This window comes from Lontra canadensis, unplaced genomic scaffold (assembly GCF_010015895.1).
Source record: "Lontra canadensis isolate GAN:19392208 unplaced genomic scaffold, GSC_riverotter_1.0 scaffold1, whole genome shotgun sequence".
In the NCBI taxonomy this organism is placed as follows: domain Eukaryota; kingdom Metazoa; phylum Chordata; class Mammalia; order Carnivora; family Mustelidae; genus Lontra; species Lontra canadensis.
In genome coordinates, this window is record NW_022630995.1 from 54,399,657 (window position 1) to 54,471,745 (window position 72,089).

Consider the following 72,089-nt stretch of genomic DNA (forward strand, 5'->3'; position numbering starts at 1 on the left):
GCAGGGAAGTAAAACAGACTCAAGAGATGTTGTTAAGATAGGGGCAGTAGTTTATGGGAGGCTTTTTTTCTAAACACAGTGATGGCTGCATAGTAGACTTCCACAGAAAACTGTGGAATAAATAAGTAAATAAATGCATCATAATAATAGCCAACAGGTGTTGTACACATATTATGGACCCATCCCTCTGCTAAGTGGTTTTACATGCATGCTTTCACTATTCCACAGAACCACCTAGGAGTTATGTACATTGATCACATTTTACCAATGAGAAGACTAAGGCTTAAGTCCCTTGCCCACAGTCGCCCTAGCTAGTAAGTGCTGGAGTAGCATTTGCATCTAGGACTATCTCACTCCAAAGCCTGGTCTGTTTATCACCATGCCAGATGCTTGCCCATTATGAGTGCAGTAGGGTTTTGTGGAATGAATAGGAGTTTCTCATGGAACCCAAGGATGGCAGACTTCCATGGTGATGGGAAAAACAAAGGTATTTTAAAGGGGATTCTCAGAGAGGATAATTAATTTTCCCACGGTCACATAGTGGGGATTGGGAGTTTAAGAATGTTTCAGAGCAGTCATTAAATGCCAAGTCTGGAAATGATGAAATGAAAAATAGAAGTTCTTTTTAAAAACCCCCTTCGCTCTCCCAGTTACTATGTAAAAATGAAAAGGCTATTGATTGGGAGGGCAAAATGTGCAGCTAGTAATGAGATTCCCTCTGAAAAATCCTTTAAAGTCTCCATAATTAATTTATTTGGGAGATGGAACAAGCTGCACGTGCAATGCGTTGAAATTATGAACAGCCTTGCTTGGGTCAGTGCCTGAGGCTGTACAGTCTGATGCCAGGCGCCGGGCCGGTCCGCACGCCGCTGTTCCCCCGCCCTTGGAGTCATATTCCCTGCATCAATTATTGATCATGCCTGGTTCGAGCAGTCATCTCTTTCTTCACCACAGCAGCTCGGCTCTGCTGCGGCTTCTGCCCCTGCCCATGTCATGCTGGGCTGAGCCAGGAGCTGGAGGTCTGGGGAGGCGGCCGCGCAGACAACCCCCTGCCTTGCTCTCCCACATGGCTGCCCTGGGCATATCCTGTGGGGATCACATGGGATCACAGGAACTCTAGACTCAGAGAAGCTCCTTACAGCTCGGCAGGATTACCTGGTTTAGAAATGACTCATTGAATTCAAGAACCGGCAAAACTAATCTATGTGGATGAAGTCAGAATAGTGTTGTCTGGGCAGGGGAGAATTGGCTGGAAAAAGGACACGAGGGAACTTTCTGGGGAGATGGACATGTCTGCCTTGGGTTTGATGGTGTCCTAGTGCAGTTCAGGTTTGTGCATTTTATTGTATGTAAATTATGCCTTAAAAAAAGAAAAAAAACTGAATTGTGTTTTATAGCCTATCTTTTCTTTCAGTATAGAAAGGTTAATAATAATAATAATAATAATAATAATAATAAAATGGTAAGCTCTGAATGCATTCTTTATGCTAGCCATTGTTTCAGGCTTTTTTTAATTAAATTTTTTTTTTTACTAAGACTATTTTTTAAGGGGAGTTCTAGGTTTACAGCAGAGTTGAGGTGAAGGACTGAGAGTTCCCATATACACCCTGCCTCCCCTCCCCCCCGCTTCCTCCCCCATTATCAACAGTGCCCACTAGAATGGGACTTCTGTTAAAACTGATGAGTTTGCATGGACACATCATAATCACCCCAAATGATTTGCAGCAGGGTTCACTCTTACTGTTGTACTCTCTGTAGGTGGGTTTAGGCAAATGTGTAATGATTTGTATCCATCATTATGGTATCAGTTTTTTTTTCTGACCTAAAAGTCTTCCGTTTTTTGCCTTTTCATCCTCCCTCTCCCAATTCCAGGCATTTTTAAATCTGTCCAGTTCCAACAGTCCTGTAAGAAGCGTTCTATTACACCCTTTTTATTGATATTGAGGCACAGAGAGCTTGCCTAAGGCCATAGAGTGGCAGAGGCAGGACAGGAACCCTCCCTCTGCTGTTGGCCATCATGCTGCCCAGCAACTTTCCTCATTCTCAGTTTTCCCGCTGTCCCAGAGGAGAGTTAGTGCACATTAACTTCCAACACCAGACAGCAGAGCTGGGGCTGTTGAAGGGGGAGGGTGGTACTCAAGGTGTCGAAAGGGAAATGAGTATCTCACTCTCTCCAGTGAGAGTTAGATCTGGGGGATGGAGGTAGGTTTTTATGTCCCATCCCCCAAACAGCACACAAGTGTCAGGACCTCTAACAGAGGGACTGCATGAAGACCTGGGTACTGGACACCCAAAACATAGCCTTGACGGAGGCTTGGCAAGGGTCCAAGAGTTTGGTCTTTGTTTGGTATCAAGGGAGTGAATGCCGTAAGCAGTAGAGGGATCTACCTCCTATCACACTTGTTGGCTTGAAGAGTGAGCATTTCAGGGGCTCTACCAGGGATGGAGAACCTGGAGCACTTGCCCAACTTTTCTCTTAAAGCCCTGGGATTCTCATATGTCCGAGTAAAGGGTAAGCTTGCCACCTGGAGGCTGGGATTAGGATTCCCATCAATGCTGATATAAAATAAGAAGCATATTTTATCTGAATGTCACAGAAAAAGTCATACAGGTTACAGGATTTTGCAAAATATTTTTACAAATGCCATTACTTAATCTTAACGCTTGTATGAGAAGGATTGTCATTCTTATTTGACAGATCTGAAGAGAATGAAAGTTAAAGCAGTGGCTAGTGGCTGAGGCAATGCTGAAATCCAGGGGCCTCACTCCAAATCCATTGTTTGCTTTCTTATACCATGGTGTTAAGGGCATGCCTTGTGGAGAAAAGAATTGCCCAAAGGTGTCCCATGGGAAATTGTCTTGATACAGTGCTAACTCTAAGGGAGGCTATCACAAAGTTCTTGCAACAGAAGGGCTCAATGACTAGGTTAAGATACTTGAATCGCATGGTTTAGTGTAGAAGTTTAAAGCATATAGTGCTAAGCAAGAGGAACAGGGTGGGTAGGTGATGCACTTAGGAAAGGTATGTACAGGGGAAATGGGCTATACTGCCTGGATCCTGGCTTATGCAGAGCTCCTCTGTCCTGCCTCTCTGCTACCTCAGATTTCCCTGCTGATTGGAGAGGTTATGAAGAACAGAGTTGAGGTTGAAGAAGGAGCTTGACAAATGAAATGTGCCTGGAGCCAACACTGTACTTGTTCTATTGGAGGTGCCACGGCAATTACGCCTGGCCCATAATTGTAATCACAAATTACCCTGATGAACAGCTACAGATTTCATTTTGCAAAAGACTTGCAGGGGCCAGAATAGAAGTCACCAATGGGTGGCTGATTTAAGACCTCATAAATGTTGAGTGCCTCATGTATAAAGGATACATTGTGACTATTTGGAACTAAAGGCATTTCATGTATATTCAGAGAGTCAAGAATATTTGATGTCTGTTGGTCTTTCATCTCTTTCTATGTTCAGCACACACATGCTCTACTTCATCTGTGCTAACATGTTTGAACATGTAACCAACTTATTTATATACACTTAATACATCTAATGAATTCTGCCTGTGTCTCACAAGCTATTTGCTTCTATGCTTAGTTTCATTTATTCTTCTTGTTTGTATTTCTGATTTTCTCTAGCAGAACTGAATATCTTAAATAATATAACAAACACATTTTTAAAAAAGATTTCAATTATTTATTTGAGAGAGAGACAGTGAAAGAGAGCATGAGAAGGGAGAAGGTCCGAGGGAGAAGCAGACTTTCGGTGGAGCTGGGAGCCCAATGTGGCACTTGATCCCGGGACTCCAGGATCATGACCTGAGTCGAAGGCAGTTGCTTAACCAACTAAACCACCCAGGAGCCTTAACAAACACATTCTGAAGGTGTAGGGGAGTCTGTGCAAATGTCTTTGTGGTGAATGCTAAGTAGGAACTTTTTGGACTAATGGAAATGTAGAGGAAGTCAAAGGCAAGGACTGTGTGAGTGCTTTGGAGTTAGACCTGGGCTTGAAACCGCTTCTGCCATTGACAGGCTGGGGGGGCAGGTTCCTAAACTTAGGAACCCTTAGTTCCCCATGTTTAGAGGCCGTAATGACACCTACCTCTTAGTGTTGTTTGAAGATTTAATTTAATTATATTAAGCATTAATGCAAGTGCTGGTGTGCAGCAAATCCTCTATAAATGTAGTTTTAGACCCTCATGAAGGATTTACCTCCTTCCATGACTTGTTAACTCCACTTATGACTCTCTTGAAAAGTCAGTCACCCAAGGCCACTTTTACAACAAGAGACTATGATAGAAAGAAATTTATATTTGTGGAACCATTCTAGACACTGTGCACCTACTATGTCCTCATGGTGCCACCAGAGAGGGAAGCCTATGTGCAGATGGGACACACTTTAGCCAGTTGGGAGTAGGAAGAAGGCATTGGAAAGGCGCCTTAGAGTTGAAATTTATAGGGTGAGCAGGAGTTAGTGAATTAAAATTGGGAGGGCTGGAAAGTCTTACTTTAGGCAGGAAGAACAGTGGCAGGGATTAAAAACAAGAGGGAGCCAGGTACATGTTGAGATCCTGTGGGTGATTCCTCTTGGCTCCAATGAGCAGGACCATTGATGGGTGACTTTGGGCCACACATGGACCAGTTCTGACCTTATTAAGAGGCCAAAGGTGGAAGTAGGGCTGGAAAAATAGTGTTTGGAGAACTGCAGTGAAGTTAGGAATTTGAGTGAGAAGAAGGAAGAGTGAGAAATACCTGTGATAATGGAGGTTTTTTTTTTTAAATTTTTAATGTATGAGATGGTTTTAGCTTCCAAATAATAATACTCAATGTAAAAGGGTTTAGGTTTATGCCAGGAAGGTGGTGGGAACCAAGATCTGAGATGTCTCTTCCTGGATTCGTAGTTAATATGCATGAGGCTAAGATGACAGTGCACATATTCAACTTGGCAATAGCGGAATTGAAAAAGCAGCTTTGTGTTTTTTTTTTCTCCCCCTCAGGGAAAGTGTAGAGGTGGAAGATTTAGCATCAGCCAAATTCATTCTGATTTCTTCCTGTTGGAATATAGCTCTTGCTCCCTGGTCAGCTGCAATAGGAAGTGGCCTTGAGAGATAGGGTGGACGTTGTTTTAATGCAAGTGGAACTTAAAAAACTCCTTCCAGGAAGTAGCTCTCAGACAAACTCACTGACAATTCTGAGATTTTATTGTATTAAGTCATCCTTCCTGGGAAAAATGCAAGTGAGTCTGGCCATCCCTTACCCTGACACAAGCTTTCTTCAGGAAGGGACACATGAACTTCATTAGGGAAAGCAGAAGGTCCATTATGAACCACTTTAATGTAGCTTTTATTCAGTTGGCCATTTACTAATTTAATAATGATTGCATACCCCTGGTGGTTGATACTCAGAAATTTGAGAAGACAATTATTGAAGGGTTCAGCAGGTCAGTTTGAAAGAAAGCTAGAGATGCACTTCCCAGTTTCTAGGAAGGGAGCTGTGCCTGGCTCATGGTCCTAAAGAGAAGACCATGTGGGCCAAGAGAACAGTGAACTCAAAGTCACTGGTCAGACTTACTTGACTTTGACACTCTTAGGCTATGTGACTTTGAGTGACTTTATCTCTCTGAGTCTTAGTTTCCTATCTTTAAAACGGGTATAACAAAATCTACCTCCTAGAACTGTGAACATCGTATGAGGCGAAGTATATAAATTATTAAGCCTGCAACACTAAGTCTGACTTCAAGTGAAAAGGAGGGTGGCCTGGGGCCACAGGATGGAGAACTTTGCTCAGATAGTGACTGTGGCCAGATAATGACAGCCATGAGATTCATGCCTGAGGCAGGAGTGGGTGGAGGGGCTTGCTGCAGAGGCTTGGGCAAAGTGGGAGGGGGCCACACCTAGCTCTAGCTCTTCTGCCACACAAAGCACATTTTTAGGCAGTATAGGGCCTTCAACCAGGCACCCTAGAGTTAGGGAGAAGGTAAAAGTGCTCCTTTGTGGCAGGGAGGGGGATGGGTTATGCCACTGATGGTGAGATTGTGTTCTTCTGCAGCATCCGGAGAGGGCCAGCTGCGGGCTTCAGATATGTTGGTTGCAGGTCATGGTAACCCTACATGTGACCTATGCAGTGTTCAATGTTGCGACCATGACAGAGGGTCCCTCTAGGAGTGTAGAGCAGGGATTGAGACAGTGGGTAATCCTTAAGGCCAAGTATGTATGGGGAGAAGCTCCTGTTTGGGGAAAGAGCCTGAGCCTGGGAAGGACAGGACTCTCTGATGAAAGCCACTTCCTACTGCAAATGGCTTCACACTCAAAAATTACAAGTGAACTGAGGCATCAGAGTCAGAGGATGCAAGAAATGGTAAAATTTATATCCTAGTAACATTGATAATAAAAAAAAATCTAAGAAAAGCTTCCAAATTAGTAACTTTATAATGTTCAAAGAGATAAGGAAGGTAAGAATGGGATCATGGCAAAAGATCAGGTGGTTTTGAGGAAGAACCAAAAAGGAATTGCAGGAACAAAAAATGGAGTCATTGAAATGAAAAAAGAAAATCATTAAATGGTAGACTAGAAATAGTTAAAGAAAGAACGGATGAAGTAGACGACAGAGCTAAGGAAATGAGCCAAAGTGGAGCACAAAAGTGAGAGAGATTATAACAAAAGGAAGACAGATTAAAGGATTAAAAATGTTTCTGATGAAAGTGTCAGAAAGAGAGACAGGATATAATGGAGAAAAGGAATGACTGTGAGATGACATGATGGGAGAATTTTTCTGTTTTGAAGAAAGCTCTAAGTTGTCATTAATGAAATCCACAATGTTTTTAAATGTGTAAATAAAAACAAATGAATTCAGGGGCATCTGGGTGGCTTAGTTGGTTAAGTGTCCCACTCTTGATTTTGGCTCAGGTTATGATCTCACAGTGTGGGTTTGAGCCCCAGGTCGGCTCCACATTCAGCATGGAGTCTGTTTGTCCCTCTCCCCCTATTCCTCCCTCTCTCTCTCTCTTTCTCTCTCATAAATAAATAAATAAGTAAATAAAATCTTAAAACTAAACAGTTTGATTCATAGCCTTACCATAGGAAAACCAGAACATCAAAGAGAAAGAAAAATATTAAATTCTATAAAAGAAAAACATTGGTTATAAGAAATGCATGATTCTAATAGAAAATTTGAAAAAAAAAAAAAGGAAAACCATTATCTAATTAAATTATAGTCAACTACTATCACTTGGGTGTGTTTCAAGACTTTATTTTTTTCTGTGCATGTACATTTTTAAAAAAGATTTTATTTATTTATTGGATAGAGAGAGAGAGAGATCACAAGTAGGCAGAGAAGCAGGTGGAGAAGGGGAAGCAGGCTCCCTGCTGAGCAGAGAGTCCGATGTGGGGTTCCATACCAGGATCCTGAGATCATGACTTTAGCTGAAGGCAGAGGCTTAACCCACTGAGCCACCCAGGTACCCTGCATATATATTTTTGAAGAAAGCTGAACTCTTCAAGTATGCATAGTTTTAAGTCCTCCTTTTTTACTTTGAATGTATCATGAATTAGCCAATATTATTTTTGGAAACAATATTAATATTGAAAAGTCTCAAACTTACAGAAATGTTGTGAGAACAGGAAAATAAAACTTCTCTCCCAAACCACTGAGAGAAAGTTGCCTCTGCGGCTCTATCACCTCCAAATACTTTACTGTTTATTTCCTACAAATAAGGACATTTTCTCACAGTGCCACAGTACAATAGCTAGAGGCAAGATATTGATATTAATGTATATTAATCCTCAGATCCCACTCAAGTTTTGCCAATAGATCTAGCTAGTTCAGAATCATGCCTTGACATTAAGTTGTCAGTCTGGCCTGGCTCTTCAGTCTTTTCTTGACTTTCATGGCCTTTATACTTTTGAAGACTGAAGGCTACTTGTTTCATATGATGTCCCTCAGTTTGGGATTTGCTGATATTTCTTGGTGGTTAGATTCAAGTTTTAGTTTTTTGGTAGAAATATCACAGAAATGATGTTATGTTGCATTCAAGTGGTATACAATTTCAGTTTGTCCCATAGCTGGTGATGCTCACTTTGACCCCTAGATCAATGCATCATCTGCCAACCTTCTGCACAATAACATCACTCCTTTTCCTTTTATAATTAACAAGCATTTGATGGAGAGGTATTTTGAACTATATAAATATTTCATTCCTCACCAAACAACTCTCTATCGAGTTCTCTTTATTTATATCATATGGACTCATGGTTCCCTATTTTATTTAATGAGTGTAAATCTATTACTATCATTTTTTCTTTGGATGCTCACATTTTCCCAGATTTGGCCAATGGCATCCCTTCAAGCTGGCTCCTTTGTCCTTTGACATGCTCCCATCATTACTGGATCATTTCCTTACTTTTTGGAATGAATTGTTCCAGATACATCTTATACTTTTCTTTCTCCAGTCCTAGAACCAGCCACTTCTTCAAGGAACCCTGATTCCTTTTACTGGAAAGTGATATTTAGAAACCTATATCTAGACACTAGGTGTTTTCACTGATATTGGGATATTGTTGTTTCCATAGACTCTCAGGGGATGCAGCAAGATGATAAACACACACACACACACACACACACACACACACACACACAGTGTCTCTCATATACTCATATTTACATCTATCTATTATATATCTCACACTTTTTTATCCATTCATCTATGAATAAATGTTCAGATTGCTTCACTTTTTGGTTATTGTGAATAATGCTTGTGTCTCACTTTTGCTTTTATTTGCATTTCCCTAGTGATTGGTGGTGTTGAACATCTTTTCATGTGTCTGTTGGGCATTTGTATATTGTCTTTGGAGAAATGTTAAGTTCTTTGCCCATTAAAACTTTTTTTAAAAAATTTATTTATTTATTTTGACACAGAGAGATCACAAGTAGGCAAAGAGGCAGGCAGAGAGAGAAGGGGAAGCAGGCTCCCCGCTAAGCAGAGAGCCCGATGTGGGGCTCGATCCTAGGACCTTGAGACCATGACCTGAGCTGAAGGCAGAGGCTTTAACCCACTGAGCCACCCAGGTGCCCCCCCACCTTAAAACTTTTTGTTACTCTTGTTGAGTTGTAAGAGCTCTCTATATAATCTGGATATTAATCTCTTATTAGATTTACGATTTATAAATATTTATTTATACTCCCTTTCCATGAATTGCCTATTCATCCTGTTGATAGTGTCCTTTGATGCAAAAAAGTTTTTAATTTTCTTAAAGTCTTATTTATGTATTTTTACTTTTGGTAAAGTAAAAATAAAGTATCTGTGCTTTTGGTGTCTTATCCAATAACTCATTGCCAAATCCAATGCCATGAAACTTTTGCCTTGTTTTCTTCTAAGAGTTTTAGTTTTAGCTCTTTCATTTAGCTTTTTGATCCATTTTTTTGAGTCAGCTTGTATATAGTGTAAAGTATCCCATATTACTTCAAACTCTTTATAAGCATAGTTTAAAAGATGAGCAAAATTATCTTAAAATTGCTTTATTTTTGGACCTTTTCTATTTTTGCTTTTTTAATTTAATTACAAGAGAAACTCAAATATTTTCTGAATTTTCATTGTTTCCTAATGTCTGAGCTGGTGGTGGGAGACAATGTGGCTCAGCTGAAGAAAGCAGAAGGAGCAGAGGATGGGTGTGTCAGTGATGGGTGGAGAGATGGAGGAAGGTGGTATCTAAATCTCCTTTAGTATGAGTTGATAATAACCATGTCTTCTTCCATCCTTCAGCTTCCTCCTTTAGTCACTGCCTGTTCCTGATTCACAGGCAGCCTACAGAATTTTACTCTCTGATGAGAATGACTTTATTTTCCCATTACTATTTTGTGGCCATATTGCAAGCCATTTGTCCTCTGGGTGGTGCCAGTGGTTTTGTCGGAACCCAGAGAATCAAGGCCACTCAATAATAGCCACCCTTCGAGCTGTTGAGCTGGGAGATGAGCACTGCTGGAGAGGAAATGGCATCCATTATTTAACCCATGATCTAGGGTAATGATTTTTCCCTAAGACATCACCCAATTAGAGTGCTTAAGGATGTTCAATTGTAACTGCTTGCCATTCTTTGATTGATTTGAGGAATAAAAAAAATTGCTCATTGCAGACTTCCTCTATACAGGGAGGTCAGAGAAGAAAATCATAGACTATTGGACTATTAGAGCTGGAAGGACCTTGGAGATATTATCTAGGTCAGTGTTTTTCAAACTTTTTTAGAACTAGATATTTTATACAAGTGCAATCAATCATATGATCAATCCCAGTAAATAAAAATGAAAAAACAAGCTTATGCTTAAATTTCTCTCCTCCTTCTGCTGAAAAACCCTCTATCTAGTTTAACACCCTCCAACTGAGGACCTGAAAAAAGAACTAATGGGTTCAGAATCACCCAGCTTGTGATTGGTGAGTATGGGGCCAGAAATCACGTTTCCAATTCTTAGATCAGGGGTCCTTAAACCAGGCAAGACATGGCATACTGTTCTGAGCTATTTTGTTCTTCCAGGTCTCAGATGAGAACGAAAAAGAAGCAAATTAATTTGGTACCTTAAAGATATCGTCCCAACTCAGCAGGGAGTATGACTTAGCCAAAGGCCACATGGCTATTCCTTGTCAGCGTTGTGAGGAGAAAGCCTCCTGGTAGGGGCTGTCTAAGGGTGCCTCAGAGATCAAAAGCAAGTCTTCTCCAAGGACTGGGGATGAGAAACACTAGGAAAACAATGCAAACTGGCCTGAACTGGAGACTTGTACAAGCAAATAGAACATTCCTTTCATCAGAATCTCCACTAGAATTTCTATTATAAAAGGCAGGGGCTTCATGAGCTCCCTTCTGTGAGCTGTGAGTGAGTTAGGTGGTAGGAAACCCCTGGTTCTCCTGGTGGGAAGAAGCAGCCCTCCCTCCATGACTGCCACTTCCTTGAAGTTTGATGGTCTGGTGCTGTGGAATAGAATAGCAGTGTGAAGTGAGTGGGGATAGAGAGGGGAAGGTTTCTGAACCTCTGTGATGCTTGACAAACTCTTGGTAAAGAAAAAACTAGGTCCTTGGGCTAAATCTTAGTGGGGAGAGTTGGGGGATGTTTAGGGCTGGAGAAGAGAGTTTTTAGGAGTCAATGTCAGAGGGAGAATTTTTCTGGAGTCTGCTGCAGAGTGAGGGAGAGAGATAGTTTGAGGAGAGAAATTGACTGAGAAAACTACTTAAAGGACGGCTAAAATATTTTCTGTGCACTGTTCTTCTTTGTCATTTCCACAAGAGTCTGAGTAAAGGTTTACATTGGTTTAGAGCAGTCTTTTGGATTGTTGGACTCTGATTCTTTGAAACACAGAAATTACAACATGCGTGGTCTTTAATTGAGTTTGGAATACTTGTGGATGGTGACCTGAAACAGACAGGCAGGCGCTTAAGGCAGTGGGCCTTGGCTATACACCAATGGAAGGAACAATCCCATCTACTGAAGTAGTGGGTTAACTTGAGGTGTAGGATCAGAAACCTTTGAAAATAGGGTATTGGGGGAACTTGTGATCATCTGTCCCCGCTTACAATTGACAGGACATGAGTGATGGACATGTTGAGACACAGCTAGTAGTCTCTTTGCTGGGCTATCAGTGCCAACCTATTGGGGTTCTCTCAATTCCCAATCTTGAGTTTCCTCTGGAATCCAGAATCCTAGTTTTTTGTGTTTTTTTTTTTTTTTTTTTTTTTTTTACTCGGTCTGTCCTGAGGCTTATGTTATAATGTGGAGCGATTGATAGCCTTTGTTCTGATTGCTCCATGCCCATGTAGGTCTAGTTGTTAAATATTTAGAATATCACCCCTGGTTTATCCTACATTCCCAAGTGTGCTGGGTGAAAAATCTATCCTCACGGTGAACATATGAGATGAACATTCTGTTGCAAAAGATGTTTAAGTCTGTGTATGTGGGGTGTGATTGGGAGGTGGGGGTTACTTAAACTGGCAGACTAGATTTGTGGAAAGACTGTAGGCCACATGTCTATGTTTAGGCTTTGCATTCTTGCTTAGCAGGTTTTGGTTTCAAGATCTAGTTTCCAAAGGAAAATATGAGTGTCTCAGTAGCCCCTTTAAGTGATAAATATTATGAGCAAGTTTTGCATCCATTACATTTTTATTCATCTAGTCTATATTGGAAATTATACTAGAGATAATGGAAAATAGAACTGCACATAGTGGGTGCTCAGACAAGTTTGCCAAATTCATGAATTGAGTTTTCCTCAAGGGGTTTGTCTTTTGGATTAGATAGGTTTCTTGATTACAAGTGACAGAAATTCTCCTGAGACTAGTTTAGGTAAAAAGGAAATTTTATTTTCTTGGGTAGATGAAAAGGAAGAGGTAAGACTTGGGACAGCTGAAGCCAGTGACCTTTCTTTGGCTTGACTTCTTTCCGGATGTCAGCTTCATTGTCCCCATACTTTACATAAGAGATGAGGTATTGCTAATTAGTAGTTGAGAAAAACCATTCACACAATGTTCAGCAAGTATTTATTGAGCCCCAATTAGGTGGGAGCCATTGTGCAAATTTGCTTTCTAAAAATTTAAAAATTCTCTTGTAGTTTGGCTCAGGCAAGTTTTGCCTTTAATTTCCTATTAGTCATGTTAAGATAAGTGATACTGCATTAATAAAACACTCCTATTTCTCAGTGGTTCAAGAAACGAGATTTGTTTCTTGCTTGCTTAAGCCCATTGAGCTTCTGGGTGATTCTCTAGGACAAAGCATCAGTATTGTGGCCCCTGCATCTTATCACAAGGCCTCTGATTCTCTATGATCACCTCAGCAGGGGAAGGAAACACAGAGAGGGCTCACCAGCAAATAAACACTTCAATGCAGACTTGTTATATGACACCACCTAACCTACAAAGGTAAGGAAGTATAATTCTTCTATGTCTAGAAGAAGAAATCTAGATATGAGGCACACCAGAACTCCACCTTATTTCTGGAGTAGGATACTTGCTTCTGTCCTTCCTTCCTTCCCCCTCTCTCCCTGTTTCCTTCCCTCCCACTTGTCTTCAGGACTGGCTCTACAGTAAGGCTCTAGTCCTTGGACATAACTCCCAGAGACACTGAGTAAACTGATCATTATTTTAGTCTCACAGCTCTGATTTCAGAAAGTGTAACATCTGGACCAAGCTGCATTAGCTTGGGGAGACAGAGGGTGATTAATGACTGTGTTTGTGTTGGACACACAGTACTGTACCACATTTTCAGTCATATTGTGTATTGCATAACTCTAGGATTGATTGCACCTGCTCCAGGTGCAATGGTCTCTAGGAGACAACCAAAACCACTGCAGGCTGGTGTGGGGGTAGCTGGGCTGCCAGAAAGTCAGACTTCTTTAGCAGTTGTTCAAGTCTGAAATCCAAAGTGTTTGGAAGGTCTTTCAGGAAATATAATTCATTTTTAAGCCTTTTTTGGGTTGTTAGAGTCTTCTATGTATGATGTCCAATTAATTATGCATTTTTTGTTGCTTTGAAGTGATAATTTCTCAGATTACCTTGGCAACTTCTTCATCTGATGGGAGGGGGTCTGTGTGTCACCCCTCTATTGTCTGAATTATTTCAAACATACTCCTGCATGGTCCTCTGGGGTTGCCAAGGAAGCAAAAGAGGCACAAAACCATATTATTCTTAACACATCAAGCAAACTCTCCTCCATGGTTGCCCATCAGCAGGTGGCACAGACACATGGAACCATAACATTCATATTCTTTTGTTAGGAATATATTGGCAGAATAATATAATGGTTAAAAATATGGCTCCTACAGTCAGACCTTGGTTTTGATCATGGTTTTACCACTCACTGTGTGAGTTTGGGGACACAGCAACTTGTGCTTTGACTTTCTCATTGACAAAATTGGAACAATGAAAGTCCTGATCTCAAAGAATCATGAGTCAATGCAGAGAAAGCACTTAGTATAGCGCATGGTGGTTAATAAGTCTTCAATTCACACTGACTCTTATTACTAATACTTTTGTGCTGTTCATATGGAGGACAGATGTTAATCCTTTTTTTTTTTGTTTGTTTAATAAAACTTTGGAAAATGGAACTTTACTTAATAAACAGCATTTATTTATTAGTTTGAATCTGTCAAATCCTGAGGTCTAAATAGAAGATATCAAAAGAGGGCTTTTATCAAAAACCCCCAAATCCTGCCATTTGCAATGACATGGATGGAACTAGAGGATATTATACTAAGCAAAATATGTCAATCTGAGAAAGACAATTATCATATGATCTCACTGATATGAGGAATTTGTGGGGTAGGGTAGGGGGTTGTGGGGGGTAGGGAGGGAAAAAATGAAACAAGATGGGACTGGGGAGGGAGCAAACCATAAGAGACTCTTAATTTCAGAAACAACTGAGGGTTGCGGAAGAGGGGGGTGGGAGGGATGGGTGGCTGGGTGATGGACATTGGCGAGTGCTGTAAAATGTGTTAAGACTGATGATTCACAGACCTATACCCCTGAAGCAAATAATACATTATTGTAAATAATAATTAAAAAAAGAGAGCTTTTGGTGGTGAAAAAAAGATTAAGAATCAGTTTCCCAGAATAGAGCAGAGGTTGCAAACTAAAGCCAGCAGCTGAATGGGGCCTGCAAAGGAGCGTGATGTGAATAACATTTAGTTTGGGTTAAATGTGGTTTAGCTGCTAATGTTTAAGAAACACAAGATTCCACATAAAAATGAACATCTTCAAGGGGCCTGGGTGGCTCAGTTGATTAAGCATCTGCCTTCAACCCAGGTCATGATCTCAGGGTGGTGGGGTAGAGTCCCGAGTGGGGGGGAGATCCCTGCTCAGCATGGGGTCTGCTTCTCCCTCCCTTGACTTGTGCTCTCTCCCTCTCTCTCTCTCTCTCAAATAAATAAGTAAATTATTTTTAAAAAATAGCTCTACTCTCTGGTTTGTATCTGGACTACTTTACTGTTTTATGCAAAGTGCCTGAGGAAGGCAGAATAAAGGTCCCCCAAAGATGGTCCTGATTCTAGGAACCTATGAATATGTGAGGTTACGTGTCAAAGGGAAATGAAGGTTTTAGATGGAATTAAGGTTATTATTCACCTGACCTTGAAAGAGGGAAATTTTCCCGAATTGTCTGGGTGGGCCCAATGTCATCACAAGAGTCCTAACATGGGAGAGGAAATGTGGTTGTGGAAGAATGGTTTTGAGAATCGCAGTGTTGCTGCCTTTGGAGGTGGAGAAAGTTGCCCTCAACCAAGACATCTAGAAGCTTCTAGGTAGGAGCTGGAAAGGTAAGAACACAGACTCTTCCCTGGAACCTCCAGAGAGAAACAGCCCTGTCCACACATCGATTTTAGCCGGTGAGGCCCATGTTGGACTTCTGTCCTCTAGAGCTGCAAGACAACAAATTCATATTGTTTAAGTGATTAAGTTTATGAGAATTTGTTATAGCAATAATAAAAAATGAATACACTGCAGGTATCCTTATAAGAAAAAACTATTTTTGCCTATTCTTAATCTTCATGTTTTGTATGTAATTCTTTTGAAGTCCTTCGTAATACTGGCAAAGTCACTAAGTTGAACAGAGCTATGGAAGAAGCTCCTGGCTTCCCTACTGGAAGATGTGGGTCAATAAGAATTCTTGCTTCTCTTAATGTCAGTCATATGTATTGGCATCTACAAAGGAGTTTCAGCTGTACAAGAGAATGGTACTTTCAATATTTAAAAGAGTATTAAGTGATAATAATTACTGTGGAATATTGTATTCCTTATTGTTGAGATTTTAGCCCTGGATTTTCATGTGGTTTGCAAGAGTTCAGCATTTTTCTCAAAGACAGATTGGCTGGCTTGTTGGGTAATGTCGGTTGGAGGGGAAGATCTTCTCTGAGAAGGTGTGTTTCATTTATCTGTGCATAAATGACCACAGAGACCCTTGGAAGGTACGAGGGCTGAGAAAGTCAGGAAGAAACAGAATTATTCTAAAGAGACCCTGGAGCAAGAGCCAGGGGTCATTGGGAGCAGACATGATGGGGACCCAGACATGTATTAGAAACATGGATGGAGATGAGTCCTATGGGAAAAGCTGCAACCAGGGGACTTTTGGGAGTGAGATTCTGATACTAATTCCAATTGGTGTTTTTTTTTTTTTTCTTCACACTATCAAGCAATTCTCTGACACCCGCTGAGTGTCCTACAATTAAACTCAATTCTGATGTTATCTACTTGGAGATAGTGTTAGACCCCACAGTTAAAGGCTCAATCCTACAAACTGCACCACCCTCTGGTCCCCTTCAGATGTCAATTGCAAGTCCAGGTGGTCACCTGTGCTTCTGACAGACCAACTATAGATGGGAGGTTCCCCATCCTTGGGTTCAATTATTTTGCTACAGTTGCTCACATGACTCAGAGAAATATTTTACTTTCTAGGTTACCAATTTATTTTAAAAGATATAACTCAGAAAATAGCCAGGTAAAAGAGATGGGTAGGGTAAGTTATGGGGGAAGGGCAGGAAACTTTCAAAACTTCTCCAGGTGTGCCATTCTCTCTGAATCTCCACCTGTTCAAGCAACCCAGAAGCTTTCTGAACCTCATCCTTTTGGGTTTTTATGGAACCATCATTAAATGGGCATGATTTATTAAATCATTGGCCATTGACAATGAATTCAACCTCCAGCTCCCTCTCGTCCCTGGAGATTGGTGGGGGTACTGAAAGTTCTAACCCTTTAATCACATGGTTGACTCCCCTGGCAATCAGCCTTCATCATTAGCTGGGGTCCAAATGTCACCTCACTGACATAACAACAGACATCTTTATGGCTTTCATCACTTAGAAAATTCCCAGGGTTCCGGAAGCTCTGTTTCAGTAATAGGATGAAGACCAAATGTATATTTCTTATTATAGATCATAGTATCACAAGACAATTTAAGAAAAGTTTCTTCCTCCAGGTGGATGCATGCCCACCTGGCACATATCTTGGGGGAAAGAACATGGTTGGGGGTTCAGCACCCCCTCACCCCAGAAATTTTGAGGATAGGGCCTAGGTTCCAGAAATGGACAGGTAAGCCCTGACTGTTGGAATTTTGCAGAGTCATAAATAATACTTTTCTCCAGGTCTGAGATCTAGACCATGTGAGAGATTGATGCAGGCATCAGAAAAGTGGGAATTACAATTCCACTTCTGGATATATACCCCAAAGAATTAAAAGTACGTAAACTCATAGAGCCAGAAAGTAGAATAGTGGCTTCCAGGAGCTGGGGGATGGGCAATGAGGAGTTAGTGTTTAATAGGTACAGAGTTTCAGTTTGGGAAGGTAAAAAAATTTCGGGGATGGATGCTGGTGATGTTTGTCCAACCGCATGAAGGTACTGAGATGTATGCTTAAAAAGTGGTTAAATTATAAATGTTATGTTATGTATATTTTACTTCAATGAAAAAAAAGGTGAGAAAAAAAAGAAAGTCGGTAAACATTCCTGCTTTATTTCTGGTAAAGTTGGATTTGATTGATGAGAGCACAGATTGGATGTGTGGTTCTGAGGACATGCAAGCACTCCTTGAACTGAGTGACCCTCTTGTAGCTACCTCAACAGCTGGCCTCTGGCTTGCGGGGGAAGAGCAGCCCAGAAACCCATCAGTGTGGGTGAGCAGAGAATGGGAGTCTCAAGGTTAGCTCTCACAAGCAGCCTCCTTACAGGCCTGAGCAGATGTGCTCAGGGCTTCCCCCACTCCCCAAATTCTCCACTCAGATGAGTCATCCTCCTCATCCCTGGGGCCTGACAGTGAGGGAGGAGAAGGATGCTAGAAGTGCTCTTCTTCCCATTTGCACTTTGGGCATGAGAGATGGTTACTTTTATGTGTCAACATTACCGGACCACTTGACTGGTCACATTATTTCTGGGTGTCTCTGCGAGGGTGTTTTCAGAGGAGATGAACGTTTGAATCAGTGAACTGAGTGAGGTAGATGGTCCTCCCCTTGTAAGTGGGACTCATTCAATCTGCTGAGGGCCTCAATTGAACCAGAAAGTGGAGGAGGCTTGAATTTACTCTCTGCCTGAGGTTGGGGTGGGGCATTAATCTTCTCCTATGTTTGGCACTCCTGGTTCTCAGGTCTTCAGATCCAGGCTAGAATCTATACCATTGACCCTTTAGGTTTTAAGCCCTCAAACTATACTATTGGCTTTCTGGATCTCTGGCTTGTAGGAGGAAGAGTGTGGAACTTACCAACCTCTGCAATCATGTGAGCCAATTCCTTCAATCTTTATATATATATACATATATATATGTATATATATATGTGTATATATATATGTATATATATATGTGTATATATATATGTGTGTGTATATATATGTATATATATATATACACACACACACATACATACATATATGCACATATATTTGTGTATATATATGTATATTCTAGATGGATGCATATACTTCCATGTGTTTATGTATATATACCTATGAATATATTTAAATATATAATAATAGTTAATATAGTTAAAAATATAAATATATTTAGTTAAAGAATAAATATATGTATCCTATTGGTTCTGTTTCTTGGGAGAACAGAACCTGCACCCTGACTAGTATAGCTGGGAACTGTGGACATTCTCTTCCCTCTGCAGAGACTTAAGCTGTGGAGAATAAATGAGTCTACTTCCCATGTTTCTTTCTTTCTTTTTTTAGAAAGATTTATTAATTTATTATTATATATATCATATATAATATATGATATATATAATTTATATTATATATGCTAAATATACACATATATATAATATATAAATATAATATATAAATATAATATATAAATATAATATAATATATACATATATATGCATATACACACATATACATATATACGCTAAAATAATATATATAATATATAATATATAATAATATATAATATCATTAATTTATTATTTTATTTATTATTTATAATATATAATTTATTATTAATTTATTATTTATTTATTTGGCAGAGAGAGAGACAGCAAGAGAGGGAACACAAGCTGGGGGAGTGGGAGAGGGAGAAGCAGGGTTCCTGCTGAACAGGGAGCCCAGGGTGGGGCTGGATCCCAGGACCCTGGGATCATGACCTGAGCTGAAGGCCGACACTTACTGACTTAGCAACCCAAGTGCCCCACCTCCCATGTTTCTTAAGCTGTGGGTTGTTGGCGAAGGTATAGTTTTGAGAAATGTCTTGGGACAGTTGGGGTAAGAGCCATTCTCCTGGAGATAGATCTCTCTGTGACATGGTGCTCTTGGTTTATGTTTAATTTTGGTCTTTATCTTGAAGAAATTATGATATGGACACCATCTCAGAATAAATGCAGTTGTGACGTATTACATGATTTATCCTTCTGGGTTCACTTATTCTATTTCATGTCCTCTCAAGTTTCTGAGGGTTATCATTCCCTTGTGGGATGTTGGTGAGTTGCACTGGGACTTTGAGAGGGGCAAATGGTGAGGTGGGGAACAAAGGACCTGCTCCCATGCTTCTTCTCTATTTGACACCTGCCCCACACCTTCCCTACCAATAGCCTCTGCTTGGACCTGGGTCTTAACACAGAATTTCAGAAGATGGTAATGTTCAGAGGGTTCCTCTCAGTGGAGAAGTCTCCCTGAATATATATAAAATATATATATATATGTGTTATTTATATGTAATTGATAATTAAATATACACTATTATATATATTTATTTTAATTGCTAAGACTTAAACTTGGGAACACTGAGACCATTTAAATACAGAATTTTATATGCTAAGGCTTTGATTGCTACCAGATTCAGAAGTTTCAAATTCACTCCAAGGTGTGAAATTTGCCACTGAAGAGAATGTTGACAAGTTGTCTTTGTATTTCAAAAGCATATGACTTTAAAATTCCTTCCTATCTCTCCAGCATTTGCACCATGAAACTGAGCTTTTTCTGGACACAGCCCAATCTCTTCCTGCAGTGTGACTAATTTTGAATGCTTTTTTTCTAGACACACATCTACACCAGTATGATCTCCCAATGAAGTCTTAAAGCCAGCTCAACTGAAGAAGCCAGCTTAGTAACTTGGAAGTTCCTTGAGCAGTGAGATTTATTACATAAGCCTAGGTTCAAGTGTGACTTGTCTGGGAAGAAACAGGAAGGAATCACACACGACAACTACTTGAAGCAGAAACACCCTGACCCAAATACCACTGGCCCTTTTCCTTCCTGTGGCTTTTAATTCAGCAGGGAGAAATGAAAAAACTGTGGCACTTGGTACTGCCCAAACAAGAAACAAGCAAAGCAAGTGAAAGTCTGATAATAATTGCCTTTTGCAGAGGCAGAAATTACCTGAAGTCTCTAGGCAGAAAGAAGGGATTCTAGCTCCAGAAAGGATGCTGCTAAAATGAGATTGGAAAGTGAATCCACAGGCAGGGCTTAATGCACCAGATTTTTGTATGATGTCAGTTTCTGAGCAATATAGTTATTGTCATTTTTCTGCCTTAAGCTGCTGCCTCCCTGTTGCTGGGAAAAGGGCTAGGGCATTCCCACTTGGGGATATATATATATTATACCACATCTTCTTTATCCATTCATCTGTCAATGGATATCTGGGCTCTTTCCATAGTTTTGCTATTGTGGACATTGCTACTATAAATATTGGGGTGCAGGTGTCCCTTCGGATCACTACATTCCTATCTTTGGGGTAAATACTTGGTAGTGCAATTGCTGGGTAGTAAGGTAGCACTATTTTCAACTTTCTGAGGAACCTCCGTACTGTTTTCCAGAGTAGCTGCACCAGCTTGCATCCCCACCAATAGTGCAAGAGGGCTCCCCTTTCTCCACATCCTCGCCAACATTTGTTGTTTCCTGACTCAATAATTTTAGCCATTCTGACTGGTGTGAGGTGGTATCTCATTGAGATTTTCGTTCATATTTTCCTGATGTCGAGTGACGTTAGAGTAATTTTTCATGTGTCTCTTGGCCATTTGGATGTCTTCTTTGGAGAAATGTCTGTTCATGTCTTCTGCCCATTTCTTGATTGGATTATTTGTTCTTTGGGTGTCTTTATAGTTCATATAAAGTTTAAACTATAAACTATATAGTTTATAGTTCTTTATAGATTTTGGATACTAGCCCTTTATCTGATATGTCATTTGCAAATATCTTCTCCTATTCTGTCAGAATTTCTTTTGGCTTTGTTGACTGTTTCCTTCGCTGTGGAAAAGCTTTTTATCTTGATGAAGTCTCAAGTTAGTTTTTGCCTTTGTTTCCCTGGGTCTTGGTCCTCTTCTATTAGCATCCTTATCCTCATTTTCATCACAGTCATCACCACCATCATCAAAGTGGTCCTTACTGTCATTATTATGACCATCTTCCCTAACATTTATTTAAGTCTTCTCTGTCTAGTGCTATGTTAGGCACGTTAGAAGTTTAATCTTATTGAATTCCATAACAATGCTGCAAATTAGATATTCTCACTTGGCAGTGAGACACTTGGGTCTGAGTGGTTAAGCATCTTATACTAGGTCATGAAGTGAGTAAGTGACCAGCCAGGAGACTTGAACATGGATCTGTTTGACTTTGAAGCCTATACCCTCAATATCATACCATGATGCCTCTCTTGAAGACATAGCTAACCATTTTTCTAAAAGGAGTTTTTCGTGCCCTGAATCTATGGGATTGGTAAGGCTGGATTAAACAAAAACTTTCTTATAGCTGAATGTTAAGATGGAATGCTAAGATGGCTTCTTTCCATAAACTCTTTACAAGTATTAAGTGTTTGGTAATTTAATTAGCATGCATTCAGCTTTCACTGAAGTCAGTGAAATACAGCTGTTTTAGAACTTGACCTTACTGTAGTTTTGTGGTGATTTGACCCTTTGTAGTTCCATCTGCAAGCCCCTTCAAATGATATGTTTGCATTGATTATTCCTTTTTTGTAATCGAGTATTCCCACACATGACTTTTTTTTTTTTTAAGTTTTCATGGCTTCAAGGAAGGGAGAAATAGGCAAGATTTTTAGCTCATAAGAATTCATAAGACTCAATGATCAGGAATGTAAAAAAAAAAAAGTCTGAAAAGTTCAACTCTTCTGCTGGACTAATGAGCACCAGAGTGTCTGTGGGAAAGGGAGGTGTCTTGGGATGGCTGGAAGCACGGGAGGTTATGAAGGGAGGCTGACTACATTGTAGGATAAAATATCACATTTGTGGCTTATAAAATTTTTCTACGAGCTATTTCCTGCTGAACTCTATCATTGTTTCTTGACATGTTCAGGAGGCTGGCCTGTGCCCATTCATTCACTTTATAACAGCAACATTGGATTAAGGTATAAGGAAAAAGTCATTCTGGTGATAGGTTGAAAAGAGAAAGTGAGATCTGATCAGAAAAATGTTTGAGGGAAACATATAAACTGTCATTTGCTGTGGTTTTCTCTGGCTTTATTTTTTATTTAAAAAGATTGCAGGGGAATACTATGCTCTCAAAGCGTTGAATCCTAAATACAAGCATCATTTTATCAAAGAAAAGAGAATTATTTAGGAATGGAACTGAGACAGGAGCTAGTGAGAGTCTTTTGGGTCTAGTGAAATCTGGGAAATGTGTTTTCTAAGCTAGGAAAAGTTTTTTATATAAGGGCTTTTTTCTTACTTATACCCTAATTCCTTTTGGTGGGTTCAGCTCTTCTGGGGTGGGAGCTTAATCAGTTTAATCAAGATAGTAATTCAAGCCAACTTTTAAACACCCAGGGAGGGCTGAAGTTCTTCTGTCTCTGGTTCCACAGTTTTCTTTCTTGTGGTGGTGGCACTGGAGTAATGCAGATGAACGGCGCTGGGATCACAAGCATTTCAATTATTTACACTCACTGCAACCTTATCAATGGAAGAAGCATTGCAGAACATAAGAATTTCTCAAACTCATGGGATTAGACATAATTTATGTTATTTATAATCAAGTTTATCTCTTCACAGTCCCTCTTTACTCCTGCACACCCTTTCCCTAAGGTGGAGCTAATTAAGCCAAACGTTACCTTTACATTCAGTTTCCTTGATTTGCCTGTGTTTTTTTTTTTTTTTTTTTAAATAATAGCATCATAGACTGGTGAAGGGGCCTTGTTACCAAGGCAACTGGATTTGTTGCTTGTGTTTCTTCAGCATCAAATGGATGCTCGGCTCAATTTGCTCAATCATTTGTAGTGTTGTTTCTATGAGGTATGGCCTTTTTCTTTTCTGTTTTAATTGAATTATCATTAACATACAGTGTTATACAAGTCTCAGGTGTACAATATAGTGATTCATCAATTCTGGACATCATTCAATGCTTTTAATCCCCTTTGCATATTTCACTCATCCCCCTACCCACCCCTCCTCTGCTAACCGTCATTGGTCTTCTGTATTTAAGAGTCTATTTTTGTCTCTTTTTACTTTGTTCATTTGTTTTGTTTCTTGAATTCCACACATGAGTGAAATCATATGGTATTTGTCTTTCTCTGTGTGACTTATTTCACTTAGTGTAATACCTTTTATGTCCATCCATGATGTTGCAAATGACAAGATCTCATTCCTTTTTATGGCTGAATAATATTCCTGTATGTGTGTGTGTGTATTACATCTTCTTTATCCATCTATTTATGGATGGACACTTGGGTTGCTTTCATATCTTGATTCTTGTAAATAATGCTACAATAAACATAGGGCTATATATATCATTTCAAGTTAATGTTTTCATTTTCTTTGGATAAATACTCTAGACTAGAACTACTGGACCAGCAATTCTATTTTTGATTTTTTGAGGAACCTCCATACCGTTTTCCACAGTGGCTGCACGAGTTTGCATTCTCACCAAAAGTTATGATGTGTGAACTGTTTTTGGTCTAATCGTCTCATCATCCCCAGGGTGATCGATCATTGGGACCTCAACGACAGAGGGGTCCAAATAGACAGATTTGAACCAGACCACGTTCTATTTGTTCCTAGTGGTCTCCGATCCACATCCATGGCCATAGGGATGATGTGTTGTCTGTGTCATTATGCCCCTTCCAGCACTATGCAGCCCAGGCTCCTGGGATTCTTGACATGACCGAGCGTTCCTCTTGGATGGCATCTCCCTCTTCCTCCAGGTTACAGCAATTTCCCGTTTCCCATTTACTCCTTTTGGGCAATTGCTGTCAATTCACCGAGGTCATAAGGCCACATTTTATTCTGTTTTGTTACCTAGCACCTAGCTCAGGGCCTGGCATATGGCAGCACTTGGTAAATATTTATGGAATTATATGTGAAATAATCAATTTCTCCCTTTATCTTTTCTAAGTAACCAATATATCAATCCACAAATATTTGTTAAGCACTGTATTAGTTTGCTCAGGCTGTCATAATAAAGCACCACAGACTGGGTGACTTAAACAACAGAAATCTGTTGTCCTATAGCTCTGGAGGCTGGAAATTCCAGATCAAGGTGTCATCAGGTTTGCTTTCTTCTTCCTTGCTTGCGGAAGATCATTCCTGGTATCTCTTACTGTGTCTGAATTTCTTCTTGTAAGGATCAGCCAGATTGGATAGACCCCATATTAATAGCCTCATTTTAACTTAATCATCTTTTAAATGACCCTATCTCCAAATGCAGTCACATTCTCAGGTACTGGGGGTTAGGATTTCAACATATGAATCTCGGGGGATACAATTCAGCCTGTAACAAGCAACTACTACTTCTCAGGAACTGTCCTAAGCCCCAAATATGAGAGAAATGTGATTTTCAAAATTCTTGACAAAATTACTATGGTACCTATAGGAGTATTTAGAACTGGCCTGGCAGACTGGAAAGGATGCCTGCATAATTAATTGCTACACACATATTCATGTACACTGGCTTAGTCTTGACCTCACACACAGCATCACATGGCCCCAGACCTCACATGACATGTAGTCTCCTGGGAGACCCAACAGTGAACAAGTAAATCTGTGAGTGACCGAGTCCGTTGCTGTGGCATATAATGGGGGACTTACCTCCTGAGTGTTGGTGAGGGCAGGATGGGGAATCATTCCCTGAGAAAATGCTTTCAGTCTTGGCCAAAATTGCCCTCTCCAAGGTCTCTTGCACCAATGTAGGCATTGTCCCCTTTCCTCCCTTGAAGGATGAGTTTGTACATCTGATTTCTTCCTGCCCAAAGAAATCTTAGGTCTCTTATCTCTTCTTTTAGTTGAGGAGTGACAGATACTACCTGAGAAGATAAAATTCAGGGGTTCCCTTATGTTTTGTGGAATTATGTGAGATATTAATAACTAAATAAAAAAGTGGTGGGGGAGCAAGGTAGAATGAGATGGAAGAATAGGAACAATAGGACCTAGGATGCTGTGATAGTTTGTTACACCCAGTTTACAAGGCTTTCAGAGACTGAGTAACTTGCTCTACATCACAGTGCTGCAACATTGTGGAATTGGAGCCTGAACTCATTTCTTCCTGATACTCTTTAAAAAGTACATGCTCTTAAAGATTACCCTACCTTATCTTTTTTTTTTTTTTACCCTACCTTATCTTGAAGGCAGGAGGAAGTTGGACCTCAAGGAATGAGAAAGGCTTGAGCAAGAGTGAATTTTGAGGATGACTTCCCTAGCTCCCAAGAGTTAACCTGGATGTGCTCATTGCCTGGTAGGAATCGAGTCATTTACGATTGATCCTAAAAAAGTCACTGTTCTTTTTTCCTAAAGTGTCTCTGTAAATGCAACATATTGATTTCAGAAGGACAATCTAATCCAATTAAAAAAAAAACTATGAAAATATGGATTTTGCTAAAAACGAATCCATAAAGCCATTTTGATTTTTCCCATTATTGTGCTCTAACTGCTGACTCTCATCAGAGAAGACCAAATGCTAACAAAGTACAGGAAGGATTGATATTATTCAAATACTTTGTATCCATGAGGCTGAATTCTTTTACTAAGCCCTGAGGGCTTCTTAAATTCGCTTGTGTGTGTGTGTGTGTGTGTGTGTGTGTGTGCATGCATATGTGTGGGTATGTGTGTATGTGCGTGTATGTGTGTGTATTTAATAGCCAAAAACATATTTTTTCTGTACATTATCTCACTTGAGAGTCACATAAAATCTGGTAGGCAGGTTTTGGCAACCCTGCTTTGCAGATGAGGACACTGGGACTCAGAGCTATTCAAGTGCCCTAGCTCACACAGGTAAGGAGAAAAGATTTGGTATGTGAAACCTAGTGCATCCGTCTTCCACCTCCTAACTGCTAGAGCTTCTGCTCCAGAAAGACATCTTCCTCTAGAACTTGTTAGCACTCAGAACTGAGATAATGATGGAATTTCTGTTCATTCACCTATACATAAACCATTCTTGAATCTTTCTTTGCTTCTCCCTCTCTCTAAAACTCTTGTACTGAAATATCCACAGACCTCACTCTTCCTATGTCCTATCATCATCATCATCTGTCACATAGACTAAAATTAATTCAGTACATAGTCCCCTAACTGGTTAACTCATCTCTTTACTTTCTATTTTCCTGATTGTAAAGTAAAGCATATTCAATATATTTATTGGCATTTATTTCTTATATGAATTACCTGTCTGTAGATAGTGCTTTTTTTTCCCTATTGGTATATTTATCATTTAAAATTTTGTTTACTAATTAATTACTTAAAATAATTGCTTAATTATTGTTTCCTTGTCATATATTGCAAACAATTTCTTTCTTTTTTAAAGATCTTATTAATTTATTTATTTGACAGGCAGAGATCTTAAGTAGGCAGAGAGGCAGGCAGAGAGAGAGAGAGGGGGAAGGAGGCTCCCTGATGAGCAGAGAGTCCGATGTGGGGCTTGATCCCAGGACCCTGAGATCATGACTTGAGGTGAAGGCAGAGGCTTAACCCACTGAGTCACCAAGGTGTCCCTCTTTCTGTTTTTAATTTGTCACTGAACTTCCCTATAGTGCTGTGCTTGTACAGATGATCAATTTTATGTTATAAAATGTGTCACATTTGGATTTATGCTTGCTATCACATTCTGTTTTCTAAGTTTCTTTTTTCTTCCTTCCCGTTGTTGAATTTATAATGCTTTTTGTTACATTTTTCTCTCTAATTGTTTGGAATACATGCATACTATTTGTATTTTTCTAGTAGTTTCTTTTAATTATCAATGTATATTTAAACATATTTAAAAATCAACATCTAGAGTTATTCTCAATGTGCTTAGTCTAGTTACCTTGTTCAATTATTTAAACTTCTTACCACAGGGCTGTGGTTCCCAGTCTCTTGTAGTTTATGAAGCAGGAATATTTCTGAAAAATATGTTGTGGACCTATATAAGGTTGTCAAAATTTATTTTGTTACAGAAAGACGTAAAAAACAAACAACCGTACCTGACGCCTGTCATCTCCCATTGCCACCACTTCATAACAGGATATTTTAATGCCAAGAAATTAAGGAGGATGTGGTCTTATAAAAAGGACAATTTGAAAAAAATCAAATTAATACTTTATATATTTTGCTTTATAGAAAACATCCATGTTTTTCTCATTTCCCTGCGAATCTATGAAAACTCCACATTGCCTGATATTGAAATGAATAGTCTGACAATTAATTTTTTTCAGTGTTCCTTTCCCCTCCCCCACTTCCCAGTGTTTCTTGAGTATTTCAAGCTGTCTTCCTTCCTTTCTGCTTTCCCTCCCTTCTTTTGATTCTCTCTTGCCTTTATGTATTTGAAAATAATTTTTATCTCTTTCTGAAATGTCTTCCCCTGCTCTCATCCACAGAGGTGACAGTTTATATGAAGGATAGATTTTTGAAGAATTTACATAATTCAAAATTAACATAATTAAAGATTCATTTTCTCACAGATCTGATAGAAGCATTTCTGATGGTGGGTATTTCTGTTTACCAGCTCAAGTGGTAATAGTGTAAACACTGTCTACAATTCAGTTGGCATAACAGCACTGAAAACAAACAATTCCTGATGAATTAAACAGTGGTTTGGAAATTGCCTAATTTTGATTTTGTGCATAAATTGGGACTTTATTAATACTTTTCTATCACATACTTTCAAATTAATTCAATGTTGCATAATATGCAATTGCCCTTCATTATACTCCTTTCTCTGATTTCTCATTAGTGCTTGATTATATTTGTGATGTAATTGCAGTAGATGCTGCAGGAACCTTCATGCATTCTCCCCGACAGAGAAACTGCTCTCTGATTGGGTAGAGCCTGAGCCTTGATTGGACAAAATGACTGTTTAACTAGTAAGAACGCAGTGCCTTACCGGGAGGGTGACCTACGTCCAATTTTCCCAGGACAGCCCCGGTAAATCACATTAGCCACCATGCGGTCACCTCCAGTCCAGACTTATTAGCCCACTCATTGTGGGCACGCTCACTTCCCGCATCCTGTTTCCAGGTGACAAGCTTATGCACACAAGTCCCTGCCTCCTCTTTTGGTTATGCATTGTTCTTTGCACCTGAGACGATAAATTAGGGATGCTCTGCCCTACAGATGCTGCTATCCTAAATTCAGGGCAAGGCATCAGCCGCTCTTTTGCACCTTGAGCCTTTCCATATATTCCAATCTGGAGTCTACCTGAACACTAGATATTAGGCGTGGTTGCTTTCTCTTCTATTAATAATGCTGTGCTTCGTTTCCTTCTGGTGGCTTGTGTGAACAGCTCACTCTGTAGCGGGGTGGGGGGTGTCAATGTAGAATCAACAGTCCTCTTAACAAACTTATCCCAGTGTTTGGTGGTTGGGTGTGAGGCAGTGTCGTCCTTTCCCCACTCTCCTGGGTGGAGCTCCTGGAGTTCAAGGTTCATGTCTTGCTTATGCTTTAGGCTCAGTCCGTGCACTTCCTGATACTCAACATCTCTGTCTGATTAAATTAAACCTCTTCCCTATTAAACTATTACCTCTGACTAGACAAGTCTTCCTTCCGGCTAAATGAAATATCTTCCTTACTGTATATTAACTGCAATTTTCTCCTCCATGTGCATGGGGACCATCTGGCAAATGCTACGTATTGTGCCTCTTCTGGTACCCAAAGGCAGATATTGTTACCCTCAAATTCTATTTCTCTGGATTAAGAAGCCACAATACATTCAGTATTTCCCCATTGTGATTTTGTGATCCAACAACTGAATAATTTTGTTCTTCCTTGGACTTTCTCCAATTCTTTCTCATTCCTCCTTAGATGAGGAGGCCAAAAATACAAGCCAAGTCTAGAGGAAGGATTGCTCCCTGGCACTTTTCTATCCTTATCTCTCAGCTCAGCCCCTATAATCTTCATTCTAGACACGCTTCCGACTCATTCCATTTGTTGTCAATTGTGGTCTCTGAGGGCTTTTATTCTCTTTGTATTTTTTCACAGGTCATCGACCCTCTTGTATCTGCGGGTTTTCTTTGTTTTGGTTACAGTTTAATATCTTATACTTAAAGCCTATTAAATTGCATTCTTTGATTTTGTGGTTTGTTAAATCCAAAGTCTACTTGACAAATTATATTATGAGATTTTAGCAAGTCTGCCCAAATCTTCATAAACTATGTTGATTGCCACTAGTTGCTGATTGCTCTATATTTGAGTTTTTATTCTAGAACTGCACTATCTGATACAGTAGCCACCAGCCACATGTGACTATTTAAAATTAAGTTATTAAGATTGAAATGAAAAATTCAGTTTCTTGTGATGCGTTGAGCACTGGGTGTTATACACAACTGATGAATTATTGGACACTACATCTGAAACTAGTGATGTACTACATGTTGGCTAATTGAATTTAAATGAAAAAAAATCAGTTTCTCAGTCACACTGGCCACATTTTGTGCTCAGTAGTCTCATGTGGTTGGGGCTACCATTTTGAACAGCATAGATATTGAAGATTTCCATTACTGGAAAGTTCTATTAGATGGCCTGCTCTAGAAGGTTCTCCAACTTGAAGAATAGTCTTGGTGAAGGAGAGTTACCAAGCTGGTGACCTTGATTCATGGAGTCAGAGATACTCTAGTCTAATAATTCTCAACATTTTACTTCTGAGAATTTTTTCTTTCTTTTTTTTTTTTTTTTTTAAGACTTTACTTATTTATTTGATAGAGAGAAGCACAGTGAGAAAGGGAACACAAGCAGGGGGAGTGGGAGAGGAAGAAGCAGGCTTCCTACTGAGCAGGGAGTCTGATGTGGGGCTCAATCCCAGGACCCTGGGATCATGACCTGAGCCAAAGGCAGACGCTTAAAAACTGAGCCACCCAGGCACCACTGAAAACTTTTCTATATATTTATATGGTAAAGAAAGTTCTGCCTTGTGGGGCTTTTATTAGATAAAAGATAACATCTTCCTCCACTTGTTAATTCAAGGCAAAACCAATGTAATTCCATCTGTTAGCAAGCAGATCAGACTACACTGAGCTGATATAATTCTAGCCAAAATTAAAAAAAAAATGATTATGGTTTTTTCAGTTGTGGTCATCCTTATCACAGGTAAGGGTATATTTTACATTTTAAGTCTTGAATTTAAGGCTTTCAGATCCCTATTGTTTTTCCTTTTTTTCAAACTCTTCAAAACTGCCTGAAAAATCCATGCACTCAACTCCCAAAATATGAGATTCTCACTGCTGTCTACAGCCATATCTTTGGCTGATTCTTGTCTTGCTTGTCTTTCAAGTTTCTCTGTTCTCATTTGGTCTCTCAGTGGTCTCCAAAGTGGAGTGCTTTCACTCTAAGAGGTATGTAGTATGAGAAGCATTATATTTATTTTTTTTCTCATTGGTTTACATTTTTTTGTTCTTTCTGAACATTTTGTAATGTATATAACTTACTAGGATAGTTCTACATGTACATAAATTGCATATAGGGCAGGTATAAACTGTGTGTCCAATTTCTTAAATGACTGGTGCACAATCCAGAACATCAGGGGTCCGGTCCCGCTCCCCTATCCCCCCCTTGTTCTGTCTTGGCTCTGCAACCCTGAACTTCTCTTCTGCCTCTGTTCTTCTGGTCTGAGCATTTGTATTTTTGCCTTTCCCTCATCAGTGCTAACCCCTTGCCCTGCCATTCCTGTGACTTCAACACCAGGCAATGGCTTCTTAACCAGCACCCATGGAAAGCAGCCGTAACAGTCTTTCTTTTAACAGAGGGGTGACTGGAGCCCCTTTCCTGACCTTGGCAAGCCTTATCGGTATAAGGCTTCTAGGCTTGCAAACTTTGGTCTTATTCAACCATATTTTTTTTTGTTTGTTTGTTTACTGAGTTGTAAGACAAAGTTAATTCAACATTAATTAAAAACCTCAAAGAACCAACTGCATATTGCCAAAAGGTGACCTATAATTTTAATTTTTGTCCAGTCTATCATAGTTTCTTTTGTCCAGGCTCTTCCTGCTCCTAGAACACTGCACGCCATATAGAAAGGGTAGTATTTTGCCATACCTCTGTTCTCAGTCTCACTCTCGAGCTCCTCATCTTGAACAATTTTGTGGACCTAATTTTATCCCATGTATGACTGACTCTCCATGTGCCCTCTATGGTCAGTTTTAGTTTTTGTCTTTTGCTTGTCTGTTTTATATTTTAAAGTTTTTATTTAAATTTCAATTAGTTTCAGCTGTACAATATAGTGATTCAGCACTTCCATACATCACCCAGTGCTCATGATGACAACTGCATTCCTCAATCCCCTTTGCATTTTTCACCTATCTCCCCATACACCTCCCCTTTGGTAACCATCAGTTTGTTTTCATAGTTAAGAGTTTGTTTCTTGGTTTGCCTCTCTCTCTTTTTCCCTTTTGCTCCTTTGTTTTGTTTCTTAAATTCCACATATCAATGAAATCATATGGTATTTGTCTTTTTCTGACTGACTTCTTTGGCTTAGCATGATACCCTCTACCTCCATCATGTTATCACAAATGGTAAGATTTCATCCTTTTGTTTAAATGGCTGGGTAATATTCCATTTATTTATTTATTTTTTAGATTTTATTTATTTATTTGTCAGAGAGAGAGAGCACAAGCAGGGGAAGCGGTAGGCTAAGGGAAAAACAGGCTTCCCACTGAGCAAGCAGCCTGACATGGGATTCCATCCTAGGACCCTGGGATCATGACCTGAGCCGAAGGCAGATACTTAACCCACTGAGCCACCCAGGTGTCCCTGATATTCCATTTTACACACACACACACACACACACACACACACACCCCACATCTTCTGTATGAATTCATCAGTCTATTTGTTTTTGCAAGGTGTTGTCTTCCTGGGTCTGACTGACCTGGACTTCCGTTGACAAGGATCTGGATCTCCTCCCTGGTTGCTTGGTAAAGTCTTTCTTGGGGATGAATTGCCCGTCTTCATGCCCTTTTGCATACTTGGTCATTATTATCACCTTGTTTATCCCAGTTCTTTAGGTGATGTCCAGTATTTTCCTTAGCCTCTCACCTTCGTTTTCATTAGATTTTCTCAGGATGATATAACTTGTGATCTGGAAAAGACCTCAGGGCTCATCTAGCCCAACATTTTCATTTTCTAAAGACATGAACAAGACAGAAATGACTCACTCCAACTTGTGTATGGTTACCTAAAACAGAGCTAACCTTGGGCTTTATGTCTCCCGATCCTTCTTCTGGTTGTTTTTTCATTTAACCAACATTCCCAAAATACTGTTGCTCAAAAAAAAAAGTTCTGTGATCAAATAAATTCAGGCAACAAAGGGTTACCAACATTTAAAAAAGTTTCTTTGCTGTAAGGGTTTTCTGAGGCTTTAACATGGAGATCTGTAATGTGAAACCCAGGTGGGTAGGAGTATACTATATTCAATGATTCCCAATTTATTTTAAAATAGAATTCCATGTTCTCCCAGAATTATGCTAAATAGTGTTCCTCAGAACACTTGGTAAATGTGACACTAGTGAATATTTTCACAGGTAATTAAGTACTTCTCAAATACATATTTTTATTTTGCCTACCAAAAGTTCTTTTTAATAATAGATTACTTGATTCTTGAATCATTTCTACTTGATGAGATCAAAGTATGAGGCGGTGAAGGAAGAGGTTCTCATTCAGATTCTCATTTCCTTTCAGGGGAATATGTGCAGGATTTTTGGCCATTCTGCTTTGTGTTTAAGTTAGGTCCCTATTTGTCAAAACCTTAGATCTGGCTTATAAATATGAAGGTGAAATGAAGGTGAAACCAAACCCTTCTAGGGAAGCCAAGAGGCAAATGCTCATAGTTAATCCAAGACTGTTCTCGGGGCATTTAGCCTTTCCCAACTATTAGCACTCAGACACTGTTATTAGCGCATAGACACCTAATCACCCCATGTGCATTAGCCAAATTAGATGTGTTGATTAAAGATACAAATTATGTGATACATTTATATATCAAAATAAGATAGTTTTATTTTGACAGGAAAGCTTTGCTCTGTGTGTATGTATGTGCGTGTGTGTGTTAGAGAGACAAAGAAAGAGGAAAAGGAAAAGCGATGTGGTAAGTTACCAGAAAAAAAATCTTATTTTGTAATTAAAAAAAAGCAATCTCTGGCAAAAATCTGTTTTCCCCTCTCTTACATGGTATTACAGCGAGGTTATTTAAAAAGTTAGTGTGAATATAATATAATGTGAAATTCCTGGTAAGTGTGAAATCAGTTAAGAAATCAACTAAACTAAAATTATAATAGCCACGTAGGACATCATAACATACTGATGAATTTTATAAATCTTCAACTTCTGTGTCACTCATGCTGGAACCATGTCACTTTAAGGAACGCTCTCATTTCATAAGGAGGCGTCTTTAATGGAACTAATAAATTGTTTATCACCTTTCAAAATATGTCCACACACTATGGAATGATCACTGGGCAGAGGAAGGAGTTAGTTATAAAGGGCTTTGTAAGACAGCTGAATTATGTTTTATCTTTCATAAAATTCATAAAACAGGGTGGAAGTGGTACAAGATTATCTGCATTTAGAAGAACATAAAAATGATAGTGAGGAATTACACCGAATGTTTAGCTGAAGCTATTGCAGACTGCACCCCTAAATCTTGTGGGTTACAACCTTATAGGCTGCCAAGATAAGGCTCCCTGCACTCATACTTCCTCAGGCACTCCTGGGCATTGAGAGATAGGGGTTGCCTTTTAGGACCTCTACAACTTTTTTATTTTTTAAAAGATTTTATTTATTTATTTGGCAGACAGAGATGACAAGTAGGCAGAGAGGCAGGCAGAGAGAGAGGGGGAAGCAGGCTCTCCACTGAGCAGAGAGCCCGATGCGGGGTTCGATCCCAGGACACTGGGATCATGACATGAGTGAAGGCAGAGGCTTTAGCCCACTGAGCCACCCAAGCCTGTTTTTAAATATTTGCCTCAGAAATTATTAGCAAAGTCCTGAAACATCTAGCCCTAAATTTTCTGATATTTCCTCTAAGGAAGAAATGTATCTACAATAATGAGTTTTTCTTGATTCTTTTATCTCATTTCACCAATTCCAGAACACTAGGGTTGTAAGATGTGCCATTGTTTTAGGTACTGCTAAGAAAGAAAGATGCTTTTGCTTAACCTATGACATACATGCCATAACTTTTAAGATGGGTCTTAAATTTGAAATGTTGAAATTTGAGGAAATGTGAATTTTTTTTTTAAGATTTTATTTATTTGACAGAGATCACAAGCAGACAGAGAGGCAGGCAGAGAGAGGAGGAAGCAGGCTCCCCGCTGAGCAGAGAGCCCGACGCGGGCCCGATCCCAGGCACCCCAGGAAATGTGTATCTTAACATCAATGAAATATGATAATTTCTGGACATCTATAGAAGGTTTTGTTCTCTGTAATATTTCTAGTACTATTTGAAAGTTAGCTTGCCACCCTCACATCAATGTGCAAGAAGGTTTTAATTGTTTTGTAATTATATACCTATGTATTTGAATTTTTCCATAATTCTATAATAGAAAGTTATTCCATAACTTTTGAACTACCTAGGATTTATCTTCCTAATTGGATTGTACATTTTTTTAAAATCAGGTTTTACAGTTTAGCCCATAGTAGTGACCCTTATAAGTAGCAAGTATCAGTAAGCCCTTTGTTTGTTCATATATTCATTCATTCAACAAAGGCATGTGCATATCGAACACCTACCATATGCCAATTCTTTTGCCAAGTAGAGGGAAGCCATTGAACATGGCACAGCTTCTCTTTTCAAGAATCTTTCTTGATAGTGGGAGAAGCAAACAAATACATCACTCAATACAGAATGGAAAGTGATTTGATGCAATGGCCACAGGTGCTTGGGAGCATAGAGAAGCCCACCGCGTTGAGACTTCGGTCAGGAAAGGCTTCCTGGAGGTGGTGACTAGGCCATATTGATAGTATGGGTGTCAGTGTTCCAAGCAGAGATAGAATGGGTGCAAAGGTCAAAGGTCAGGAGGACATGAGATTTTTTTAACACTGAAAGAGATACAGCAAGGGTGGAGCAGAGACTCAAGAAGGGGGTGAGATGAGAAATAGTTTGGACATGTAAGTAGGGATCACATCATGAAGATCTTAGTTCTTTTTTTTTTTTTTTAGTTTTTTTTCTTTTTTTTTTAAAGATTTTATTTTTTTTTAAGTAATCTCTACACCCAACATCAGGCTTGAACTCATAGCCCCTAGATCAAGAGTTGCATGCCCTATCAACTGAGCCAGTCAGACGTCGCAAATATCTTAGTTCTTTAACTTAATAATTTACTGCCACCTATATTGGCAGGTGGTCAATCAACAAGCATGTAGCCTCTTTTGTGTGGTAGAAAAAGAAAGAATCATGATAAGTGATTGTGCTTAGCACAAACATTGTGCCAAGTCCTTCAGATAAATCACGCCATCCAGTGTTCCCAACAACCCATAAAGCGAGTATTACTGTCATCCCATCCTTTAGATAGGAAAACTGAGGAATAGAGTGGTTGAATAAGTGTCCTGAAATCTTAAGAGCAACCAAGTGGGATTCAAAACCAGGCAGTTTGCCCCCAAAATCAGCTCAGTTAGCTTCACTCTGTAACTCCTTCTTATGACCAGTGGCAGCTCCTGCACCCATCACAGCTGTGACCCTCGGTAGCTTGGTGTGAGGATGAGGACCAGAACTCTCCCTTCTTACTACGGCGATGATGCTAAGAGGAGATGAAGGCACACTGAAGCCTCACTTGCTGGAAGCTGTAAAGAAAGCAGCTTGTTTTCCAATAACGACAGCAGAGATACACACATGGGACGGAATCACCAACCTAGGAGCTACTCCCAAAACTGGCTTTTGTAGCTAAAGAATCTTTAAGGTTTATATTGTATCTATCTTAGAGCCATTTGCTTCTTGATTTTGACTTCATTAGAATGAACTTCTAGCCACAACAGCAAGTTTCAGTAGTTTGGAAGAGGGAATGAACTTGAAAATTAAGGATCTTGGATTTAATTTAGAAAGCAAAGGCACATGGTTCTCCTTGGTGATATTTTTCGCCAGAGTGTGTTATTTGATCTTTTCTTTTTCTTTCTTTTTTTTCCTTTTCTTTTATCTCTTTTATTCTCTCTCCTTTTCTCCCTTCCTCCCTCCCTCCCTTCCCTCTCTCCTCCTCTCTCCCTCCTTCCCTCCCTGCCTTTCTCCTTTCTCCCTTCCTCCCTCCCTCCCTCCCTCCCTTCCTCTCTCCTTCCTTCCCTCCCTCCCTCCCTCCCTCCCTTTCTTTCTTTCTTCTAAAGGAAGGGGCCTTCAGTGCCCCTCTTGCCTATCTGTTTTTCAGATGTTCTATCAGGAAGCATATATTTGGAAGAATGTCCATCTTTAAAGTTAGCTGAGATATTCATGACTTTAAAACACCCTGCAGTCATTATTAAGTTGGGAACAAATATGGAAAATAACAACATAGGTGGCTTCCTAGTTTTACCGGTGTGATTAATAGATTTCCTTTTTCTACCAATGACTATTATGAGGACAACAATGAGAGGCACCTAAATCTTGTCCAATGAAGAATCCTAGGAGATGATCTTGGGCAGGTTTGGAAGATGGAAACTGTTATATAAGGTTTAAGGTACAAAATGAGTGTTGAGTGTAAATAAACAAAAAAAAAATTCTAAACTGACCTCACTAATTTGTTTTCATTTTCCCTTGCTAATTTTATTTTGTAGATGTCTTCACCTGCATTGCAGGAAGCTTGTCTTTCTTTGAGGTTGAGCCAGCAGTTATCACTGTTTTCCAGTTGAGTTCTAAGATTCTCTGATCCAATCTGAAGCTCACAGTTAAGAGACATGATTTTTAACAAGTCAGGGTGCAGAGTTTCCCTTTAAAGAATTGGCTAAACATGCAGTCTTTTTAAAAGTGATAATCTTCTTCTTTGGGGATAAAATATGACATATTTTTCAAAGTATTTTCATAAACCAGATTGTTGATTGGACTTCAGAACAGGCTCCTGAAATTCTGATTGTTGACATTGAACTCAGGGGATAATGAAAAGAAACAAAGAAGCCACATAATCTAGCCAATTTCTTGCTGAGACTTGAGAGCCCTTTCTTAATGTTTGAGCTGTTTCTTAATGTTTGGGTGTCTTGGCTGCCGCCAGCGAGAGGAGATTGGCTGCCTCCATCCTGTTCCACTGAATGCCTATTAGCGCCTTAGCATGAGGACTGAATGAAGCCTGGAAACTGCATTCAGAAATCTGTAGCTGGAGGTTGCAGTTCAGTCGGTTGCTGAATGGATGACCTTGGGTAGGTCATACAACCTTGTGAAACTTTCAGTTTTCTCAGTAACATGGGTCAAGTGTCATGGCAGACACACCTAAGGTGACTCTCAATGAGTCACAACCTTGTATAATCCCACAATTTAAATGTGAGAGGACCCTGTGAATTGCTTCGTGCCAGTTGAATATGGCAAAGGGGGTGATATGTCACCCCCTTGATTAGGTTACATTATATAATAAGACTCTGTCTTAGGAGGCTGAGAGGAGAGACTACCCTTACCAGCTTTGAAGAGATACACTGCTTTGTGATAAGAGATCCTATGGAAAGGGTTCTATAGACTGAATGTGTGTGTTCCTGCTACATTCATAGGGTGAAATCTAATCCCCGGTGTGATGGTATTTGGAGGTGGGGCTCTTGGGAGGCAACAGGGTCATGAGGGTGGAGCACAAATGGGATTAAAGTCATTCCAGTAGACACCCTAAAGACCTCCCTCACCCCTTCTAGCTGTGAGGACATAACGAGAGAATAGGAGAAGTTGGTCATCTATGACCAGGAAGTGGGTTCTCACCAGACACCTTATCTGCTGGTGCCTTGATCTCAGACTTCCTAGCCAGCAGAACTTGAGAAATAAGTGTTTATTGGTTAAGTCCCCCAGACTATGGTAGTTTGTTCTAGCAGCCAGAATAGACAGACGGAGGGCCCTGTGGCAAGGAACTTCAAGCAGACTCTAGGAACTGAGAGCAGCCTTAGCTGACAGATTGCAAGGAAACAGTGCCCTCGGTCATGAAGCCACAAGGAAATGAATGCTGCCAACAACTTGAATAAACCTGGAAGGGACTTCTTCCATAGCCAAGCCTCCAGATGAAAACTCAGTTGTGATACCTCGAGTGTCACCTTGTGAGACCCTGAGCAGAAGACCGCTGAGCTGTGTCTGGACTCCAGACCCATGGAAATGGAGAGATAATAAATGTGGTGTTTTGGGGTTACTAAAGTAATTAGTTAAAAAATGTTTAACTTATGGTAAAATACACATAATATAAAACTTACCATCTTGATCGTTTTTAAGTTCAGTAGTGTTAAGTATACTCACATTGTTGGACAACCCATCTCCAGAACGATTTTATTTTGTGAAACAAAACTACTCATTAAACAGCACCTTTCCATCTTCTCCCCTGACCCCCATCCCCCAGCTCTGGCAATCACTATTCTACTTTCGGATCCCGTGAATTCGACTCATCTAGATACTTCATACAAATAGAATCATATGCAATTTGTTATTTTGTGACTGACTTACTTCTGTTCACTCTCATTGTAGCGGGTGACAGAATTTTCTTTCTTTTTAAGGCTGAATAATATTCGTGTGTGTGTGTGTATGTGTGTGTATCTCTATATATCACATTTTGTTTATTCATTCATCTCTTAATGGACTCTTGGGTGCTTCCACCTCTTGGATCTTGTGGATATGTGTGTTTTTATGCCGCTAAATCCATGGTAATTTGTTAGTCAGCAAAAGAAAACTAACCTCAAAAAAATACTACACAAGACATGGTAAAGATTAAGAAATAAATTCTACAAACTACAAAGTGTATAATTTTACTATGAGGTCACATTATCTGCACATTTAAGTTAATAGAATTTAACACTATGGGCACAAAAAAAAAAAAAGAAAAAGAAAAAGAAAAAAGACCAAAATACATTTTTTAGGAGTGTGAGCAATTCTGCCAGTACTGCAGGTGGCGAGTGAGGCGTGAGCTGGAGAAGTCAGGTGTGACTCTGGTGTGTCCTCACATGCCTGAACACCGTTACCCGAATGAGGTTCTAGTGTTTCAGAACATGTATTTTCTGTGCTGCTAATAAATCACCATGAACTTAGCCGTTTAAAACAACATGATTCTTACAGCAGTGTCTCCGGATGGGGAGCCCAAGCATGGCTTCAGTGCCTTCTCTCTTTTAGGGTCTCCAGAAGCTAGAGTGGAGGTATCAGCTGGGCTGCATCTCGTCTGGATGCTTAGGTAGAGAAGAATTTGCCTCCAGATTTGCTCCTACCATTGACAGAATTCATTTCTTTGTGGCTGCTGGACTGAGAACGTCAGCTTTTTTGGGGGGGCGGGTGTTGGTGGGAGACCGTTTTTGGCTCCAAAATGTCTGCCGTGGTTCTTTCTCACGTGGCCCCCCTGTGGACAGCTCCCATGTGGCAGCTTGCTTCCTTAGGAGCAGCAGGAGGTGGAGAGGCTCTAGAGCAAGTCTACAAGCAGGATGGAGCCTTACAGAACGTAGCACAACATTGGGAGTGACATCCCATCACTTCCCCCATATCCTACTGATGAGGAGCAAGTCACAGGTCCTGCTGTCCTCCATAGGAGGAGATGATACACGGGCATGGACACTGGGGGATAAGGGGCTTTGGGTGTCACCTTTTATCTGCCACACAAGATTAAGCTGCAAATATGAGTATGTAGCCCAGGATGGGCCTTAAAGACTAAAGAGCCCAGTGCTTCCCCAGCATTAGCTAAACATGCAGAGGTATGGCATTGGAAAACAAACAATAACAACAAAAAAGGAAGGCCGCTCTTGCTCTCTCCAAATCCTTGGCATCATGGTCTCTGGGACATAGAGCCCAGGCAACCATAGTTAAAAAAAGAAAATCCATAGTGATTCAAATGTGTAGCCACAACAGGAAAGTACTGATGTAGTCTAAATCCTGCCTTATAGACCTGAGACACTTGGGCTCAGAGTGGCACAGTGACAAACGCCAAATCACACAGGACATCAGAACAGAGCCAAGCCTAGACCTCAGGGATCCTAAGTTTGTTATGCCTTGCTGTCTTCTCATTTTGGATTTTGTGGACTCAGTTTTACTTCTTCACAAGCTGTAACGAGAAAATCTTCACTAGGAAACTGCTTCTTTTCGGCGAATGTTGGAGGCGGCTCACAGTGGCTTGTGGCACTTCTTCCCAGCTCCTGGTTTTGGTGATTTCATAGTGGTAGCTCGAAACTGGCTGTGCTGGAAATAGTTACACCAGGGCACCCGGCAAATGGAAATCATGCATCCCACCCCCACTCCTCCTTGGATAGCAGATACACACTTCACAAGCCCTCCATTGTCCATCTAAATTTGAAAAATGCTGAATGCATTTTTACAATTGATGTTGTGTAATTATGCCTACTCTTGGCCAAAATGCAAGCAAAGTTAAAAAAATTAAAGGTATGAACAGTAATGCAGCACGTGTCTTCCTACTTAGCCTGGCACAATATTAATGAATGCTTGGTGGGGGTACTGAATGAACCACTTGGGAGTGTTTCTGCCCGCTTTTCTTGTCTCCAAAGTTAGTGTGGACTGCAGTGCTCACTACATAGATTGTTCATTTATCTTCAGAGCAGAATTCACGTTCCATTTTCCTCCCATTTTCAGTCAGAATTTCTTGCCCCACACTCTGTCCTACGGACACTGTAAGATATGACATTGACTGAATTCTAGGTGAGTCGCTGCATTCCAGATTCCTGACAGAGAAGCTTGTGGGACCCTTTCCCTGTTTCTCTGGGCACAGCTTTTCTATGACAGGGAGAATAAACCCAGGACGCTGTTTATGGAAAATAAAATCTTCTGTTGGGTTGACTGAGCGAAGTTTTCACCTACTTCTGCCCTGAGGGGGCCTTGAGGAAGGGATTCTGTCAGTTCTGTTTCAGAGCTCTGAAGTGTTGCTTTAAGCTTTGATTTCATGGGATCTCGAGGCCTGAAGCCCCTGAATTGGGCAGAACGCAGGACGGGCTCTGAAAACAGTTCTGAAGAATCTTCCCTTGATGTGAGAGGCTAGCTCATTCCATGGCTTGCCACTGCTTTTGACTCCAAATTGTGAACCACGAACTTCATAGAGATCTTTCTCCTTCCCCCTCCTACTTATTGATCTTCCACTGCTGTGCTCTTCTCTCTTTGTCTTTGAGGGGAGTCAGTATGGAGAAAGAGTCAGCATGGTTTAACTGAAAAAGCACAGGTTTGATGTTCGACAGACCTGCATGGCTCCACCACTTACCAGGTGCGTGACCCCAGGGCCAGTTGCTCTCTGAGGCCCAGTCTTGGAAAATGGAGCCAATAATATCTATTCTTCAAGGTTGTTTCTGTTGGCAGGATAAATGAAAATTACATGGAAAAAGATGAGCCCTGTGCCTGGCACACAGCAAGAGCAAGGCATGGTAGTTCCCTCTAGTGGGTATTCCCTGTAATAGCAACAGCAAATCTTCAGAGACCATTTGCAGTATTTATGAATATTCACTACTCATCAATTTACATGCATTTATTTCATTTTATCTTCACAACAATTTTCTGTAATTTAGGAGATTAAATTTAATTTCCTCAATAAAGCTTTTATTGATAATTTAATCTAAGATTATCCCACCTACCCATCACGATATCCCAATGCCCTAGAATATATATTTTTTTGCAGGACTTACCATTATCCAGAATTATATCCTTTATCTGTTGCATACTTATTGTCAGTCTCCATCTGTTAAAATATAGGCCCCAGTCAGAGAAGCAGCTTTGGTTTGATTTCAATTGTACCTCCAGTGCCTGGCATAAGACAGAAAATACATTTTTTTTTTTTTTTGAATGAATGAGAGAAGCACTATTACTATCTTCCTTTAGCCCCAGGATGAAACACAAACTTAGATATGTTAAATGAATGGTCCTAAGTTAAAGAGCTAGCAAGAAGTGGAAAAAACCTGAATTGGAATTTGGATTGTTGGACTCTGGAATTGGTGCTTTTAATCATCATCCTATCCAGGCTTTGTTCCATGGGTGAAATTTTTATAGAGTCCGTGTGTTTCTTGAAGTCTTGCTAAGCTACATTATAAGCCAAGCATTGTCTTAGGGGATATGCGAGTTAAAGCTTTTTTTTTTTTTTTTTTTTTTTTTTTTTGAGACAGAGAAAGTGTGTGTCTGAGTGGGGAGTGGGGACTGGCAGAGGGAGGAGAGAGAGAATCTCAAGTGGGCTCCATGTTGGGCGTGGAGCCCCACATGAGGCTTGATCTCATGACCCTGAGATTATGACCTGAGCTGAAATCAAGAGTCAGATGCTTAACTGACTGAGCCACCCAGGTGCCCCTTCAAGATCTTTGTTTTGAAAGACGTTATATTCTAACTAGGAAAATAAGGTGTACATCATAAAATGAAGGATAACACGAGAATACACTTGATTAAGTGTTCGAGATTCGAAGAGGAGAGTATGTGGCTGTACTCCATCAGAGATGGGACAATAGACACAAAAGCCAAAGTCGTTTTTGTTTCTAAGTCCTCTTTAATTCATTTGTTCATCTATCCAGCAAACACGAAATGCCTACTGATTACCATGTATTACACCTGTTACGCACTTGAAATATACAGCAGAATAAGTGATGATCCTCTACTCTCGAGGAGCTTATGATTCATGGGAAACACGGACATATGCAGTATAATTCTGCTGCTATATATTATGTATAATTATGAAGATTTTCATAAGCCTCAAGTACACCACAGGCAGGGAGAAGAGTGGCTAGTAGCCAGGAACACACAGATGAAGTGCCATTTTTTTGCATTAGGGACTTTTGGCGTTGTTATTAGGTTACTGCTTCTTAGGTGGAGGTGATTTTGTACCCTTCTAGGAGATGATTTCTGGAGATCTGACAAATTTGGCAATGTCTGGACACAATTTTGATTCTTTTAACTCAGGGAGTGCTAATGGCATCTGGTAGCACAGGGATGTAGCTGAACATCCTACAGTGTGAGGACAGCTGGCCACAGCGAAGAATTCTCTGACTCCAAATATCAATAGTCCTGGGGTTGAGAAATCCTGCTTTTAGAAAGGCAGGTAGGTTATTGCAAGGCCTTAAGTGAGGGAATGGCACATTCTGTGTTAGACAAGTTCTGTGGAGGGTAGATTTGAAGATGCTAAGGCTTGAAGCAAGAGGTTAGATTCTTGCAGTAGCACAGAGAGAACTGGAGAATGACTGGACTAGAGCCTTTGCAGTGGGGAGAGAAGAGACGAATTTGAGGATTTAGTGAACGGTTGTGAGTGGGAAGGAGAGGTATTGGTCCAGTTTCTGCCTTGTCTGGTGTAGCCATTACCTGAGGTCAACCCAATAGTAAAAGATATTGGCCAAAAGCAATGACGTCTATTTAAACAAGCGGGTTTGAGCTACCCAGGGGTCATCCAGATCATCCATGACCAGACCAGGTCATCCAGGTCATCCAGAGGCACTGGGTATGCAGATCTGAATCTTAGGAAACATGATTTTGGAGTCACCAGCTTAGAAGAGTGGAAAAAACCCAGAAGAGCATATTAGCTCATCCAGGGAGAGTGTGTAGAAATAAAAACTATGTCTAATATTTTAGACCGGCCACTGATTTCTAGAATATCAGAAATACAAACAATAAAGGGACAGATAGAAGGAGAAGAACCCTTGAAAGGGACCGGGGGTAATATTCTGAGGGGTAGGAGAATTAGGGGAAGAGATGTCATGGTTCAGCAGAAACTGACAGTGGTGACTAGTATCACTGACAAACTTTTCCAATTAGTGGAATCATCAGGATCCTCTTAATGTGCTTTTCTCTTTTCTACTCTTGCTAGAAAATAATCTTATTTTTTCATTTTTAGTTCAGTTATACATTCTGAAAAATCATAACCAGAGTTGATATAATATATGGAGTCAACTTATCCCAGTTTGCCTGAATCTGTCCCCGATTTAGCATCAAAATTCCCACATCTTGGGAACCTCCCCAGTTCCAGGCTCGTAGGACAGTTGGCCACTGTTTCTATATTTGTATGAACAGAATTCTCTGCCCCTTTTCTGTCCTACGTTCCATATTTTTAAACTAATTAGTGAGCTCTTGTTAGTTCCCGTCTCCTGAACCAGGGCAGTTTAACAGTGTTGAGCCCAGGGGAAGAAGGGGTGGGAAGGGGGAGAGTTACCATCTGAGGACATTCTGGCAACTAGATAGCCACGATTCTGTCCTGTGGTTTGCTGCTGGGTGCAAGTATCTGTTGAGCTTATGAAAACATCACAAAGTCTAGCAGGATGGGGCCACCGATTGGTTTCATTAGTTTGCTGAATTCCTCAAACTTAGGTCTAAGTTAAAGGACATGGATTAGAAATTCTGCCAATATGTAATGTAGGTAGAGAGATCTGTGAACAGATATGTACTGGGTGAATAGAAGTAATTTGCATGATAGAGTTTTATTTTTCCTTGGCCTGTATCGTCTATTGTCCCCAAGGGTTTCAAGAGCAGAATGGTAATTTCTAATGTGCATTGAGCTTAGCTACTTGGAAAATGGTTGATGACCAGACTTCTGAGCAGCCAAAAAAGAACACCAATGAAATATAGTAAATTCAGTAATTTAAGTGATTGAAGAACAATTTAGGCCATCACTCTTTGTCTATAAATTGGTGTTTTACACAATTCCAAGACCTATGTTGTCTCTTTAAGTTCTCAGCAATTTGGAAGTGGGCAGTGTAAATGCTACTGGAAGGCGGTCAGTGGAAGGGCGAGGTGCCCCCACACCCTAAGAACACGAAAGAGACAGAGAAATTGTTATGCACGGTCCCAGAACACACAGTGGTTTGGAGGCACATAGTACTATACCCCTTGCTAAAACCTGAGAGTGTCATGGTGGCAATAATAATGACGATATTGATCATGCAGGAATGGAGCACTAACGAGGAGCTTCGCACTGAGAAGCTGAAGGCCAGACCCCGACATGCTCACACTGTGAGGTCTCTTGGAGCCAGCTAACTGATCTTCTCCCGATGGCAGCTCTGCCTTTGTGGCTTTTTTTCAAACTTCAGCAGCACATCCAAATGAACTGACAGGAGCATCGGAGCAGGTAGGAGTGGAGCACTCAAGAATAGGAGGTGAAACAATCTTTCAAGTAACTCAGTCACAGACTGGGATCTGTAGGAACTAAACCACAGAGAAGGACACCAACGGCAGTGCAATATTAATGCTTTCCAATTTGGAAAGTAATAATTTGTGGATTTTATGGCATTTGGAAGCAGAGATGTTGCTGTATCACCAAACTTATTTAAGCAGGAGCATGTGTGACATGATTTGGCCAAGAGCCCTAGGCAAACTACAATAACAGTTTAGAGATATGGATTAAGCGGCAGATCTTATTATGTGCAATAATTTCCCCAAAGCTTGATGTCGGATCTGATGGCACTCAATTGGGGCTTCAGAAATCCATGGGGTTATAGAATGGTGGGCAGAACTCCAAGCTTTTGAGATTTTCTCATAATTTCCCAACCACTGAACCCTTTCATATCTCCATGATTTTTCCTCATATGATCCCTCCTCTGTGATATCCTTCCTCCACTTCCCATCTGGAAAACTCTTACTCAACATTAGGACCCAGCTTCCATGTCTTTTCTGAGCTTTTTCCCAGTGGGTTTGTAATCTGTCTGTTTAAATAGCCACCCCTTTCATTAGATCAAGGTACAGCACATTTTTTTTTTTCTGAAAAGGGACAGATAGTAAATATTTTATAGCCTTTTGTTTTCTCTGATCTACTCAACTGTGCCATGGTAATATGTACGCCCTAGAGAATACATAAATGAATGGGTGTGGATGTTTTCCAATAAAACTTTATTTATGGACAATGACATTTGAATTTCATATAATGTTCATACGTCACAAAATAGCCTTTTTTCGATTTTTTAAAAACCACTTAAAAATGTAAAAATCATTCTCTGCTTGTAGGGCATACAAAACAGACAGCAGAACAGATTTGGCCTACAGGTTCTAGTTGGCTGTGCTCATTTTCTCGTGCTGTGTCACAAATCACTACAAACTTAGCAGCTGAAAACAATGCACATTTCTTATTTCAGTGTCTGTGGCTCCGGAGGTCAGGTACAACTTAGCAGGGTCCTATGCTCAAAGTCTTAAAAGGCCATAATCAATATGCTGGCCAGGCTGTGATTTTCATATGGGGGCTTGCTCACTTCTGAGGTCATTAGGTTGTTGGCAGATGTCATTTCCTGTGACTGTTTGACTGGGGTCCCCCGCTTTTTGCTGATCATCAATTATAGGTCCTTGCTATGTGGACTTCCTGAACATGCCTCTGTATTTCAGTAAATTGGCAAGAAGGAGACTTTTTTTTTTTTAAGATTTTATTTATTTGACAGAGATCGCAAGCAGGCAGAGAGAGAGAGAGGGAAGCAGGGTTCCCGCTGAGCAGAGAGCCCAATGTGGGGCTTGGTCCAAGGATCCTGAGACCATGACCTGAGCCAAAGGCAGAGGCTTAACTTACTGAGCCACTCAGGCGCCCAAGAAGGAGTCTTATACAATGTAACCTAATCATAGGCAGTGACACCCTATCACCTTTGCCTATTGTATTGATTAGAAGCCCGTGACAGGTTTTGCCGGCACTCGGGCAGGAGATTATACAAGGTCACGAATATCAGAAAGTGGGAATCATGGGCAACATCACCTTAGGTCTAGCTACGAGACCAGCCCTTGTACTAGTTGATGAGTTCTGAAGACAGGAACTATGATAGTGACAGTGAATCATTTTGATATCCTCAGCATTAGCCTAAGGTCCAGCTCATAATGGATGCCAGTAAATGCTTATTGAAAGAAAGCGTGGATGCTTGTTTAGACACAACTGATACAGTATAGAATTCTTGTTGTTCTCCAGTAAAATGGTTCTAATATTGCAAGCCTTCCTGATTCAGGGTTGCTGATAACACTAAGATATGTTTGTGGGTGTCCCATAAGGTTTTAAGCAGAAAGCTAAATTTGGTTGACATTCTTGGATTTGGATTTATGGCTAGATCAATTTCATCAGGTATCAAAAGAACTCTCCATGTGGTAAGTAATCAGTTATTCAAACCACACTCCAGTCAATCAGCATAAAAACAAGATTGAAATAGGGCAATCCATTTTAAAGCTCTAAGCAGGGTGCTGGTACACTGAAAATTTTCCAGAAGCAGATTTCCAAGATATAGCAAGGTTAGCTTCTCTGGTGTTTATTTCTGTGAATAAATGTAGCTAAAAATTAGATGAATTTTTATTTCAATAAAGGCTACAAACTTTAAGCAATAATAGAGAGTAAGTAAGATGGAGCTAGAATGTAAAGTCAAAAGGAAAAAAATTATACTGAAGTAGGCTTCTGTGGAGTGAACTTGACTGTGGGCAAAAGCTTCTAAACTGCAAAACTTTCCCTAAAGCCTCAGTTACCGAGGATTTTTTAATTGAAACACATGGAATCACAATCTTACCACCTGTTTCATCTGCCAACTTTATCAAACACCTATGTCTATTGCAGTTTCTGTTGCGTTATCTATCTAATTACCTATCTATCTCTTCAAATTCTGCTTTATGGTTCACCTGATTATTTCTTTTCTCATTTGGAGAAGAATTTGGGGTGAGAGTTCCTTTTTATGTGGTTTATTCTGAGTCCCGAATGGAACAGATGGTTTCTCTAAATGCACATCTGGTCATGGACGATAAAAGAGCTCAAACTGGGCTCTGCCAATGGGAAGCAAGACTTGGCTTCCCTTTTCTTTCTGGGAAATACCCTCTTCTATAAAGATTAAGAAAAATCTTCTTTTAATAACCAAATCATAAAGGTCAGGGCCTCACTTTTTCTTTTTTTAAAGATTTTATTTATTTATTTGAGAGAGAACTATTATAAAAGTCAGAGCCTCATTTCTATTTTTTATTTTTATTTTTAAAATATTTTATTTATTTATTTGAAAGAGAGAGCACGAGTGGGGTGAGGGACATAAGGAAAGGGAGAGGGATAAACAGAGTCTTCACTGAGGAGGGAGCTGACGTGGGGCTTGATCCCAGGACCCCGAGATCATGACCTGAGCTGAAGTCAGACACTTAACTGACCATCCCAACTCATGGTAGGAGAATGGACGGTGCCCAGGAGGGAGGGTCAGAAGTTTGGGTTGGAGCTTAGGTTCTGAGCTTTAACACTCCCTTCCTCTAGGTTTGTTCCCACATTTGTCTTTTAAGATGACTGAACTAGGTCATCTTTAAATCTTCTTCCAACTCAAGCTCTGGAATTCAAGGGTTGTTATCAGAATTTCTACAAATATCTGCTGAATGTGGATAATGTTTAGATTTTTGTTCATTTTGAAAAATTGATTATTTTTGCCTTAACAAAATGCATATACAACTAAAATTATGATTTTATTAAGGAAGTTCATATAGGAAAAATACATTTTTTTCTATATATCTCTAATTCTCCATCTCCTAACCGAATACACTAAAACAGAAGTGTTTTAATGAGATTTTTGATAAAATAATGTTGCTTGGGGATGTTCTTATTAAATAATAGTAGACCAAACTGTCCCATCCTAGACATTAGGTATTCAAAGGTGAATAAAACACTCCCTATTTGAAATCCATCCTCCACACTGTTACTGATGTAGACAAAATATGTAAGATGTTTCATGTCATTTTATTACTCTTCAGTGTTGTCCTTGGTTTTATCTATTTACTCAACAGATATTTATTGTACGTTCACATATGCCAGAGACTGGGCTTGACACTACACTAGAGTGAACAAGATGGACATAAGTGTTTATTTTTCTAGTGGGAGAATTCAAGTAATAAGTAGACAAACAGCAAATACGCTAGAGTTTTTTCAGATTGCTGTAAGTGCTCCAGAGAAATAGAGCAGTATGTGAGATAGTTAATATCAGTCCAGTTTTACCAATGTGACCATGACATCCTTTCTGGGAAGGTGTCAATTAAACCAACCACTGAATGATGATGAGGAGGAGACAGAGGATGTCATTGGACATTTCGACATAAAAAGCCTGAGGTGGAAAATACCTAGATATGTTCAAAGGAAAAAAAAAAAAAAGAAATCAACTGAAACCAGTTTCTGAAGTGTGGTAACCAAGGAGGAGAGTAATGTGAGAAAAGTCAGACGGGTAGATAGAGGCCAGATCATGTAAGGATTTACAGACTAAGATACTTTTTTCCTAAATGCAACGGGAAACCATTGGAAGGTTTAAATGGCTGAATGGCATAACCTACACTGTGTTCTGAAAGGATTATTCTGGCAGCTCTGAGGGTAAGAGTTGCATGTATATATTGGCTGGAGTAGGGGCAAGGGAGAGGCCAGGAAGCATGGCAGCAGGGAGAGATGACCTAGGTAGAACAGTAAGAGATTTATTTTCGAGGGTGGTGGAGGTGGAGAGGCATGGGTAGATTTGATATATCTTTTGTAAATGGAGTTGACAGGACTTGTTGATGTAAGGGATGAAGGAAATGAAGGAAAAGAAAAACAAGGATAATTCCAAGCCTGTGGCTTGAGGAATGGTAGATACTGGTGTCATTTGTAGAGAGGGAGAAGACTAAGGAGTAAAAAGGTTTAAGAGACAAGGAGGAATCGACAAATTCTGGTGGACATGATGTGTTTGAGGTGTTTTCAACAAATTCAAATGAAGATGTGAAGTAAGTGGTTGGATATATGAGAGAAGAAGGCAAATCTGGGGCGTGGGAGAACAGAAATAGTATTTTTATCTGGTGATTAGGTGATGATCATTTAAGGAGAAAGAGACGATAAATAAGAGAAGAAGGGCTATGAACAAAGACTTGGGACACACCTAAATTTTTGGTCCCAAGCAGCAGAAACCAAGGCAAAACAGCTTGAACAAACAGGAAAAAAGGGAATTTTTCAGAAGGATTCTGGAGTATTTTAAGAATTGAAAAGGAACTTCCTTGGACTCCAGACATCTCTTTTTTCCCCAGCTGATTCTTTGTGGGCCCATTTGCATTCTTCTTTTCATCCTGAGAGCAACTCTTTATGCTTCTGTCCATGCAGGGTCCACCACATAGCTTTTACGTTCACATCTTTATTCAAGAGAACAGTACAGACTTACTGGTGGATTCTTACACCAATTCCAGATTTACCAGGAGGATCTAATTGGCCCAGCTTTGGTCACATGGGCACCATAATCCAATCAACTATGCTCAAGAGGGTCATGTGATAGAAACATGGCTGTGGGAGCCTAATATTGTGGGTAAAGGCCACTTCTCACAGAAAGGGGGTTCCTGTCAGTTCGGCATTTACTTCATCACCACCTGGGCCATAACTTCTTGCTTATTTCAATTTTGCACATATGTCACTTGCAGTTCTAATACCTTCCCTCATACTCTGTGTTGATGCATGCCTCCCTGCCTTTCTTAAAGCTGGTGCCTCTGACAAATGACAAGGTGTATCCTTTGTCTGTCTCTCTTAGTCTGCTCAGGATGCTATAACAAAAATGCCATAGACTGAGCAGCTTAAACTATAGAACTTTATCTCTCACAGTTCTAGAGTCTGGAAAGCCCATGATTGGTGTGCTGGAATAGTTGGTTTCTGGTAAAGATTCTTCTCTGGTTTTCAGACAGTCTCTTTCTCATGGAATCCTCATATGGTGGGGAGAGGGAACAAGCAAGCTCTCTGGTGTCTCTTCCTATAAGGGCACTAATCCCACTGTAAGGGCCTCACCCTCATGAGCTCATGTAATACTAATGATCCCAAATCTCCATCCCTAAATATTGTCATTTTGCAGGGTTAGGGCTTCAAAATTTGAATTTGGCTGGGAGGGGGGGACACACTTCAGTCCACAGCTCTAACTCTTTCCCATTCAGATTCCCTGATACTTCCCTTAGGAAGTCTTTCTAGATTCGCCATGAGGCCAAGGACTCAGATTGAAAACACCTGGGACACATATGGATCTGTACATTTACCATATTATGTTCAAACCCCTTATTCATATCCTGCTTCCCCTCCAGGCAGGGGCTGTGTTGGATTCATTACTGTATTTTCAGCTCCTGGCACACAGTAGGCTTTTATAGTGCTGTTAGAGCTCAATTAAAAAAACTAGTTAAGGGGACAATATCAATGGATAAATCATAACAAAGTCTAATCAGTGCAATGACAGGTTCAAGGTACACAGAAGAAAGATTATTAATTCTGGCACCTGGGGAGGGGAAAGATAATTTCACAGGGGCTGTGACTTCAGAGCTGGAATTTGGAGGGTGTTTAGGAACTGGTCCATAAGACATTGGTGTGTGTGTGGTGGGTGAGGGGAGGAAGTGGTGAGGATGGGACAGCCATTTTAATACTTTGCATGGTATTGGAACATAAAGGGGGATATGTCAAAATCCCTGCCATTGGGAGGTGCATTTTAATTAGGTAGGTGGGCATGAACTGAATAAAAATGCAGGGCTGCTGGAGCTAAGTGTGGAATTATTTGCTATCTGATGATGAAAGAGCCAGCCAGTAATGCCACAGTGATTTGCAACAGAGAAACAAATGTATCTGCAAAATGTTTAGTAAGAGGACTCACTCAGCCTCTTCCCCTTGCCTGCATGAGAAGACCTAGGAAGATCTGGCCAGAGAAAGGGAGGACCAGCCAGAGAAAAGATGAGTGAAAAGAGTAGAAAATGGACAGAAAATGCCTATTCTTATATTTTTTGACCATTATGTGTCTTTCAGTAGTAGTACATTATTCAAAAAATACTGGTGGTCCTAACATCTAGCCAGTCATTGTAATTCTATTCCCCACTATTGCTGGATAGTTTCTGCTTATCCTTCAGGTCTCTGCTCATGTGTGATTCCTCAGAGAGGCCTATTGTCACCATTTAGTCTCAAGTCATCTCGCTCCAGACTCTCTTGGAGCACCCTCCTCTTGCGTTTTGTATTAGTTCCCCATTGCTGTGTAACAAATATCGACAAACTGGCTTAGAGCAACACACATTTATTATTTCTTGATTTTTGTAGATCAGAACCAGCTGCCCAATAGAGCCCTAGTATTTAGTAGGTGCTCAGTAAACATGTGCTGAATGAATGAATGTCTTGTTCAGGATCACACTATTCATCATTAGGTAGGTCTGTCAGCATGGTGTCCTGTCTTTTCACACAGCCATTCCTGCCCATGAGCATAAAAAGAAAAAGATGAAATATTGTATAGGAAGGAACCATTGTGCTGCTTGATGAAAGTCATTGGAGACTCTGTTCTTACCAAGATTGTTTAAGTTAAAATGTGAACTACTTGGCAGAGCTTTGTTGCCTGGAGCATGGGATATTGACTTTGATCTCCACTAACTGATACAATGAATTTTCTTCAGCTTTATTTTCTATTTGTCACCACCCTAATTGAAAGAGCTCAAACATTCCCATCTAGGATTTGAAAAAAAATTGAGGGGAAATGCTATTGTTTTCATCCTCACATAAACTTTTGGCTTTGAAAGATATGAAAGTGAGTTAGGATTTAATAAAGAAATTCCTATCATGGTATAGTGGAAAATGTCAGATTGAGTAGACTTGAACTCCGGTTCCAACTGGAGCTCTGCGAAATTAGGGAAAGTTCTTAACCTCCCTGGACCCTAATGTTCTCATTTAAAATTCTTCCCACAAGGAAATAATGTGGTGAGTTTTAAGAGGGGTTATGTGGGCGAAGTTGCTGATGTTTTCTGGGCTCTAAAAAAATTGGTTTCTTTCCTTTCTCATCGTAGACTATGGAGGAGTAAAATAACTTTAAGCTAACGAGACAGTGAAATGTGGAGAGAAGACAGGAACTGTAACTGCCACTTCCCAGTCATTAGAAATGAGGAAGAAAGGATGACGTGAGCAATAACCTACCCTCCAAACACTTGGGAGTGGGTTACCACTGAGACTAGAGCAGCCCTCAGCTTAGCTGAATTCTCATTCTGCTAGTCTCTGAGGCATTCTGGAAGTAGGAAGAGTGCTCTTTAGCAGAAACCATTAGACCACAGTAGGTTGGAAGACGATGCCCCAATTTTACTATTTCTTCTCTCTGGAACAGCTTGGAGCAGAGCACCTACATGGCAGGATACAGTTTGAGACATGGGCTTATGTTTTATTCTCCTTGTTTTTTCTGTTTCAAGAAGGTAATTGAGACTTCGATTTCTCTTTTTCCAGGGAAATGTGCTTTGACACTGATTGAAGAAAGCATGTTATTTGGGGTTGGGTTTCCCTTGATCTCACCAGGAGTTAGAGAGAGAAGTGAGTGCCTTTGGGAGCAGGGAGGCCAAATGTCTAACAGGAAAGAAGTAGACCCAGGACTAGAAAGGGGCAGGATTGGTTGTTTTGTACACAGTAAGGACCCATAACTTCACAGTCCTTAGAGGAGAAAGGACCCCAGAGGAAGGAGACCATGAGAGGCAACAAAGTTTAGGCTTTAGGTTCCAGAGATTCCAAGTCCAGCCAAAGGTTTCACATCCAAACCTGGCATGTGAAGCAGATGCTCTTTGTGCTCTGCTCACAACTCTAGACCCTGTCCCTTCAGTGTGTTCCTGTGGACCTCCAACTCCTGTATGTATATCTCTTTGCCATAGGTGTTCCTCTATAAAGTCTTGGAAATCTGCTCTGTTCCCCATCAGAGGAGACCAAAAGTGCCAGGGAATTAACACCTCCATGAGAAACCCTCTTCCAATGAGTCCAGTGAGCTGAAGTATAAATGCCTCGGCTCCCTCATCAGCTAGGATAACTTTGAAGAGTGTATTTTGTTGTGTTTTCCTTAATCTCCCCACAGGATTAATCTGCAGTTGTCCAATCATTTAATTTTTGTCTTTCCTTCCCTGACTCAATTCCTCCCTCCTGTACCAGTGGTACCTGCACCTCCTAAATAAACTACCTGCCCTGAAGTCCTTACCTCAGAGCCTTCTTCTGGAGAACCAAGATGAAGCATCAGGAAAGCAAGGAGGGCCCCCTCCCTTCATAGAACCATGACAGGGACATTGAACACCGTGTGTGACTGGGTGTGGACTAAAGACTGGAGGAGTTTCCTGAATCTTCTGTTATGAGACAGATCTTGGCACCTTCACATATCTCAGGGGTGAGTAGAATGTAGCTGACAGGGTAAGGGTCCCACCTAAGTGACTGCTGGGAAAAGCTGTGAAAGACCAAAACAGGCAAAGGTGACTGAGTGTTCTGTCTAAACACATCCTTCCTGCTTATCTCCATCTTCCATTGTCTCTGACCTATTTTACAACTTTGTAAGTTGCAGGAAACTGATGCTAGGGAAAGGATTATTGTCTACAGAAATGCAAATTAGTCATGTTGGGTGGGATGCAATTGCTTATTCCTATATAGACAGATCCATTTTGTGTGCATTTGCAAATTCACTTTGGCTTTCCTTACCTGCCTACACAGGTATGTTTCCTTGAACAACTCTAACACCTTCCTGGTTCTCTCATTATTTAATGACTCATATAAAATTTTCAATACACGTTCATTTTATATTTGTATGAAAGTCGTGACTGTACCTTTTAAAAAATTTATCCTTTAACAGGACTAAGATTAAAATTCTCTCCAGCCTGGTGTGATGGAGGTAGTGTCAGATTTAAGGAGGCCTCTGGCAGGGTGCCCAGGAGCTCAGTAACACTGGTTGTTGCCTTCAGGGAGGGAAACTGTAATTCAGGACTGAGTTGGAAGGGGACATTTTTGTTCCTTTTGAATTTTGAATTATTATCCATTCAATTGAATGGATACTGGATTTAATTCAAATGAATTTAAATGAATTAAAATTGTGAAGAAAAAGCTAAACAAATTTTTATTTTAATAAAATTTATAAATAAAATTGTAATTAAAATTTAAAAGTTAAATTAATTTAAAAAAACACACGAAAACCTAAAAAAATTTTAATGTCTCCAGCCCCATCTGGGTTATGAGTTTGGAGTGGAGGAGTGGGAGAGAGAGTAGACAAGTCTTTATTTATTTTGGCTATTAGGGTTTCTTGTGGAAACTTTTTTCTTAGATTTTTTTTTTTTTATTTGAGAGAGAGTGAAGGGTGAGGAGAAGGGGCAGAGGTAGAGGGAGAGAGAGAATCTTCAAGCAGACTTCCTTCAGAGTGCAGAGCCCATCTCGAGCTCATCCCAGGACTGAGAGCATGACCTGAGAGGAAATTAAGAGCCAGCTGCTCAACAGACTGAACCACCCAGGCACCCCTCCCTGTGGAAACTTTTTGGAAGTATTACAAGTGTTGAAAGATAGAGAGAGAGAAAGAGAAAGAGATTAATACACATATTTGGACAAAGATAATCTTTGTAACTGTGTACATGTGTAGCAAATAGGAATTCTGCACAAATTCAGAGATGCCCCAAACAGTTACTTTGGTTTTTCTAAATCATTTTGCTGTGTTCATTTTTCTAAGAAGTAACACATGAAAATGGTGTGAAATTCAAAAATAAAAAGGAAGGAAGGAAGGAAGGCATATCAGTAGATAACAGTTTTTTATTTAAAAAAATCATGGAATTTTGTTTGATTCCTAGTGTAACTGTGCTTGTTTTAGAAAAAGGTAATGTTCTTCTCACATCATTAGAAAAATAGCTGCTCTGGGGAGGTTGACTGTGCCCATCTTGTCTTCTCCCACCACCTGGCACAAAGCCCCATAACTCTGGGGGATCCTGCCCTACCCAGCAAACCAGGCCAACCTCTTCACTGAGTGTTTATTATTTTACCTTTGTTGGGAACTAAGTGAAGTAGTGAAAGTCATGCAGGCCTTGTTAGCTGATTGGAAAGAAAAAACTTGTTTTAATTTTATTGCAGTTGAAACAATTAACAATAATTTTTTTTTTTTTGGTCAAGGTTTAATAGTTGAATAGCTTATTCAGTAGTCTGTTATCGTCCACATTCTGACAATAAAAACAAATCTAATTCTAGGTTCCACTAATTACTTGCCGAATGCTTTAGAAATGTAATGTGCTTATATAAATGCTTAACAACTATAATTTGGTGTTGGTTTTGGTTTTGTTTTCTTATGAGTAGGGATTCCTATTTTCCCTTTGACTAGCTGGATAAAATAAAGTAATAACACTGATTTTTATTATAAGATGCTAACTACCTATCGAAATGGCATGGTACTTAAACGAAAATGGTGCATGGTACATGGAGGTTGGATTTTTCCAAATTCTTATTGATGTGTAAAGGCAATTGAAATGTTTACCAGATTTTGGAGCTTGAGTTTTAACCTAGAATACTCATAATTCACCTTTGTTTCTAATTTTTTTAAATCTAAATAACTTCCCCTTAAATTGCAGAGTTTTTGGGGTGGCTCAGTGATTAAGCCTCTGCCTTCGGCTCAGGTTATGATCCCAGGGTCCTGGGATCAAACCCCACATCAGGCTTTCTGCCTGTGGGAAGCCTGTTTCTTCCTCTCCCACTCCCCCTGCTTGTGTTCCTGCTCTTACTCTCTCTCTGTCAAATAAGTAACTGAAATCTTTAAAAAAAATTGCAGAGTTCTCTTTAATCACATCTTACAGTTCTTTCCTCTGGGTAATGGCATCAATTTTAAGTGTTTTTGAAAAATAATTTATTCATCAGAACAGATAATGGAAGTTATACCTTTAGTTGCACTTCACGCATATACATATATTTATTTCATTTAAAATTTTGTGTAAGTACTCATAGATTCAGAAATTATAACAGATCTAAGCATTGAAGTCTCCATTTATTTATCTGTGAAATTGAGATATTAGTGGCTGCCTCATAGATTGGTTGAAAGGATGAGATGACATATCTATGTAATATGCTTAAGAATATTGCCTGGCAGAAAGTGATCCATGAATGTGATTATAATAATTATTGTCATTAGTGGTAGTAGTATAATTTTAATTGTACTGGTGAAAGATTGGGGTGATGGAAGACTTCTAGAAGAAGGTGATATTGAAACTAAATGTTGAAGCTGGCAAAAGAAGAAAGAAAGGATAAATGAAGTGGAAGAATGGCAGAGGGGCAAAAAGCAACAAAAAGTTCCAATGGTTTATGTGGAGAATGGAAGGTGGGGGAGGCAGATAAGACCAAGAATGGACTCAGCTAATGCTTTGAAATTTATTCTAAAAATAAAAATTTATCCTGAAAATCAAGCCATTAAAAGGCTCAGCAATAAATGCAATCATCAGATATTCATCAGCATTTATCCCAAGGTAATAATAAAGCAGGTGCCCAAAGATAGGCTTTCAACATGCTTATATAAAGTGTTGCTGATATATCAAAAATTTAGGAACCATGTAAACATTTATTTTTTATTTTATTTTTTAAAATTTTATTTATTTATTTATTTATTTATTTGTCAGAGAGACAGAGAGCACAAGCAGGCAGAGAGGCAGGCAGAGAGAGAGGGGGAAGCAGGCTCCCCACTGTGCAAGAAGCCTGATGTGGGACTCAATCCCAGGACTCTGGGATCATGACCTGAGCCAAAGGCTGCGGCTTAACCGACTGAGACACCCAGGCGTCCCCAGTGTAAACATTTAGCTATGGAGAATATTATATAAGTTTGTGCATGATGACACATAACAGATGACATTATCTGTTAGCCTGAAAACTTGTACATATCCTGTTGAGTAAAAAAAACAAACAGGTTTTAAACAGTTATTGTATTGTTTTATAAAAATATATATGGATGTATGTGTTGGTGTGCTGAGAAGTATCTGGAAGAATATACACAAAAATGTTAACAGTAGTTATCTCTTCGTTGTGGAATTCTGGATGATTTAGAAACTTCATCACTTTAATTTTTCTTATCTATTTTTCCCAGTCATCTTATAATGAATACGAATTAATGATTTGATTGAAACAACAAAAGAGAAGGGAAGTGGTTATATTCTGTCACACTAACCGTGTTCATAAATTAAGGGCTCTTGTATGAGAGAGGACAGTCTCCTAAATGGTGCTGGGAAAGCAGATCGCAGTGAGTGGGAGGAGACAGAGTGAAGAGTCAGCATAACCGCCTGGAACTGAAGGAAGGAAAAGAAACTCTGTAGCATCTAGAGGAAGCCGTGGGTTAAGGGAGGATTTTGAGACAGCTAGGAGGAGGAGCCCTTACAAGCTTACATCTTACTGCATTTATTCTTCCCGGAACCCACTCACTTTCTCCCTTTCAGACAAATCTCCCTGTTGAGACCGAGGTCCTCAGCTGGCTTACTACTGGCCAATTTCCAACTTTCTGGGATACTGCCAAATTTTGATCAAAGTGTAAATACGTATTTTTGCTATAACTGCATGTATCGTGGCGAGTTCTTTTAGGTAGGGATGGAGGTGACCTTCTAACCTGAACAAATCCCAGGTTGGTGTTGCCTCTGAAGTTTATACACTTAAGTGACAACATTACAAACACAAGCTTTAGACTGAGAGATGCAAGTATATGAGTTCTGTATGTGTCATTTAGGAGCCCTGTTATAATTTTGGGCAAATCCTGGAACTAACGGGACCTTCAGTTTCACTTACAGTGAAACATCAAAATCCAGCTCATGTTTATAGAGCTCCAGTGTGTGTGCTGTAGGTCATGTGCTACATGGTAAAATTGAAGTGACCTGCAATGATCGTATGTGGTCCCCTGAGCATGGGGCACTGTTGTTAACCAGTATCTCCCCCTACCACACTACTGCGTGCACACGGCTTGTGTCTATTCATGGGTTTTGAAGTGTAAGTCATTGACTTGTTGATGCAGGTCACAATTTATGGATTAATTAGACACTGAGTTCCAGGAACAGATTCAACTAGAGCTTGGGAGTGAATCTTACAGTGATTTTTCAGAAATAGTGAGAATTTTTTTTTTTTTTAAACCATCAGCACATGGCTTTTTAGGAGCTAGACATTTTTTATGTCCCCCTTAAGAGGGGGTAGTAGAGAATGATGATCTGTGAGTTGGTCGTGACTGTTGAAGGGTTAATGCTCATCCTGTGCTTCATATGCTGAAAATGCCATTCCACTAGAACACATGGTGCCAGTCACCACCATCTTCGGGAAGTGGCAGCCCTTTCTGATGCTGTGGGGTGATGCTAAGCCGGGAATGGCCATAGTTCTGACTTAGTGACTTGGGCAGGGGATATTTTGAAGTGCTATGAAAGTAAATTTCCAGGCCCTTGTTTTTAGAAAATTAACAGAAAGCTTGTGAACAAGGCTCATTCCACAGCACACCAATGTCTTTGGACGACAGCGCTGGCTTTTCCAGTGCTTTCCCATAGTAATAACTACCACCTCCATAAGCCCTAACTCTATGGCAAACACCATTCCAAATGCTTTACATCTATTAACCAACTTAATCTTCCCCAGAACCTTCTGACATAGGATCTTTGCTTTGCCATGTTTCAAAGAAGGTCATCTACCTAGTAAGTGACAGAGATGGGGTTTGAACCCAGTCAGTCTGGCTCTCGAACCTGATCTCTTAATCATGACGCTGAGTTGTCTTCTAAATTTAATCTTCACAATGGCCCTTGAAAGAGTCAAGATAGAATTTATTATCATCATGTTTTTGAATAAGAAACTCAAGTTTTGATGAACTTAAGGGACTCAACTCAATTAAAATCAGCATTCCAGGGCCTGCCAAACCTGGGGAAAATCTCTCTTCTCTGCACTAGAGCCTGATAAATTCTTTTAATTCCCAGGAGACAGAAGCAAGGCAAAGAGCTTTATGCATACAATTCTAGGCTGTGATACTCAGTTATTACTTCTTGTTGGGGGTGGGTCATAATCTTCCCATGTCAAATGTTTCTGAGCCCCAGTGGTGCTCAGTGCAAGGGTGGAGGATGGTGACTGGGGAGGGGAACATCAGTGGGAACTTCCCTGAAGCCTGGAGCCAAGGCCTTGGAGGACCAGCCCTACAAGAGTAGGGGATAAACGGCTACCTTTAAAATTTTTCCCTAAGATTATAAATTGTAAGCCCATGTTGACATCTGATTGGAACTTATATTTTGCTTTTCTGTGGGTATAGGTAAGCAGGCCAGATTTCTAAACAAAGGGGCTTTTTAGCCAGGAAATTTGTAGATGTTATTTGCTTTCCTTTCTGCAGATGTGTGGCCTTTCTTTTAGGAGGGGACACAAAGACCTTGACATTCCCGGCTTTCAAGATCAGTAGTACCTGTCTAGCATGTCTCTCTGTGCCTAGGAGAAGGGAAATCACAATGGCCTTCTACCCCAATGTGGGTCTTTGGGGGATTTTCTGTCACAGTCACAAGAGTGGTAATTAATGGGGTCAGAACAAGAGCCTAGCACTTTGGGCCTCTCTGTTGTTACTTCTCTGACCTCATGGTACCTCTATTGAACCTTTTGAAATGTATGTATTTATTTATTTGAAAACATTATTGTTTTACCTTTCACATTTACTTTTTTTGAAAAAGTAGAATGACTTGTTTTTATTGACATGCAGTTGTCGGTATTTTTTAAAAAAATATTTTATTTGTTTATTTGAGAGAGAGAGAGAGAGCACAAGTGGGGAGTGGGAGGTTGGGGGCAGAGACAGAGGGAGAAGCAGACTTTCCACTGAGAAAGGAGCTCGACTCAGGGCTCCATCCCAGGACTCCTGCAGGATCATGGCCACCTGCAAAGGCAGGCGCTTAACCGACTGAGACACCCAGGTGTCCCAACAGACAATATTATATTGGTTTTGAGTGTATAATATAGTGGTTCAGTGTTTACATACATTACAGAATGATCACCACAATAAATATAATGATGAGAGAAAAAACTCTTTAAAGGCCTGAGATGTAGGGGAAGACATTTTAGATTTCTTTCTAAGCCACTGTGACTATACATTAACTTTGTTTAAACCTAAAGCCTGATTTATGGCCCACCAAGCATCCATGGTACTGCTGATTTGTAAATGAGTAGGCTGAAGGAAGACCATCTTGTCCTTAAGATATCGATCAATGGTCCTACTCTCTGCATTCCCTGACATTAAACTTGTACTTTCTGCCTATATGTTAATCTATAATCTTTTGAGTTTTCACAAGGTTTAAAAAAGTATATAATCCTGTAAAAACTGTTCATTCTTCTCAGTAACTTCTTTCCTGTGAGGAGTATGCTTCCTGGGCCCCTGTCCTAACCTGGGTTTGGATAAAACTTACCTTACTTTTAGAGATTCTAAAAGGTCTGTTCACTTTGTGTCAATAGTAGTTATCATCTGTCACCATATAAAGTTGTCAGATGCAATTAAATATGCTGTGTATTTTATCCCTGTGTCTTATTTCTTTTATAGCAGGAAGTTTATACTTTTTAATTTCCTTCCCCTATTTTGCGCATCCTCCTACCCCTCTTTCCTCTGGTTTAGTCACCAGATTGTTCACTGTATTTATTTTTGTTTTGTTTTGTTTGTTCATTTGTTTTGTTTTTTAGATTGCACATGTAAAGTGAAATCATACGTTATTTGTCTTTCTCCATCTGACTTGTTTCATCTCGCGTAATACCCTCTAGGCCCGTGCATTTTGTTGCAAATGGCAAGATTTCATTTTTATTATGACTGAGTAATATTCCATTGTATATCTATTACATTTATTTATTTATTTATTTATTTATTTGTTTGTTTATCTATTTTGATTTTAAGTAGGCTCCATGCCCAGCATGGAGCCCAATACAGGACTTGAATTCACAACCTTGAGATCAAGACCTGAGCCAAATCAAAAGTTGGGTGCTTCACTGACTGAGCCACCCAGGTGCCCCATATACTATATTTTTTTAAAAAAATTGAAGTTGGCACACTACATTATATTAGTTCTCACGTGCACAGCATAGTGATGTCACTAGTCAATATGTTATGCTGTGCTCACCTCAAGTGTAGCTATCATCTGTCACTACACGCTATTATAGTACCACTGACTATATTCCCTATGCTGTGCCTTTTATCCCTGTGACTTTTTCATTCCATAATCTCCCTATTCTCTTTCACCCATTTTGCCCATCTCCCCACCCTGTGAAATTTTAGTGTAATTGCTGACAGTTCTTCTGTTACAATAGAGTCACCTCAGGTATTTCTCTGGCCTGTAGGTTTTTGGTATCTGGCTTTGGTACTTTGAACAATGCCCCCCCCCCAACCCCCAAGTATCCTCTGTAAAATAAAACCTATTTCCTGAGGTTACTGTGAGGACTAATGAGTTACTACATATAAAACATAATAAGTGTTTAGTAAATACCAACTCTTATTATTGTTAGAATGGGGAAGGAAAGTGGTATCTTTTTTAAAAAGTAAGCTCCATGTGCAGGTTGGAGCCCAATACAGGGCTTGAACTCACAATCTTGAGATCAAGACCTTAGCTGAGATTAAGATCAGATACTTAACTGACTGAGCCATCCAGGTGCCCCAGGAACTGGTATCTTTTGAGTATCTACAGATATGCCTGGGCTGGGAGTCAGCATTTATTAGGTCCCCGAATACTTAGGACAGTTTTTAAAAATTTTTATTTATTTATTTTTTTTAATTTGTCAGAGAGAGAGAGAGAGAGAGAGAGAGAGTGAGCACAGGCAGACAGAGAGGCAGGCAGAGTCAGAGGGAGAAGCAGGCTCCCTGCCGAGCAAGGGGCCCGATGTGGGACTCGATCCCAGGACGCTGGGATCATGACCTGAACCGAAGGCAGCTGCTTAACCAACTGAGCCATCCAGGCGTCCCTACTTAGGACAGTTTTTAGAAGTTGATATAATTGATGTTATTTAATCGAAACTGAGGAATCTGAAGTTTTGACAGGTGATAGATACTTACAAAAGTCATGAAGGGAATCAGAATTTGTTACCCCCAAAATACCCTTTTTGCCATAAGGATTGTTTTTGGATAATTATTTTTAAGAAATTGTAGATATGGGAGAAGCTTTGAAAACTGAGAAGTTATCCTTTTGTGAGATACATCTACATTTATAAGAACAATCTCCTTTAAAGGTGTCTTTCTCTCTATACCAGAAAGAAAAGGATGACCAAATTCTCTAGAAACTTTTATCAGTGGAGGAGGCAAGAATGTTTGCTGTGCTTTTCCTGGTAACCTCTCATAACTGGCTCCCCAGTTTGTGTTTAGCTGCAAATGGTATTTAAGGTGGTGGCTTGGGCCACTCCAATTACTCAGTTTTCCTGGATCTCTCCCATGTATACAGGCAGTATGTATGTTATTATAATTCTGTTTGTATTTCTCCTATTAACCTGGCTTTTATTACAGGGGGGTTTCAGGCAAGAACCTAGAAGTGTAGAAGGGAAATTATTTTTCCTCTCCCACCAACACATAGTCTTTTTGCCTGAAAAGGCTGTGGTTGCCACTCCTACTCCTAGATGTAGAGTTGGAGGGTGGGAATGAGAAGGGTTTAATAGGAATCCAGATTATGATCCAGTTTCCCAAGTCTTGTGTTTAAAAACAAAATTAGTTCAAGAGTTTGAAGGCCAATCTTAGTTCTGAAGGCTTGAAGGTGGTATACACACTGATAGGTTATACAATAAGAAAGACATCATGGAATTTGGAAATGCTTTATAAAGGCCTGTTTCAGATGGAAAGTATTTTGATTTATGATGTGCTGAGGTTCGGCAACTGAGAAAAGATGTTATGTGGGGTGCGACGGAGGTGAAGATGGTGTGAAACAAAGCAGGAGAGTGGATGGTCTGAGGTGAGGTGGCTATAAAATCCCCTCACTTGGGTTTCACGCAAGATTTTTATTTCCACACCTTCTTGCATTTCAGAGCTGCCAACGTTCTTGGCTGTGAAAGCCTGGTTCTTTTTTGTGGGTCGGCGGGAACACGAGCGTCTGAGCTGGGCTTGCAGGAGCTGCTCTGAGGAGCGTCCAGAGAAAGTGGAGAATCCAGAGAAGGAAAAACTAGGTGCAGGGGCAGGGCAGGGACCTGAAAAGGTCAACCAGCAGTGGCCGCCTCTCCCAAAGCCAGCTCCTACAGGATCCATTTGTCCACTGAGGAGTGTCCTTAACATTCAGCCCTCTTCCCTACTCTCTCCAATTTTTCATTAAAAAAATTTTTTACCCCTTTATGTTCACTTTTTTTTCTTTCACTGAATAATTTGGGAAAAAGTTGCAGGCACTGTGACACCCTAGCCCAATATTTGGGCAGGTGTCTCCTGAGAACAAAGACATTCTACGACACAAGCGCAGTATCGTTAGCAATCTGTTTTTGTTGTTATGATTAACACTTTTGCCCACTTTTGAGAGCTTATTATTTTTTGTTTTTTTTCAGAATTTAAAAATCAATAAACATGAAACAAATGAAGGTAGATCAATAGTTTAAGTTATAATCAAGTCTGAAGTGTCCCGAAGTAAATGAAATGGAGCACAACGTGCCTGACAAATAGCAAAGCAATCCCTTAATTTATGCAATGCTGTAAATTGGTGTTAAGAGAGACGGACCCGGAAATTAAAATGACTTCGGTGTGGCTTGAGCTCAGGTGCATCTGCTATCAGAGAAAGGGTGAGCATGGGTGGCTGAGGGTAGGGGTCAGGGGGACCCTTGGATTCCTGGCCAGGCAGTTCAGATCTTATCCCCAAGGCAGTGGTGAGAGGAATGTTTTAAACAGGTCGTGACGTGTTTAGATACAAACTTTGGGAAGACACTCTTGTATCTTGGGCAGATGGACTGGGAGGCTGTGGGAAGGGGCAGGAGGCTTCAGAAATAGCAGGAGGGAAGATAACAGGACCCTGAACCAGGCATAAGGGACTGGCCAGGAAGGATGTTACTATTGCGAATCAGAGGAAACCAGCCATCTGCTTCATGCCCTCTGACCTTCTGGAAAATTACTGAATTGTGTCAAAATTATAAAAATAAACCCTGGAGTTCTCAAGCGTGCCTTTCCTGCATCATGGGGAGAACTATTAATCTTGCTTCTTGGAGTGCACTTTATTTTCACACAGACACATTCCTAGTGATGAAGAACTCCTGCAGTGATCCAGGAGTGTCGAGTTCTTCATTTGGTTTGACTTCACTGCCTTGTTTAAATCTATCCTTTTGGGGAAGGGCGGTTTGGAGATAGGCTGAGTTAAAGAGCAGGAATATTACCTATCTGTGTACAATTAGCAAATAGATTATGGTGGGATTAGATATTGACTTTTTCAAACCATATACACAAAAGATACCTTTGTGGAGGCCAATACATCTTTATATTTTGTTCAGAAATTAGAAAATGCCTTGAAGACCATCAGCATCCTTAAAGATCACATGTATGATTTTGAACCTGAGGTGTTGTAGACATGTGAAGATCCTCCTTCTTTAATTAATGCTTCTCTACAGTAACAATCACCACCATTATCAGTGTATTGATTGAACGTAGAAGAAGTGGGAGATGTGTTTAATCATTACACATGCACAGATTCTGTGTTCTGGAGTCCTCTGTGTGGAGCACATACCCCAGAGAGTGGCAAAATTAGGATCGGGACAGAGTGCTCTTGGCACTTGCAGCAATTTGCCCTGGGAGAGGCATGTGGCTGACAGGAGGACCGGCAGTACCTGGTGCTGGGAAGCAGAACTAGTGACTGAAGACTCAGGGTGAGAGCTGTCACAGGTGGGAGGGCTACACATGGTCACAGAGTCCACCGCACTCCGCTGGGGAGAGTGGGGTCCGACAGAGTAGAAGAACATGGGAGAAACATGGGAGAAACAAGGCAGTCAAGTCAAGAAAACAAACTTGCTTATTTCTGGCAGGATGCTTGCTTTGGCTTAATGGATGGTACACCCAGTTTCGGGTGGGGTTGTGGAGAAACCGAAGCAGACTACATATTTATGAGAATTTCCAAAATTGAAGCAGGCAATATGTATATATATATATATATATATACACACATGTATATATATATATATATATATATATTTGCTGAAGCATATAGTCATCATACATTTGTTCATATTCCATGTCACAGTAGTCCCTTGTATTAGTTTTCTAGTGCTGCTGTAACTAATTATCACAAATGTGGGAGCTTAACATAACAGAAGTTAGTTCTTTCACAATTCTGGATGCCATTAAGTCCAAAGTCAAAGCGTCAGCTCTGCTCCCTCTGAAAGGTCTGGGGAGGATCCCTCCTTGTGTCTTCCTACATTTTGGGAATTCACAGCCACCTTTAGTGTTGTTCCTTGGCTTGTAGACACATCACTCCAGTCTTTGCTTTGTCATCACATGGCCTCTCCTCTTTGCATATCTCTGTGAGTCCTTTCCTCTTTTCAGAAGACACCACTGGCTTTAGGATTCACCCAAATCCAGGATAAGCTTACTTGGAGATCCTTAATTATATCTGCAAAGATCCCATTTCCAAATAAAGTCACATCCACAGAGATAAGGATTAGTAGTACTTGGACCTATCTTTTTGGGAACGCTATATAACCCACTACACTTGGGTTACCAAGAGTAAGACTAAGATACTGTTCATCTATTCCATGCATGTGCTCGACCCTGGGCAAGGATTTAATAGGGATGAATAAGACAAGGAGGTGCCCACACATCACTAATAGGTAGACATCAGGGAGGGATGCAGGCAGGCCCCTTGAATAGAGCATGGCAGAGCCACGGGAAAGGTATGTGTAAGTTGCTAAGGGAGCCCAAGGGAGGTGGCACTGATCTCAGCATGGGATGGGGCTGGGTTGGGCTTGAAAGTGTTTCTGGAGGAAGTGCAGGCAGAAAAGAGATGAACAAGGTGAAGGAAGTGGGAGAAAGGTTTTCTAGGAAGAAGGTCCAGCACAAGCAGAGATGTAAGTAGAGGTGAGAGAAAGACAGAGCATGACACAGTCCAGGAGCTGTGGGTCTGATTAGAAAACAGGATCTGAGTTGGGGATATTGAGAAGGGGCAGAGAGGGAGGGACAGGGTCACATCAGAAGAGCCTGGCATGTCATGAGCAGGGGTGGGGACATTGTTTTGAGAGCAAATGGGATACTTTATAAGTTTCCCTATAAAGTGCCTTGGAAACTAGAGTGCTCTAAAAATGTGGATAACATTACTAATATTTTTTGGCATATACTGGACATTTATACTTAGTACAAGAGATTATATTTGCTGGAAATATGTTTTTGGCATTAGAAGGAAAATAGGAAGGTTTGGTATTGCTAAAATTACTTTTTCTAATCAATTTGACATTAAATTTGAAAAAAAAAAAAAAAACCCCAGATATTTAAGAGGAATGACTGGAGATGATGCCCCCTCTCCTGGTAGGAGAGAAGCTTCAAGAAGCAGATGGGCCATTGTGGTTCTGTCTGGACAGGACAGAGCATCAGGGCAGGGGCTGGCAAGGTGGGTGAGGCCCCAGAAGATCTCCACATCAAGGGAAGGGCCTCAGGGTGGCCCCATTCCGGGGAGAACTGGGCCCTGGTGACAGTGGGATGGTTATGGAGAGAGATTCAAGCTCAAGTCTCATCTTCATGTTGGACCAGTGTGGAGGCTAGGGTTGTTGATCTCCAGTGGTGATGAAGTCTTCCATATACAAACAGCATGGCACCCACTGAGCCAAAATTAGACAGTAGGAGCTAATCTTTTCTAGAACCTTCTCCATCTTCCTCACACTGCACCTCCTGTCACTTGCTAAGTTTTGTGGATTTTATCTCTGCTCACTTGTCTCCATTCCCTACTGCCACTGTGTGGTCCAGCTCTCCTGTGGGCATGGCTCCCTCCTTCTAACTGGTCCTCACACTGCCAGCTGCCCTTTGGCTCCCGTCCCCCTCTCCATATAGCAGCCAAAGTGGTCTTTCTAGACATGAATTTAATTCTATCTCTTGTATTTGTGCTCCACCCCATGGCCCCTGCCCTCTTTCTACTCCCAGTTCCCAGCATTTCTTCTAATACAGCCTGGGATGCAGGCAACCCTGACCTCACCCTGTCCTGAAAGAGAGGTCTGCCCCTTTGCACAGGTGTGCCTGCTGCCTAGTCTACTACTGCCAAGGATCTCCATTCATCTTTAGGCCCAGCTCAACTGTCCCCTCCTGCAGGAAGCTGTGCTGTCAATGCCATTGTCATCATTTATGAGCTTGTCATCACAGAGGATGTGTAATTATCACATCTATAGTGTGCTATTGTAACCGTCTGTTTATGGGCAGTCTCTCCCACTGGACAGTGGGCTGCCAAAGGACCAGACTCCCTTTCCTTCACCTCATCATCTTTGGCCCTGTGCCTGACCAAGGATGATGGCTCAGTGAGCAGTAGATGAATAAAGGGTGAATATTCACTTTCTTTCTTTTTTTTTTTTTAATAATCTATTTATTTATTTGACAGAGAGAAATCACAAGTAGGCAGAGAGACATGTCGGCAGAGAGAGGAGGGAAGCAGGCTCCCCACTGAGCAGAGAGCCCGACGTGGGGCTCGATCCCAGGACCCTGAGATCATGACCTGATTCGAAGGCAGAGGCTTTAACCCACTGAGCCACCCAGGCACCCTGAATATTTACTTTCTAAACAGGGGCCTTTACTGTCCCAACTTTAAACTATACTACATGAGGGGCGCCTGGGTGGCTCAGTGGGTTAAGCTGCTGCCTTTGGTCAGGTCATGATCTCAGGGTCCTGGGATCGAGTCCCGCATCAGGCTCTCTGCTTGGCAGGGAGCCTGCTTCCCTCTCTCTCTCTCTCTGCCTGCCTCTCTGCCTACTTGTGGTCTCTCTCTGTCAAATAAATAAATAAAATCTAAAAAAATAAATAAACTATACTACATGAGAATGTCAAGGTCTAAAACACACTGGGAGAGACCTTTACTCTCCTGGCATTGTGTTTTTGATATTAATTTTTCAGAGCTAAGCTGCCTAATTCAGAAGCCACTAGTCATGTATAGCTATTGAGTTCTTGAAATGTGGCCAATCTGAAATAAGGCTAGTGCTCTAAGTGTAAAATACACACCCTACATTTTGTTCGAAGACTTAGGACAAAGGAGAAACTATAAAATATCTCATGAATACGGTTTTACATCGAGTTCACATTCAAATGACGATATTTTGGTACAATGGGTTAAATAAAATGTATTATTAAAATTAATTTCACCTGTTTCTTTGTATTTTTAAAATATGGCTGCTAGAAAGTTTAAAATTACATAAGTGGCTTGCATTATATTCCTGTTGAACATCACCAGTACTGAGCCCGCTCTGGTGGAAGCAAATATTTAAATTGTTACAGCAACATCTTTTAAACTGGATATAAATGTTTTTGTTCATTGTAAAGCAGTTTGAAAATATAAAGATTAAAAATAGAAATCTTCAGTGGTGTCATCTCTGAGATAGACAGATAACGCATTTTGGGGATGTTTTCTTTCTATATATAAAACAAAACTGAAAGCATACTACATATCTTCTTGAGTACCAAGCTTTCTTTCCACTCATAATTATGTTGTAAGAATTTTATCATGTTACCAAAAATTCTTAGAAAAGATTATTTTGATAGATGCACAGTATTCTGGTGGGGGTTCAGAGTTTCACAGAAGTCCCTCCTTCTCTGAGTTTCTGACCAGCGGAATATACACATAGGGATCCACCACCAATGATGAACGTAGAACTGTTGTATTAAGGGGTGTCCTTGGAAACTCCCAAGGACCCATCTTTCATCACCTGGTAAAAGATGGATTGGAAAAGATAGCTTAGGCCTGAGTCTGAGTCGTGAGACCTGCATGGTATGTGTGTGTGTGTGAGAGGGGGTAGGGGGACGGTAAATGACATTCCCAAAACTTGCCCATGCAGGAAGAGAGAATGAAATGCCTTCCCCTGTGTTCTACAATGCAGTAGAGAAGCATAGTATTATTCTACTCCCTATAATTCCAGATAGTATTAGTTCAAGCTGAGCTGTTGTAAATTGTCCTAAGTGGGTTTGGTTGGTCAGGGTTGTTACACTGTTTTGGTGGATATTGGTTGCCTCCAAGGATCATAGGTAGGTGAGAGCCAAAGTCTCCTCCCCCATGACCTTGCTACCTATCTGTTGACATGTTGCCAGGAAGTTTCACTGAAGCCCACTGCCCATGTGAACACTTATGAGAAGCAATACCACCGCAGGCATAGGTCTGATCTTGTAATCTTGGTGAAGCTCTAGCTCTCTACTCTTTGACACTCTTAAAAGCACCTTGCAAGAAAGGTTTACTGCAGGCAGATGGAGCAATATTCCAACTAGAGGTAGGATTAGCCAGCTTTTCATTTGGTTCAGGGAATAGAATTTTCTGTCAAGTAGCACAATGTAGTATTATAATGAGACCAAGCTAGGGTATCCCACTGAAGTAGACTGTGGGGCTCCTCACATTTTTATGCTCCATTAATGCTGTAGTGGAGATACCTGTGTGGTATTATGAGCCATTCTGCATGTTTAAACACTGTTTATTTCAACAGTGAGAAATTATTTCTCAAATATTCCTTAATGTTAAATGAATGACTTCTGTATTTTAGATTAAGAATTTGATATTTGGAGTGATTGTCATGGAGTTTCTGGAGTTGGGACCTCTAATTAGGATCTTTCAAATGTTAATTAACACTCCTGGGGTGTGTATTTCTGATAAGGGTTCTTCAAATGTTAACTAACCTACCCTGTGGGGTAGATTGAAACCAATTTAGTGAGGTTGTGGGCACACACACACACCCACATTCACACACACACATTACACTTCTTATACTGATGTACTTTAAAGTAAATTATAGACTTTATAACATGAAAAATCTGAAAAATTTGGAGGATTGTACAGTCCTGAACTCACTTTTCACAGCCTTTAACATTAAAAAATTGGTCTAGGAACATCATAAGAACAAGTCTATTAATGGGTTTCTTGGTTCAAACTGGATTTGTTGTCGAAATAAAATAAGTTGAGCTGGAAGAGGTTGATACAGGAACTATTTTTTCTAGTTTTTCTCTCTCTAGCTCATTTTAGTTTTTGCTTTGTTTCATTTTTAGTGTCAGATTTGTGGGACAGGGGGTTAAACCATTCAAAAATTACATTAAAAACACGAAACAAAACACAAACATCACACAAACAAAAGATGATTTAATAGTGGGAGGAATGTGAAAAATAAAGTCTGTAGTTTCTCCTCCCAGATGAATTCACTTTGCTGTTTATAGCTGCTATTGTAAGACTCTGTATCTTTTTGAGGACATGCAAGGAGAGCTCACTGCTGTTTGTTTCTGCTAACACGGCCCCATCTGGGATTCCTGGGGTCAGAGTGGGCATATTCTTTTATGAACTGAGTAATTAGTCCATCTGGTTATATTCTCAGAAAGGTGCTGGGACTGGAGAATTAACCTCAATACTTATTTCACACGGCTGTTACGGGAATTAAGAGATAAAGTTTATGAAAGTGCTTTGTAAACTGTAAAGAGGTATTTATTTACCATTATTATGAAGGCAATAGCTTCATAAACTCTTTCTCTATATAATCTGGCAGGTTGTATGCATTTTATTAACAGTTGATACGTATCTATAGATCATATGTTTAAGGTTTATGATGTAGTCAATCAATAAATACAGTTTATGTTTCAATCAATCAATATGTATTGAACACCTGTTAGCAGCCATGGACTTTGCGTGAGCACCAGCTACGGCTTTGGCCCCCGAGACCCATTAATACGTTTGGAGAAACAAGGCACAGGCTCACACATTTAGAGAACAAGGCAGCATATGCTAAAGCGTCAATTTGCTATTTGGTTTGAAAATGAGAGAAAGTAAATCCTGGAGGCCAGATTAGTGGGCAACATATTGCAAGGGGTTCATTTTCACTTTAAATATTTTTAGGAAAGCTGGAAGATGCTTTATTCTATTTTGCCTTCCCGTTTCTTGGGAGTTGGAAGTGGACATC